The sequence below is a fragment of the Strix aluco genome, chromosome 1 (assembly GCF_031877795.1).
Source record: "Strix aluco isolate bStrAlu1 chromosome 1, bStrAlu1.hap1, whole genome shotgun sequence".
NCBI classification, from domain to species: domain Eukaryota; kingdom Metazoa; phylum Chordata; class Aves; order Strigiformes; family Strigidae; genus Strix; species Strix aluco.
The window spans coordinates 48,315,032-48,387,120 of record NC_133931.1 but is presented as its reverse complement, the minus strand read 5'-3'; the positions used below and the strand labels follow the sequence as shown (position 1 = coordinate 48,387,120).

The following is a 72,089-nucleotide window of genomic DNA, read 5'->3' as shown; positions in this document are numbered from 1 at the left end:
TATTACTAAGACCCACCTTGTAAAAATGTGAAATGTCAGTATAGATTTTTCTTTTTTTAGTTGAGAGGACAAACTGCAAAACTGAAGCAAGTACCCCACATTTTAACAACACTGAAAGTCAGTGAAATTATTCATAAAGCCCAGAAAAAATTCTCCTTACCATGTGCAAAATGTTAGCAAATCAGCTGAGGGAGGCACACTGGAAGAGTGAAGAAGTACTCCAGACACGGTTTTATAACTTAGTCCTTTATGCCCAGGCATGCTTTTCCTCTTCCACTTGCTTATCTGAAGTCAAACCTGCTGAAAGTGATACCTAACTTTGTACTGTCTAAAGGAAATTCACCTTTAAATCATGTAAGCACAGGGGTTCATGCTTTAGCTTGCCAAGCCAAGATTTTATGGTGTTTGTTGTTTTTTTTTTTCTAGTGGCTGCTGAAGTTAGACTCATAAAATCATCTTCTTTTGAAGTGATGCTGTGATGCTGTTACCCAACTTGGTTTTCTAACTAGCAGGGCTGATTGTAGCAGCAGTAATCGGGTGATGCTTGACATGTTTGAAAGTCATGCCACTTAGATGCTTGGACATGACTTTACAAGCCCTTTAGAAATGTTGCTTGAAATTGAGCCTCCCCTTATCACAGAATTGGTCCTGGGTAGCTCCAGATTGCTCCTGTAGTTCCTCGAGCTTCTTTCCTTTCTTGCTTCTTTGACATTTTTCTCCTTTTAATCTAGCATTATGGTTGTTCTTTGTCCCAGCATGGAGGTTCTCTTCTTTATCTGTAAGCAGGACAGCTCATGAGATTTCTCATGCATTTTCAGTTAAACAAAATATATGGTAAAAGCAAATTTTCCAAATGAATTAGTATGTTACTCTTAAGCCACTGAAAAGCCTTATCTAAACAGTAATAGAATACATTTCAAACTTTAGGACTGGGTTTAATTTATTCACATTGGTTTATCCACCCTACTATTCCCAAAACCTAGTTTAAATTCCCTCCTTTTTTTTTTTTTTTTTTTTTGGTTTGGCTTCTGTGGATATAATATAAGACTTTGGTATTATATAAATTCCAGAAATGTACTCAGATAATATCACTAATTATCTTTCACATAACACTGATGATTCAAAACACTGAAATAAATAATTAAAGAAATAATAATGTTAAAATATTTGCAATTTAATAGAAATAGTAGATTTTTTTTGTTGTTGAATAATCTGTAATGGCTGCAAGATGTCTGGAACCAAATGTGTATAAATATTTTATTTTAGAGATAAGTCCTTTGGAAAGTACTACACACTCTCTGAGGGAAGCAGGCAGATGATGTTCCTGTGACTCCATTCTTTCTCTGCTCTGCCTCTTTCTACACACCATGTACATACCCATGTACATACATGGATACATGGGACATGAAATCACCTGAATAATTATAGACTTGGTTTGCAGCATCCATATAGTGAATATATCATTTATTCAGAAACTGTGGTATTATACTGACCTATGAAAATAATTTAAAGTGCATCCTTAATTCAGAGAACAGAAAGGAAAGCAGGATTACAAGTGAAGAAGTGGAGTTCTGACTGGTTTAAAATATCAACTTGAGACTGAAAACTTTTCTAAAACTGTGAATCCCTTTTCTGCATTGTGAGCTCCTCAGAACAGAGACTGTGTTAGTATGAGTGTTTTAGCAGCAAACGCAATGGGGCTTGATGCCAAGGGCAGCTTCCGGGCAGTCTTGCTGCATACTGCAACACATAGGTTCAATCATGAGTTATGTTGTGACTTCAGTTTGATTTTGATGCTCATTATAACACAAAATACAGCATTAACCTTTAATAAAACACACATTTCTTGGCTTCTGATGTATGTTTCAATTAACATTACAGTCTCTTAAATTTTTATAATTCTTTATTATTTATCTGGCTGCCTATACTTATGTCACATGTACTGCAAAGACTAACTTTCCAATAACTCTTAATGAAGTAAGACATTTTATGAAATAATTCCAGAAGCATGCTGGTTTTAATTCACGTATTTATTTTACAAATATGCTTTTTATTTTTTCATGCATTTTAAGGTAAAAGACTGATTGTTCTCCAGTGCTTCTGAAGTCAAACAAATGATAGTGTTCCCTTTATTCTTGAATCTATGCATCTCTATTGCAAGTTTGGTTCTTTGTCTCCAGCCCTACATAAGAATAGAAACTTGTGGTGGATTATGTCCAGAAGCTTTGCAATGCTGACAAGATGTTGGCACAGCACAGGAAAGTACATCAACTTCACCCATATGCAAAGCAAGGCAGGCAAGTTATCAGCTGAGATAGTTTTATAAACTGACCAGTCTTCAGGTAAAATGGTTAAGCCAATGTATTAGATTAACAAGAAGGAAATTAATTACACACTGCAAATGAAGTTTTAGCCATTGTGAATGTTAAAAAACAGTAATATAAACCATTTATTTTACACTCACATAACCTTTGCTTACTGTCTGAATTAAACAGGTTTTCTTTCTCTTATTGTATCAGAAATTTTTATAATTTTTTTCTTTATTTAGTAAAGTAGGAAAAACCAGACCACTGTACGGGCAGCTTTATCCTTTCCATGCAGCATCCCAGATATTAGTAACCTGCAGTGAAGCAGCACACAGGTCCTGCCACTGACCTTTCTAACCTTCTCATGCTAACCTTCTCCCTCAGCTCAGCAACAAGTACACCTCCCCTCTAGTTTCAGTTCTCTGCTCCAAGGCTGCTTGTCTTCATACCTAAACATCTCCAAAACAGCAGCTCCATAATCACCATCACAGGCTGAAGCTAGTGAAGATATGGATTCATAATGACTTTATTAATCCCACCAGGAATACAAGATGTTCGTATTTCATTAATATGACCATAAATCTCTAGCATTATTGTTTTCTGTGATACTTGAATAAAAATGGTGCAGAAGTTACTGAGTGTCTCCTTTCTTTTGTTTGATTTTGAAGTAAAAGTCAGGCTACGATTTGTTCATGATGGATGCATTTAGAATTTCTCTTTGTGCCAGAAGGTCATTGCTTTTACTTTCCTCCAGCACTCCTGCCTCCTGCTCAGAGCCATGATCCTGGTTCTCTCTGTTACTCTCTCTGCTGAAAGTGAGACGGGAGCAAGGCAGAGCCCATTCCCTACAAACAGATACTCTTTCACTAGAAACAAAAGCAAAATCTAGTCTGGACAAATACCATTATACACAATTGCAGCTACTGCTTTGGAGACCCATGTTTATACAAGGCCAAGGCCAAGGCCAAGCACCCTTAGATGTTGCAGGAGGAAGTGGGAGATGCTGCGTCTGGGGCATTTCTGAAAACCAGAGTCGCATCAACAAACAGTAAAACCCAGAAAAGGAAATTAAGGTGGTCATCATGTATATCTTTAAAGGAATAACTTGTGAGACTGGCCACTGCATATGAACTTTGCCACCTGAGCAAAGATCTCTTTGATCTGTACGGCTCCTGGCTTGCTGCTGCTTTCTAAACCTATTTGATGTCTATCACACTGAATAGAATAGAATAGAATAGAATAGAATAGAATAGAATAGAATAGAATAGAATAGAATAGAATAGAATAGAATAGAATAGAACCGAACGATTTCAGTTGGAAGGGACCTACAGTGATCTTCTAGTTCAACTGCCTGACCAGTTCAGGGCTGACCAAAAGTTAAAACATGTTATTAAGGGCATTGTCCAAATGCCTCTTAAACACTGATAGGCTTGGGGCATCAACCACCTCTCTAGAAAGCCTGTTCAGTGATTGACCACCCTCTCGGTAAAGAAATGCTTCCTGACATCCAGTCTAAACCTCCCCTGAGGCAGCTTTGAACCATTCCCACACATCCTGTCACTGTATTCCAGAGACAAGAGCTCAGCACCTCCCTCTCCACTTCCCCTCCTCAGGAAGCTGTAGAGAGCAATGAGGTTGCCCCTCAGCCTCCTTTTCTCCAAACTAGACAAGCCCAAAGCCCTTAGCCACTAGGACATGCCTTCCAGCCCTTTCACCAGCTTTGCTGCCCTCCTATCGACACATTCAAGGACCTTCACATCCTTCTTGGATTGTGGGGCCCACAGTACTCAAGGTGAGGCTGCACCAACGCTAAGTACACCAGGGTAATCTTTTGACCAGCTGGTTATACTGTGTTTGACGCACCCCAGGATGTGGTTTGCTCTCTTGGCTGCCAGAGCACACTGCTGACTTGTATTGAGCCTGCTGCCAACCAGCCCCCCCACATCCCTTTCTGCAGGGCTGCTATCCAGCCACTCCTCTCCAAATTTATACTTGTGCCTGGTTTTACTCTGTCCTAGGTGCAGAACCTGGCATTTCAACTTGTTAAATTTCATCCCATTAATCATAGCCCAATGCTGCAATCCATCTAGATCCCTCTGCAAGACATCTTGTCCCTCAAGAGCACCTCTCAGTTTACTATCATCAGTAAACCTGCTAATGGTGCATTCAACTCCTGTATCCAGACCACTGATAAATATATTGAACAGAAATGGCCCTAGAATTGAACCCTGAGGAAGACGGCTGCTGACTGATCACCAGCCAGATGTAGCCCCATTCACCACAACCCTCTGAGACCTGCCCTTCAGCCATTTCTTCACGCAGTGCACCATAAACCCACTCATCCCAGAGTTGCACATCTTGTCCAGAAAGATATTGTGAAGGACAGTATCAAAAGCCTTACTAAAATCCAGAAAAACTACATTCACTGTCTTCCCTCCATCCACTTGGTGGGTGACCTTATCACAGAAGGATATTAAATTAGTTAAACAGGACTTTCCCTTTGTGAACCTGTTTTGACTGTGCCTGATGATTGCATTACTCCTTAAATTCAATAGTATGCAGTATAATCTTCTCAAAAATTTTTCCAGAATCAGAGGTTAGACTAACAGACTTGTAGTTCCCTGGATCTTTCCTCACACCCTTTTTGTAGTTTGGAATAATTGGCTTTGAGTCAGCTGGGACCTCCCCTGACACCCAAGACCTTTGGTAGATGATCAAAAGGGGTCCTGCCATAATATTTGCTAGCTCCTTCAGTACTCGGGGGTCAATTCCATCAGGTCCCATGGACTTGTGAACATTCAGCTGATACAGCTGGTCACTTAAAATTTCAGTGTCCACAAATGTAAAATCACTGTTCCCACACTCGTGGTTCTCCAACTCAGGGGACTCAGAAGCCCAAAGTCTGTCAGGCCAAAGTCTATCACAGCCTTCAGTTCTTTCTTTCTAGACATTGAAGATAGGCTAAGTAAACTCAATGAGAGAAAAAAAAATCTGTCTATCCTTTTTTGCTCTAAGAGGTACAGTGGTAAAAAGTGAGGAATCTTGGAATGGTTCAGTAGTAAGTGAATCTAAACAAATACTCACAGACATGTTAACTCTTCACAGGTCTTCCACCCGTGCCCATATTGACCAACTGTTTCTCTTGAGTCTCTGAGGGCAAGATTAATTCTGCTTCCTGAATTAACTCTTCCTCAGGAGATAATAATGGATAAGAGAGGATAATGTTGGGGTTTGAGAGAAATGGGGAGGGCTATGTGCCTTTCTTGACTTTCTACCACAATACTTGAAGACCTCTGAAGAACTTCACTGGTCAGCACCTGATGTGTTCTCAGATATAACCTCCCAGCTGCTGCCACCATGGGGATGTGCCAGTGAATTTTCTATCTTATACCAGAAGTCTGTGCTTTGTCACTGCAGATCTGCCTTACACAGAAATCTCAAGGAAGTGGCATGGTTTGCATGTGGATCTTGGAGAGTTCCTGGGCTGTGCGGCCAGGCCCAGTATCTGGGAAGTGCCCCTATGCTTGTCATAGTAGAGGGATGGCAAGAGCATTAATACTGATTTTCAGTGGTGGGACTCATCATTCAGAGGGAGTCATGACAGTAACTCATGCAGGCAACATTAACCTGCACGTAAGCCTGGACCCTACTGCAAACCCTAGAGTCAGTGAATTTGGCTTCACCACAAGATAAAACTCACTAGCTGTTCATGATAAAGAAAAGGAAAATTGACCCCAGATAGGGAGAACATGAAGGCAGCCGGGAGATGCTAACTACTTGAAAAATTAGCAGTTGACTGTTACCCAGGGCACTTATGAATGTGAACAATTTCCTGTAGCTGTTGACTCCAAAGGCTTGACAGAGAATGATTGCATTGCTCTAATCATTCTCATTTCTGCACACCTTATTTTTCTTCCTTACCTTCTACTCCTTGCATCATGTTTCATTTTTCTAGTTTTGTGGCAGGGGTCTTTTTCTGATTATGTTCCTAGGTTTGCCCGCACATCTTCAGCAACTTGGAAATGACAATGTTATCATCACTATTATTATTATCAACAGTTACTAAAAATAAGTAAACTGAAATGAATAGGCTGCAAAAATCATCTATTCTGAGGAAGCTGGAAAATTGCCTTTGATATGATATTCCCTAAATCAAATTTTAACATTTAATTTCATATCCAAACAGGTGGGTTGATAATATAATGCATGGTGTTGTTAATGAGGCTGATAACAAGAGACACTACCCATCCTAGCAACTCTTTTTGTTAGGGAGAACTTCTTTCAGACTGAAATGGATGCTTAGCATTCTGAAATAATCTTGCCAGAAAGAAGCCCGTATTCCATAAAAACTTTATAAGCAACAGTGATCCTGCTAATGTTCAAGTGAGAATCCCAAAACATATCAAAACATAAAGTATATGATGAAGCATAGACCTGTATATCATAAGCATTACAAAGTGTGTCTGTGTGTCTTACCTGTCAAGTAATTCCCAGGAGGTCTAGCTCCAATAAATGTAAAATAAGTTATATCAGAAGTGAGTGCATTGCCATATGACACTTCTAAGATATCTTCAAGTGCAGGAGGTGAGACAGAGTCCTGTCCCTCCTTTGCTGAGATATTTCAGACAAGTTGCTTCATCTTTCTGTGCCTTGGGTGAATGGTGCTGACTTCCTCATCCACTGCTTTGACAGAGCTTATGGAATTTCCCATTTGCCTTCTCTTGTTATTACAGAAACTCTCTTCTTTACCCTTTCATGTAGGTCTGAACATAGCATTGATAAAATTATTTACATCTGTGTTCCTGGGTGCTTGCCAGAAAACAGATAGTTTAGGAAAGTCTTAGGCTGGCTTCCTCGTTCAGAATGGAGGTCTGTATTGACTTAGGAATGACAGATCCTCCAGGTAAGTGCTGGGGAAACATGCTTCCTTTAATCAAGACAGTAAGGCTACAACAGAAAAGTTTAATTATTTAAGTTGTTGGGGTTTTTCACTTCCCACACAGAAGACTTTCACTCAAGGCTAAGTCTGAGACTGCAGTATGAGGGGGTGTGTTCATGGTTATCTCACGTAGATCCAAGCCCTTGCTACAGCCCAAAGGGGCTGTCCTACCCATCCTCTGCCCCTGGCTTGACACCTGCAGCTCTTCCTCCCTGCCATTATCTGCTCTGGATGTTTAGTAACTTTAAAAAATGCAGAGTTTAAGCCATTTAGGAAATCTGATATACAGCCTCTCACACAAGTGAGTATATGCATGTTCTTTACAGGTGTGGGTAATATAAAATTGTATAAATACATATGCTTAGTTAAGAAAGAAAAACAAAATATTTAACATAAGCTTCTAGAAAAAATAAAAAATCAGAATGAAACTCCCCCTAAAAAAACAGACTGAAGTGAAGCAAAGAAATAAAAAAGTTAAACTGAAAATAAATATTAAGAATAAAGCAAAACATTACAAGATGTGATCAATATTATGAAAATGAAGAACTAAAGGGAATAAATTAAAAGTGATAAAACTTTTAATTTAAACATTCATTTAAGACATCCACATTAGCCTGCTCTGTAACAGTCTAATACAATCATGATGAATTTATGCGTCAGTTCTGGGTTTATCATCCCAGATTGTAGTATGCTTACTTTTAAAGGCATATTTAGTACCTTTCATGTGTTTTCCCCATATAGTACAACTCTTGAGTTAAGGCTGTGAGTCTTAGTCTACAGGAACATTAATGTTAGACATGTCTGAAAATACCTACAACGTATATCTTATTGAGATCTGACACCCCATTTCACAGAATCACAGAATCATCTAGGTTGGAAAAGACCTTGACAATCATCCAGTCCAACCATTAACCTAACACTGACAGTTCCCAACTACACCATATCCCTCAGCGCTATGTCAACACGACTCTTAAACACCTCCAGGGATGGGGACTCCACCACCTCCCTGGGCAGCCCATTCCAACGCCTAACAACCCGTTCTGTAAAGAAATACTTCTTAATGTCCAGTCTAAACCTTCCCTGGTGCAACCTGAGGCCATTACCTCTTGTCCTATCACTTGTTACTTGGCTAAAGAGACTCATCCCCAGCTCTCTGCAACCTCCTTTCAGGTAGCTGTAGAGGGCGATGAGGTCTCCCCTCAGCCTCCTCTTCTCCAGACTAAACAACCCCAGTTCCCTCAGCCGCTCCTCATACGACATGTGCTCCAGACCCTTCACCAGCTTCGTTGCCCTTCTCTGGACACGCTCGAGTAATTCAATGTCCTTTTTGTAGTGAGGGGCCCAAAACTGAACACAGTAATCGAGGTGCGGCCTCACCAGTGCTGAGTACAGGGGTAAGATCACTTCCCTGTCCCTGCTGGCCACGCTATTTCTGATACAAGCCAGGATGCCATTGGCCTTCTTGGCCACCTGGGCACACTGCTGGCTCATGTTCAGCCGGCTGTCAATCAACACCCCCAGGTCCCTCTCTGAAATGGAAAATTCTTTGAGTCCTTTAGCATTCTCACTTAGTAACTTCACCACTCGTCCTAAAGGGAGAGGATCCAAAATATTTGTTTCCATGAAAAGAAAAGTGAATTTTTAATTAACTGCATTGTATGCCAATTATATTTTGAATTATACAGCTCTGTTTACACATTGATCCAAGGCCCTTTCCTCCATTGTTCTGTAAGGTGCTAACAGGGGTAAGAGAAAAGACACAAAAATCCTCATACAAAATGTAAAGGACAGAAAAGCTCCAAGAGCACAAAATGACTGTTAGGTGGATGCCACTAATCCTTTCTTACTATCTCCAATATTCCCAAAGGGTAATGTTCAGTGGTTTAGGATTTGTCCTTTAAGCTAGATCAAACTACTGTATTTTTTTGTTTAGACTAAACCATTTTTTAATTATTAATATGTGAATTATAGTTTTGAAAGTTTGAACATTTGTTTTGAAATCTCATTTGAAATTACGTGACAAATTTTCCCATTGAACAGTTGTTCTTATTTATCTTTTCTGACAAGTCCATGTGCACTCTTCTTCATAATGAAGTATGGCACAGAGAGATATAGTGTAACAGCTGGGGTTTTTGTTTTCACTTTTGCTGGGACTATTATTGTTGTTTGAGGCATTTTATCATCTTTTGTAGATCAAATTATCTTCTGTTTTAATAGAAAATTTGACACAACAAAATTGAGATATTTTGGTCTGTAAAAGAAGACACATATTTTAATTTTCAAGAAATAACTTCTTCTATCCAGTGGTCAAAATGGAAATTGAGAACTGGTAGGAGTAGTTTTGAGTGATACCCACTTTCAGCCTTTCTTGATTTCTTATCAAGACTCCTATCTAGTTTTCAAATGCTGTGATTTCTCAATAATCTAAATAAAGTAAGTTTTATCAGTCTTCTTTCACGGACACTCCAAAAATAGTCTACTGATGCAACTCTCTGAAGGTCTGTAAAGAAGTTTGAGAACTACTCATTCTGAAACTGTGTTTGTCCTTATTCTATGTATTTCCCCTACATAGAAAGTATAGAAAAAACTCTGACATTCCATAATACTGGCCCACCTCAACCACTGACTATTGCATTAGTAATATGGATATTTTACGTGTTACTGCAATAATGATGATATCAGCACGGTATGAAACATTAAAAAAATCAAAAAATAATGTTAAAAATTCTGCAAAATAAAAAAAAAACCAAACCCTCTAAACAAAACATCTGAAAAATCTAGAAGGAAAAATGTTTTTAAATTGGCATCTTCTGGAATATTTGATTAAGCAAAAGTTCTGAAATAATAGACTTTTGTTCATAAAAGATTATGCATATTTTATATGTGCAACAAATAACTTTTTGTTTTTACTTAACCCAAAAGCAAATTTCAGATTTTTGAAAATTTCCCAGAAAAGAGAAAAATCTAGATATGATCCATTTAACACTGCCTGTCCCAGTTTGCATCACTGACTCACTGCTGGGCACAGTGAGTTCAGTACCAAAAGCTGAGTGACAGCAGGGACATGCACAAATGGCTTTGGCAGCCCCAGCAAGCTGCAGGGCAGCAAAGCACCCATGCTAAGCGGCGTGTAGGCACAGCATGCTGCGAAGCTGCTTACCCAGCAGGAGCACGGGGCCTTGTTCTGGGAGGTGCTGAGTAACCCCAGAGGTTCTGAGCCCTCTTTTCCCAGCTTGAGTTCAGTCCTGGGAGATGTTCAGCACTGTGGTGGGCTTGGCAGGTTCAGGAGCACACAAGTCATATTGCACTTTCAGGGATGCAGCGTGCACACTCCTCCCATGTTCAGTGGCAGAGCAGAAGATCACTCTATCTTTTTCTTGCCCATTACAGGGCAGTTCAGGTGTCCCAAGGATGCAAGAAAGGACTTGCAATGCCTCTGCTGCAGAACAGAGGGACCTATTGCTGAACAAAGTGGAGAATCCTCTCCGATTTCTCTGTCCCTCACATATTTGTGTTTGTGCCATCCAAAATTAGGTCAGAAGTGAGCTGTGCAGCACATCCTCCCTTTCCTCCACTGCCTGTTGATTTGAGCAGCTCTCCAGTTTCTCTGGCATGGGACATGTACATCTGCCTCTCCACCATGTCAACAAGAGCACAACCCATAGGAAGGGAAAGGTATGGCACGAGGAGGCTTTGTAGTTGGTGAAAGCTGAAAGTCTCCTTCCTCTGCTTCAGTTATTCTTGTGGCCTAATGAATAAAACACTATTTTTTTCCCCAAATGAATATGTTACCTCTTTAACAACGACCCCATTTTGCTCTGAGTGCTGCACTTCTGTGAACAATGTGTATGGAACTAACTTCTTCCTGTCTGGAAGTAAACAAATGGACTTAAATTTTAATTCAAACTAATAATTTTTTAAAGTCCATATTCTTTACGGTAATATTCATTAAGCTCTTCTATTATACTTGGCGCAAGGAGAAAACTGGTAATTGCATTCAAAGCAATGATAAGTTACAATTTTAATGATTCCTTATGTTGTGAGTAATTTATAAATCACTCAGTATCTTTTCAGCGAAGCTTGCCTTCTGTTTTTAAAACGTATCCTTTCGTATCCAACAAAGGGTTTCAGTGCAATAAGAATTAAGGTGTGTCTCTCAGATTTTACCTGCAAGCAATAATGATGTTGTCAAGCGTTTCAGGTGAGACCAGCCCAGGATTTTGGGGTGGGGAAAGACACTCTGTTATACAGCATCTTCAGTGCTTCCCTCAGAGGGAGGCAGAGACACCTTGAAGGGCTGAGTATAAGGACATCTACTGAGTGTCTTTTTAAATAGACACCAGAGTTGGGGGGGGGAGGGGAAAAGGAACAGGCTTGTAACCATAACTCAGTTGGACTTGTATCCAAGAAGTCAGATGCCATGGATTGGCTCCCTCACCGAACAGCTGCTTTTCTGTTCCTTTTATTGGTAAGTCATATTTTAAAACTATACTTGTAAACTCTGTGATTATGCTAGTTGTGTCTTCCTCAGCAGACCATTACATTTTACAGTGTAATCTACCCCCCTAAAAAGATCTTGTGACATTTAGCATAAAAAACAAAGCTTTGTTTATTTTAAACTGCACTTCTGAAGATTCTATACAAATAATTTAGTTTTTCATTAAATGCTGACAAATGTTTCTTTTGATTTTGTATTTCTGCAGTCTGTTGATGTTCAATATGTGACTTTCTATGTTTAGTGCATGACTTTTCAGGTGAATGTAGTCTGTGGCTACTATTTAAGGAGTCACTGTTATTAATCAAAGTCTTATCATTATAAAAATCCTAATAACTTGACTGGATATCATTTGGTTCTATGTCTTTTTTTTATCAGTTGAGGGAATATGAAGAGCAAATCTCTTTTTCTAAATTCATTAGGAAGAGCACTTCAGAGCTGGCCAAATCCTACAGCTATATTCCAGAGAAAAACATGAAATTTAGTGAAGATCTTAGCTGAGTAAAAATCAAGACTTGTCCTATTATTTCACATTACAAAGCATTCCTGTCTTGTAGTGCATTAGTGCCTGAGCCGCCATGTGCTGAGCAAGTGAATGCATGACGAAAGTGTCGCTCTTTGGGCTTGTTTTTCTCACTGTAAAAGGAAAGTTGTGGCTATGGTCAAGCAGCATAGTTACACAATGTGTTCATCAAGGTATGGAAATTACCCAGAAAGGACTTAAAAGAATTATGGAGGCCCTTCTACAGCTGCAATCTGTTTTTTGTGTGGACCATTTTTGCTCATCTGTGCTGCTCTTCTGAAATTAGATAGAGGTTTAAGGCTCTGAAGATTGAAGAGTAGGATTTCTATTATAGTTATGTCGTTCTGTGGCTTTCACACAATTTTACATTTTACACAATGTATTATTAACCATAAATGCTTGTTAACTTCTCATTACTGACCCCTCTAGAAATGTTATAGTCAGGGAAAAAATGTTTGTTGTTAGAGAATATTAAATCCTAAAACTTATTTTGAAAAGATAATTCATTAATTTTAGGTGACAGCTCTGCAGTCAGTAAAGTAGAACTAACCAACACAGGGCACTGCCAAGCAAACAATGACAAAACTTGGCAAAAACAAGTTATGGTTCAGATGAGTTTCAGCTTGCTTAATGCAGCGCAGAGGTCTCTGAGATTCGCATGCTACACATCATGCTAGCACTTCTGGATTTTCATGTAGCATCAGTGACTATTTGTTTTACTCAGTTACCTGGTGGTGCATACTCCTTATGTGTTGAAGTTCAAAAAAAGGTTGACTGTACTGTATCTAAGATCTGTCCATTCAAAAGAGATTTTGCTGCTTTATCGTCTCTCAGCAACTCCGGAGCAATTTTCATTCTTGCATTATATTATTGTTACAATTGTGAATGACGCAGGATACGTGTTTGGTCAGGAAAAAGGAGCAATTGTGAAAACTGCCATTATGTTTTGATGACTATCAAATATTTGAACTTTTACTACCAAGAGGAAACAACTGTTGTTCTTATTATGTGTTCTTCTGCACAGCAGTGTTCATGATGGCCTGTACAGCTTAATAACATCTTTCAGCACTTTATAGAAAGCTGACAGACAAACTGTAGAGATTAAATAAACTATAAATTATGTATCTAATTTTAGTGTATTCTGAGAAACAGTCTTGGTTTTTAGCTTAATTAATTTTTCATGAAACTCGTCTGTCTGAATGGTGTGTCTGGTTAGTATGTTGTTAATAAGTTGTATCAAATAAAATTGCTGTGGAGTTATACATATTTTAGTACGTTACCATACTTTCAAAAAAAAGAAAACTTACCAGCCCTGAAACTAATAATTTTCTATATGCATTTCACCATTGGTGGGACTGATTCTGCAACCCTTGCTCACGTGACTTCAAAGGCGTTATTCTCATGAGTAAGGGAGTTCTGTTTGTGATACTTGCACAGACACGTTTTATGGAAATAATCTGTTTGATCAGGTATGACTCTTCTCCTGCCAGCTATCATGTGACACCTAATAATTGTAAATTCACCACATCTCTTATATGCACTTTTGTCTGGCTACATTTTCCCATGTGTTATCTACGCTTTTTTTTTTCTCAGTTGTTAGGGTATGGTTACACCTCCTACTCATAACTTGGTTAAACATAAAAATATTAAGGGGCCAAATCCTCTCCTTGCATATGCATATGAAACATCTGCCAGGATGTAGCCAAGAACCTGAAGGCTTTTCTGCCAAAGAATTAGCACCTAAGATTAGGTTCTTAAATCTGCAGTTTTACATTCTTAAGTAAAAATGGCACATAAGCAAAGATGAATTTGCCACTAGAGCACTCTAAACCATATTAGAATTCAGGTTTTATTGAGGAGATTTACTGAGGGGACTTAGCATGACTAATTTGAAAAACTCAAATTTGAATGATAATGGCATACACCCTGTACTGAAATTATTTTTCCGTTCATTTTTCTAATGGTTAAGCTCAGTTACTGTATGGAAATTCATTATTTCTGTATGACTCAGCAGAAGAGAAACAATCTCAGTGGAAACTCCCAAAGTGGTCAGTTCTTTGAATAAACATATTTTAAAATAAATAAAACTTTGGAATATGTTCTTCTGACTGACACAAGCATTGTCATACTTCTGCTGAAATAGCAATGGATTCTCCACCCTGGGTGCAACATAAAATATTGATGTCAGTTGCTAACATAGGAAGCAATAGAAACACCTGACTTCTGCAGGTTAAAAGACAAAATGCCAGAAAAGTAATCCTGAAAAACTTCTCCTTTAAATTGGAAGAAGTGCATTCATTAGTGATCTATGAAAAAGAAAAGTATAGACAAAAACATATCAAATGGCTTCTTTTGAAAATATGAGGTTTTGTCTTATGTTTCTACTCTGCTTCTCATTATTTCATATGCACTGATTTAGAATTTTTTTAAGACATGCAGAATGAATACAGGGAAGGGTTCATTATTTCAACCCTTTACTAGTCAGAGCTTTGGCTGAGTAGGAAAGATGTAAAAGTCCCAAAACGCTGACACAACCAGAGCTACCATGGCACTCTGATGACTAATATAGTATGTGTGAGTTCTCAGCACTCCTCCCATCCAGGCCAATAACAATACCGCTGTTGACTTCAAAGAGAGAGAAGTAGATCCAATATGAATAATGCTGGGAAGATGTTAAAGGCGTGTTCAGTCATTTAGATTTGAGTAGGTGGAGGAGGGAGGATTCCATAATTGCGTATAATATTGCTTGGCAGTCAATTAATGATTAGTTAATTCTTGTTTGCAAATTGCTTTGAAGGTGCAAAGAACCATACACATCCTATGGGCCTAACTCTATTCCCAGTTACATCAGAATAAATCCAGAATAACTCCAGTGTGACTAAGGTGTCATTTTGGACACAAGGTTCAGGCTGTGTATCATTACGGTAAAACACAAGCTTTCAGACAGGCCACCCTGCAAGTGATAGTCACCATAAATGTTTCCTGCCTTCACCTCTTCCAACACAAACCAGAAACAGCCTGTGCAATGGGCCTCTAGCTTCTCTGCAGAGTTTCCATTTTTCACAGTCTCTCAGAGACTAACAAGACAGCAAATCTTGATGTCATTCTAATCAGCTTGCCTACCTCAAGGTCCTCAGGATGCATCCCACACATTCTAATGGCTCCTATTGCTTTAATTATCATTAATCACTGAATCTATGGAAAGTACTGTACTCAAATATTAGTTTAGAAGGGAAATTTGTTCACTACCCAGATGTAAGCTGGAGTTAACTGCTAAGACACAGTACCTCTCTGCTGACAACAGCACTAGAAAAAAAGGGTTTGCATTGCAGAGAGATATTAGAAATAGACAGCTGGGGTGGGGGGACCGTTCTAACTGCTAGTGACAGTGAAGAACCGGAAAACATTAGTTGAGGAGGCACAGGAACCTCCATCCCTGGATCAAGTTGCATAGATGTCACTCCAGAATTGTTGTGGTTTAGCTGATGAACTAGATAACTTTGTCTGGTGTCTGCCTGCCCTCCTTCCTGTAACACAGCAGTAACTGAGAGAGACAAATGCAGACATCAAGTTCGGATCAGCCTTTTCAAATAATATCACAAACTGTACTAAGGACTCTGGATTCACAACTATCAAGACTTCTTTCAAGATCTTCCATTAGCAACATGTAGCAGAATGGGGTTTTCCTTAGTCAGCACAGGACAAGTATGGAAATACAGGGCCTAAATTTACAATCCCCAGCATTAGTGATGAATGAATTCTTGACATTCCCATTATTGGTGCTCAAAAACAAAGGATGAAACTCCAGTTTAATATGTATATTCTTCACTGCTTGAAAACAGAACTCCCTATAGGCTAAAATCAAGTGTTTTATGGATATTTATGTCCTTAAAGAACATAATTCTTTACAGGCACAATTCTTATTTCAGGGACACTCAACACAGTTTTTCAATTAGGCCTGCTAATGAGTTCAGTTAAGCCTGCTATGAGAGTGATGTGGCTGGATGTGAGGTATTAGTTTCACTGTTAAATAACAGAATAGACCACAGGATGCAGACAGTAGACAAGATTCACTAACATTGCACTGGGAGGTGTATACCCATACTTTTCTGGGTCAGGATAATTGCTTGCATGCCAGAAGGGATTTCAGCCTAAGGGTGGAGAGGATTTCACTGTACTCACCAAAGGAGGCTCTGGGCCGCCAGTGGGATCAACTGATAAAACACGTTGAGTCAGTGCTATTTCTGGTGGACTTCATCACTCAGGTTCTCTGGTGAGGGTGTAATCTGCCCCTTCTACTCTCCCTTGCTTCCCCAAGATCTAAGGTGGATTATAAAAGGACAGGCCTGAGCTCCCACTGGTGTGAGAAAAAAACACAGTTTAAAATGGAGTCTGATATTGTCCCTTCTCTGAGATGAATAATGGCTGCACAAGATTTTGAACCCCATTCTGCAGCTAGAGATTTAAATAGTCACCAAAACATAAACTCAGATTAAAAGATGTATTCATGCTTTTAGCACAACATTAACATATTGTAATGATTTTTCTCCAGAGTACTTTCTTAACTGTTTATGTCAATAGCTTGCTCAAAGAAATGAGAAAAAAATCCTTACTCCATGAATAGTCCGATAAATTTCAAGGTGTATGCACACCAGATGGGCAGATCCACAACCTAAATTCCCTCATTCAGAAGTAGATTAGGGCAGGCATTATGTGCCAAGGTCTCAGGGACTGTTCTGGGCAAGATTAGATCACTGGAGACATTGATCTGTAAACGAAAGATGGTGAACCTCTTATGGCATATAGGTAAATACGGAGAAGAGGGAAGAGTGAGGGAGGGTGGAGCTGCTGTTCATTAATCTGTTGCATGTAAGAGACTGTTTTAACATGAAGTAAGTGGAAAAAAGTCTGTGCCCATCTTCCAGCCTTGATAGAACTATGCAATAAATTTGAAGTGAGGAAAGTCCCATGAGGTAAAGCTACCATAGAGAAAGATTGTCACAGATTTTATCCAAGTATAACTGACATAAAACTCATCAGATAAAACACATCAGATGAAAAAAAAAAAAAAAAAAAAAAGCAATTTGACGATACTGGGAAATTAGAAGGAAAGCGGAAAATTGATAACTACAGCTGTTAACCACATTTGGTGAGAAAAGAGAAGCTCTACAACACTTTTTGAGTCACCTGGATATTTTTGTTTCTCCCAATGATGAATGAAGCAAGCATCCAGTCCTGCAATTCCCATATTCTTCACCTTTTATCATCTGAAGAGAGCAGAGTCAGGTCCTAAACCCAAAAGAGATACTCTGAAGAGGTACATTCATCAAGTGAACTTCATTGTCACACCTTATTTAGGAACAAGGTTAATTAAACTGTGCCTTCTTTTAAAATGTGCTAATCAAGAAATTAAGGATTCTTTATTATTTTTGTTTTAAAGTAATTACATGTTGCATCTGATCCTGCCACCTTTATTTACTCAAGACTTTGGTTGCATTGTTAGACCTCAAATCAAAGCCCACTGCACTCCAGGGAAATCTGCCCAATAACTGCACTTGGCTTTTCATCTTACATTGAAACTCTCCAACCTCAGTGGGCAGTTTCAATAAAAGATTTTTGTTCTTTTTGGTTAAGCTACATAGTTAAGTACTCCAGGTCTTTCTAAATAAGAAAAATAAAGAAGAATAAATTATTTAGAATAAATACTCCTTTTCTAGTTTCCTAGACATACTTTTCAATAAAAACTCTTGCAACCACTTCTCTCTTCAGCTGACGTGTTACAACCTAAAAATCTGTGTGAAAGCTGTATTTTGATATAGGTGTAACTTGAATTTGCTACAGCACATCCACTCAAAGTTCTGCCTTGAAAGGCAGAATTAATTTTGAAGGTGCTAGCTGTCAAAGAATTCAAGGGATGGATATAGAAAACAATGAGTTGCACAGAAAGTCATTTATGAAAATCATGTGGCTACTGCCTAGATAGGCTGTTGCAATAGATTTGAGAAAAAGAACTGCTCCAGTCCTGAAGTATAGCAATGTATGGCAGTTGGGTTTTGCTTACTGCATTTTTCCCTGCATTTGTATATGTCAATCTTCATATTGTTCTTGCAGGTACTCTTGGATTTCAGCACAGGATTTCATGTAGAGGTAATATATATTTCTTTAGAAACTGATTTTCTGATGAAATTAAATGTAACTAATGCAAAAATGAGATGGAAAATACTGAACTAAGACATTTCTGAACTTGAAGACTGAAAACATATTTCAATATTAAACAGTTGCAGGTAATAACCCGCTCACCCTCTCAAGAGAAGTTCTCCTGAACCTAAATAAGTATCTCATACATAGGAATAATTTTCAAGTAAACATGTACATTCTTAGAGTTCGTAACTCGCAGACGTATGAAAAAGCACATGATCTATAAAAATCCCTTTTCTCCTTATTGTTGGAAATTCTAAATGTCTGTATTAATTTAAAATGAATTGAGGTTACTGGTCGTATGATACTGGAACTCTCTGTCAAAGGTAAAAGAATGGGATGAAAATGGAATGGCAAGATGGAAAACCTTCAGAAGACAAAAACGTGAATGGATCAAATTTGCTGCAGCTTGTAGAGAAGGAGAAGATAATTCTAAGAGGAATCCAATTGCCAAAGTAAGTAGAAAGAAAAGCAAAAGTGTTCACTGACAAGGAAGTTTTTCTAAAGACAAGCTGATAAAAGAAGAGAGATTTAAAAGTGTATTTGCTTAGAGTCGTCAAAGCAAGGAATGTAGAATAAAAGAAAGATGATGCAATATTTCCAGCTCTGCTGAGACAGTCTGATAAGGTGAATCCACGTGGCTGCTAAAGGTTTCCCCAAAGGCTTCCTAGAACACTGCCATCAGTCTACTTCCTAGACAGCTCCAACCACAGTCTCTTCGTATGCAGCATCTGTGCACTAGATTGCAATATTTTTCTTTTCTTTCTCACCCTGGGAAACTCCTGAGCAGAAGTTCAAGGATAGTGCATGACTTCTGTGGGCAACAGAGCAAAGAAGATGTCTTCCTATCCTCTCACCGTGACTGTACCCTTACTGAGGTCCAGCCACAGTGTGACATTCTTGGAAGTTTCCCTCTTTACCTCCCTGCTAGAAGACTTAAGAGAAATAGAAAACCTGTCCAGCACTTAAAGAGAGATGGATCGCTAGGCTGACTGTTTTGTAGAAGAGCCTTCCATTTGTTCTGACAATTGAATCTTATGATATGTGGTCAAGAAACTGAAATTATATAGAATTTTTTACAGGAACTAATAGGAAAAAACCCCTGCAGGTGTCCTCAGTAAACTGGTATAAATTGTTATTATCTATTATTGTAGATCCGATCAGATTGTGAAGAAAACCATCCAATCACATACAGCATCTCTGGAGTTGGAATTGATCGTGCCCCCTATGGAATATTTGTTGTTAACCCAAGAACAGGAGAAATTAATATAACATCAATAGTGGATAGGGAAGTAACCCCAGTATTTGTTGTAAGTACTCCCCTTTTTCTTTTACCTTTATAATGAAGGATCCAGGGGGGCAGGGAGAGCAAAAGGAAACAAGTTCATTTGTTTCAGATTGTTACTTTGCTTACTTCACTTTTGGTTTTAAAACAAGTAAATCTCTTTATCTAGATACGTTGCTTTGCTAAACACTCAGTGACGGGTATAGATTTGGAACCACCTCTTGAACTTCGAGTCAGAGTTCTGGATATAAATGATAACCCTCCTATATTTGCACAAACTGTATTTACAGGATCTGTTGAAGAAAGCAGTATGGACAGTAAGTAACTATGTTATGCCTATTATAGCATAGTAAGTGAAACTCCCAGAATACAGTTAATATAAACCTAGGGTGCTCATTCTACTTTTTATTAGGCAACAACATATATTGGCCAGGACTGCTGCAGAGAAAGGAGTGGCAGATGCATCTCCAAGTGCTATTCGAGCTGGGGCCTGAGATTATTGCCTAAAATTAAGCAGCGATGTTTCCTTCTCCCTTTCCTCCCACACATGAATGCTGAATATTCCAGTTTCGAACCATACCATCATGCAAATTCTTTCAGATGTGAAAATTTACAATAAATCAGTTCATTCTTTCTCAGTAAAAAAAAATAACATTGGGCCTACTCTTATTTCCTTTGAGGGTATATAAAATACGTTTTTTCCCATTTTTTCTAGTTCAAATATTTGTATTTATAGCCTGAGTATTGCAGTTGCAGTAGAATATTACTACATAAACCCTTACTTAAAACATTAAAATGGTTATTTTTACCAAAAGGGCAGCAATTAACATTAGACATGCAAATAGCACTGAGACAATGGTGCCTAATGCTCTTTTTCTACTTTCTAGAAATTCTCATTTAAAACTGTGGAGATTTCTTATATTATCTACAAGCTCAGTACTTCCTGGTTTTACACAGTCCCTACGGTGACTTCAAGAAGCTCAGTGAAAATCTGCATTACTCCATCTGATCTTAATTTTTAATGCATTTTAGAGCCATCAACATTCAGTCAGAATCAGTACTACAAAATTAAACTTTTGTTTTTCTTTGTAAATGTCGATGAACAGATAGCTTTCTATCATTTTTGTGCACCAAGATATAGCATTGTCTTGAGTTTTTTGCAGGAACAAAACAGATTTTCTCATTCTTTTTTTTTTTATTATTATTAATTTTTATTCTTAGACACTCTGGTGATGAAAATAATTGCATCAGATGCAGATGAACCTAATCACTTGAATTCTAAAATTGCCTTCAAAATAGAGAGTCAGGAACCTTCAGGTCCACCCATGTTCATTATGAATAAATATACTGGAGAACTCCATCTTGCAAATTATCTTGACAGAGAGGTAACATTTCCCTTTCTAAAGTTAAATAACATGATGTTGTGGTGTATATGTGTCATGGGGGGCATGGGGCGGGGGGGAGGGGGGAGAAAGGTTGTGGGTTTTACAAAAATTAAGGGAGAAATGCATTTCTTCTATATGTTACAATAAAATGCCTAAGGCAAATTCCAGCATTGGGAAATAGGAGCAAGACATGAGTATTTATACCATTTAAGATGTACAGGTGGTCCTTCTAACATGATCTTTTCTCTTTCTGTGACAGCAACATAGTAGCTACACTCTTGTTGTGAAGGCATCAGATCGGGATGGAGCTGCAGATGGAATATCATCCCTTTGTAGCTGTAACATTAAAGTTATTGATGTCAATGACAACTTCCCAACTCTTGCTCAAAGCTCTGTAAGTTTTTAATATCAAAAGCAACATCACTATTTTAAAACCCTGTTCAAAAATCCAGTTGATAACAGAGCCCTTACTAACCCATAGAGCGTTTTCACATTTGGACCCTCCACTGGATTAACAGGATTGTTTTCTTGAAGCATGCTCAAAATCCAATCCATCACTTGTGCACCAATTCTGATAAAATGCACACAGATTATTTTTTTATTCAGAGAAGTCAATCCCGACACTGACTTCTCTGTATTCAGAAAAATCCAGTCATTCGGGTGTCCCTAGCCACGCAATATGGCCAGATTAACCCAATCTTTGTATGATCTTTTCTTATAGAAAGCACAAATCCTTTTCCTCTAAACTGCCTCTGCAAACACTTAAGGTGATACAGCTCTTTAGATCTGCAACCAGAATCACAATTTATCCAGAACACTTGATTTTTATTAAATTGGCATGGACCGTGGGCAGGACATTCTTCAAAAGACTCTGCAGTCAGCGGTTTTTTTCCTCATATTACATACTTTAGTGTTTGCTAATAGGTATTTATCTGTCATTCCAGTTTTCAGCAAGTATTTCAGAAAATTCACTCAGTTCAGAACTACTACGAATACAAGCTCTGGATGCTGACGAAGAGTTTACAGACAATTGGTTAGCAGAATTTTTCTTTATATCCGGTAATGAAGATAACTCTTTTGAAATTGTTACAGATCGAGCTACAAATCAAGGAATCCTTAGAGTAATTAAGGTATGGATAAATATTGTTATTCAACTATTGAAATAATCATCCTAAAATGGTTTTAATTAATTGTTAACAAAATTAAATGAGCAGTAAAAACATCGTCACTCAACCATTTAAAATAGAAAATATTTAAATAAAATTAAAGGAACTTTTATCTATTATCAAGTTCTCTGTGGTTTATCTTTTAGGAACTGAATTATGAACATCTCCAAACTCACTCAATGGTTATTGGTGTCAGGAACGTAGCTGCCTTCCACCACTCTGTTGCACGTGACTTCCAAATGCAGGGATCACCCCTTGTAGTAGAAGTAATGAATGTGTATGAACCACCACGATTTCATCCATCTACAGCTGTGTTTTCTGTACGACAAAACACAAGAGTGAATGATGTTGTGGGAACATACACAGCCATTGATGAAGACACTGGAGCTATTGCATCAAATGTTGTGTAAGCGCTGCTCTGCTTAACTCCCCAGATGGAATAATGTGTTTAATTGAGATTTCAATGGGATGAGGAATAGGTATTTTAAAGGGTGCTTTAAAAAAAAAAACTTTAAAAATGTTAATAGATTAGCAACAGAATAATAGCAATAGAATAGTATATACTTTAGTCCATTTTTATGCTATGATTGCTTTTGTTTTCTGATCTACTTTCCTTATCCTTGTGCACAAGACAAAGAAAATATCATTTTTTTAACAGGCTGTAACTTACATAAATCAGAACAGGGTTTTTTTCTAACCCAACCTAAGAATATTTTTTCTTGACATGTTTGCTACAAGCAAGGAATTTGTTAGCATCTCTAAAAAAGCAAGCAGAAAACCCCAATAATAGGCAATATTATACAATCAGAATAGAAGAGGTCACTACCAGCTCATTCTATAGTTAAAAAACCCCTAGAATTATTTGACATTAATTTCTCCTGAAATTAATGATAATTAATGGGACCATAATTTGCTTTTTAATGTATGTAGAAATAAATAAATACAGTTTACAAAGGTTTGAAAAATTTTCATAAAACAGAGAAATATGCTAGCAAATACAACTGTAGAATGTTATAGGAAGACTGGATTTAACTACTGATATCAACAAGGGTTCTAGTAAAGGTTTACAGGGTCCAGAAAGATTTTACTTTTAGTCTATGATACCACTTTCAAAATAAAAGGGACTTCTATGCATTTTCTTTATTCCTAATTATTTTTCTGGTCTACTTCTTTTGAAGTCTACAGGAATTTTGCTTGAGCAGGGTGAAATGCACTAGAACATAGCACAGTCTAAAGAAAAATATTCCAAACTAACAAATATTTGCAAAATGACTATGTAATGCATATATTCATAACATAATACTGAGTATTTTTACTTCATCAAATACAGATATAGTATAGGACGTGATCCAGGTGCCTGGTTCAGAATCAATCAAAACACTGGTCAAATCACACTGAACAAAGTTATTGACTGGGAATCAACCTATGTAGCCAATGGGCAGTACAAAGCAGAGGTTCTGGCTATCACCAGAGGTAAGAAAAGAGATTAAGTTTTCCAAAACAAAACCCTGTTTCTTTCAGATTTCTCTCAATGTTTTTTTCTGTTTCTAGTTTTTCCACCTGAACTGCATTATTTATAGTATCAATATTCCCTCCTGACCACAGATTTCTTCTTTTTACAGGGGCTCCTCGATATACTGCTACTGGCACCATTGTGGTTTCAATGCAAGGCATCAGTGACAACTGCCCAACTATTAACACTGAATTAAGGAAAGTATGTATGCATTCCCCATCAGTGATTATCACAGCGAAGGCTATGGATGGTGATGCATACGCTCTCCCCTTTACATACAGCATACATGGTGAACCTCAGACTACATGGATTATCAGATCAATAAATGGTAAATTAACCTACATTTTATAACAGAATAAATCATAGTAATAAACTCTTATCTAAGATAACAGATCAGGATAACCTTTTAATAACAAACAAAACAGTTATTAGAATCAATTCTAATCTCACTTAAATATGATTTTATGCTCATATGAATCCAAGAAGTTGCTCTGGATAGATATATATATATATATATATATAAAATCATATTAGAAATAGAATCAGAATCATTGCATGTGTTTATCTTGTTATCACCTTTTAAAGGAAACTAAAAACATAATAAAAATAGAGCAGCAAAACTACTTTACTTGAGTGTAGCTATGATAAGAACCTCTATTGGTCTAAACCTAATGAGGTATTCAAAAGGAGTAATTTGATACCTTTTCATTTCTATATTATCTAAAAATTTCTAAGAATATGAAAAACCTCTCTAATTTATTTGAGTATAAAGTAATTACTTCGCAGAGCTTTACTTTTAAGAGAGGCATATGAAAATGGCAAATAAAGATCACAGCTTTTGTAATTTATTGTACAAATTGTACTTACCTGTATTCCTAAGAAAAACATTTTAGTCAGTGCCCAGTGGAGCTTTTCCAGTTTCCTCCAATAGGACATAACAAACTAATGAATTAATCAAATCTCATACATTACTAAATGACAGAATTTGCATAACTTACTGTATGCACCGAAGACTATATTAAATGGTAAATATCACAATTACAACTACTCTTGTGTCTCCTATTTGTCCTAAACAGATGCAATTGTGTAACTTTAAATATTTTAAAACTACTGAAAAAACTTTTGAACACATGTAAATTCCTTGTGAGAGGAAAAAAACTTATAAAACTTGCAATTTTTATGTTCACCATTGTGCGAATAAAAATCAGGAAAAGCAGCAGTAGATATAACAAAGTGCATTTGCCCCTTTTATATTTCTCAGGTTAAAAAGTGATGACTAGACTGATCTGGCTCAGGTTTTTCAAAAGAAAAAACTAGCATGGATGAACATCACAAGTTTCAGCTTTGAATAAATACTGTAGACACATAAGTAACGGAAGATCTTAGAATGCCAACACTAGTCTTCATTCTGTTTTATGAACCTTACTGACAAAAATTCTAGATTTGTGCAGTATTTATAGTCAATACCCTAATATAAATATTTTTCTCTTTTTTTTTTCTTTTCCCAAAGATTCCTCTGCAGAACTAGTGACTCAGAACTTTGACTTTTACCTTTATAGGGTCTATATCAGTGTAAGAGATAACCTAGGCAGACGCTGCTCTAAACCATATATAATTCCTGTGCAAGCTTGTCAGTGTGATAGTCGTAATTATTGCACCAGTGGGGCCACGAGAATAGTTATCATCGGTGGTGGTGGCAGCAGTGGTGGTGTCAGTGGTGGTGGCAGTGGCAGTGCTGGTGGTGGTGGTGGTGGTGCTGGTGGTGGTGGTGCTGCTGGTGGTGGTGGTGCCACTGGTGGTGGTGGTGTTGGAGGAGACCAGCAAGGTGGAATAAGACCATCACAAGAAGGTGGTGGTACTGGTGAGGTTAGACCTGGAGGAGAAACTGGCGACCAAACAGACTGGCAGGATGGTTACACTGATGGATACAGTGATGGATATACTGCAGCCACTGATGATAGTTATAATGGAAGTGGAAATTATGGCAGAAGTTTCCCATCTTCTACCACGCTCAGTGGTGCTGCCATTGGCCTGATGTTTCTTGGTGGATTAATATTTGTTCGTAAGTATAAAATTAAGAAAGCAGTATTATTAATTTTCTTAAAAGTGCATTTTTTTAATTCTTCAAAAATAAGGTTACTTTTCTGGTTGGTTGTTAACCTGTTGGCTCCCATGGGCCATTTGACAGAGAAAAAATTGTCTTTTAAATTTTAAGAATTTCTATGTATTTAATATTCTACATATTTGTTTCATTCACAAATAACTATTTCGTCCCTAAGACAGGGCTTTTTCCTAAGGTATTATCTAGTTCTCAGACCATCAGACAGGGTAAAAATGTTTAGTAGAAATTCAGAAGATTTTGGGCAAGAGCTGTCCCTGTCACTTACAATTTACACTTTGCAATTCGTATTTCCATTACATTACTAAAAGAAATGGACAAGCTGGGTATGAAAAGATGTAAAGAACAAGCTTCCTTTGAACTCAAAGACAGATTTCAGTAGTAGAACAATAAATACAATCATCTTAAATTTTGAACCTTTTGGCTATTGCTGCCAAATATTATATCCATTTAAAACAAGTGGCATTTGTGATAACAGGATTGAAACAGATCATTCATTCATATGTCCTAATATTTTTGAAGAAATATGAGTTTCAGGGATACGAATGACTCAAGTTAGACTTCACGTAAGCAATTACCATCACAATCAGATGTGATCATCTTTCTATCATAGCCTGAGCATCAAACAATCAACATTTAAAATTTCCCAGTGCAGAAATACTGACTAAAAATACAGAGGAGATGGACTTTTCCCCTGATTTTTTGAGGAGGGGGGGTTGTTTTGGGTTTTGATCTTTGATTAGTAGGAATCAACAAACAGAAAATTTTGAAGTACAAACAAAAGGCTGTTTTGTTTGTACTTCCCAGGTGGCTAATGTTACAGGACAGACTGTCTTTCTGCCTTTGGAAATCTCCTGTCTTAGTTGGTAGTCTGGAATAAGTATGTCCTTAGTTGTGCAGTGTGAGGTAGCGCTTTGTACACTGTATACCCCTTTCCCTTTTTCTCTTCAGTTCACTTTGATGTTAAACTGAGAGTTTTAGATGCTCTGCTTAGACTGCTGTAGACAACTGTTTCTCTCTCCACTCCCTCTGCAGTGGTACGAGATTAGGAATTTAGCCATTTGGGTTAAGGACCTAAATACAGCCAGAATTAATATTGCAGTGCCTTTCTAAAATGAGAAATGTTTTCAATGTCGGCATTTAAAGCATTCAGCGATTTCCAACACTGAGTTCTTGAAACAACTAAGCATAATACAGCACACTGGGAAACCTGACTCATCCTGTGGTATAATTTCTTAAAACTGGGGTTTGGGTGTTGCCTCTATTGTTTTTTTCAAACCAAGCATTATGTATACGTGATGTGAAAAATGTAACTGGAGCCTTAGCCAAAGATCACTTAGCCAGATGGATATCTCTCCACTGATTCTCATATGTCTCTTATTACAAATGTGTATTTCTTTTCAATTCCAATATCTGAATAGACAAATGCATGCTTATATATCAATAATTAATATCACTGGATGCTATACATAGCAAGACTGGGTCTGTTTGTTTAATTTTCATGTGCAACTTACATTTATTCAGTTGAGATAGATCAAAGTCTGTTCCCAGGTGTATAGGCATAAATTTGGAGTAACAGCCCTACTCCACCCCCACTTTGCTCTGCTATAACTAAAGGTACAAATTATTCTGAATTTCCAAATACATACATTTCAAAACTCAGCTAATAATTCTGAAAGCCGGACTTGCAGGCTGCTTGGTTTGAAACATTTTAAAAGACATATTTTCAGAAGTTCTTGAGCACCTGCCCTCTGGGAAAAGCAGCTATTCCTGTGAGGAAGAAATGTCCTAAATCCCTGTTTCCTGTTTCTTTCCTGTTAAGTGATTCCAATTTTGATGTCAATGAGTGACTGTTGTGGCTGTGGACCTGGTGCTGCAGGTGGAGTTGGAACTGGATTTGAACCTGTACCTGAGTGCACAGAAGGGGCAATTCATCCCTGGGGAATAGAAGGTGCACAGCCTGAAGACAGGGTCAGTACATCCCATGTTTCTAAACCCCGCAGTAATTCATATTTACAGAAAAGGTTGCATTTGACTAGAAGCATGAAAGTGATTGTAGCATTGTGTCATCTTCTAAAAGCCTGGTGTTGTCAACAATTCCCAGGCAGATATGAAAGGTGATTCTTAATTAACATTTGCAAACGGAGTTTGTGTGGTTTGTGTTCAGTCGGCTTGGCCAACAATTTGGTGTTACTATTCCCTCAGCTGAAACACAGTAACTAGCAAGCTTTTTCAGTGCAAAGTAGGAAAAGATAACACAAACCATCTTCACTGATCACCTTTTACCTTGACAATGAACAAAACTTGGATGGAGTCTTTTGGGTTTGGGGTTTTTTTGGTAATTAATAGCTATCATTAAGAGCTTAGACTGATAATTCCTTTATGTGATTCACAAAGTCTTCATCTTCATATGGGAATTTCAAATTCATAATTCAAGGAGTCAAAATGGTGTTTTCCAGGATGTCTCACACATTCTTGCCCCAACAACAGCTGCAGGAGGTGATTTTGGTGAACCCTCTGGTAAGCAGATCCTAAAATTTTCTATGTGCACTGTCATAAAGCTTTCAGAACTTCATGCCTCCTGATTCAAAGAGCACTTTGGTTTCTCAGCTACAACCCAGCCCTTCCAATCCTCCATCTACAGATAGCCAAACTGATGCTGGTAGGACTTTCAGTATGAATAAAGGATCTGAGATTTAAGCCTTTGAGGAGATTCATTTCTGCAAACTATGTTTACTTTGAAATATCTGCCAAGGCTCTGAAATCTCAGGAAATTTTTCAACATTCCAGCTAGTGAATGGAGGGTCTTTTCAAGACACCAATTTTAGCAGAAATCAATCTTGAGGACAGAATAAGGAAGTTTTCTTTCATAACTCAGTGGTGAAAGGTTCAGTTCTTGCCAGTTTCCAGGCTCTGCTTCCCACAAGGGAGAATAGGACCTGTCAAGTAGCCAGTTAAATACTGTCCTTTTGTACAGTAGCCTAGACAGAAAGCTGGCAGACAGCACAATAAATTTATGCTTCTGAGATAAGGTTCCCCCAGGAATTTGATGGCCACAGAGAATAAGTCAAGCTCTGCAGTGCCACTTTCTTTCTCCTTTTCCCCATTACTTACTCCACAACAGGAAGGAAAGATGCTGGCACAGATCCATTTTCACTAGCTTCTGACAGGAAGTGTCACTCTGCAAGACAACTTCTCTGATGACTGTTGATTATTCAAAATGTTCTCATCCTTAAGGTAAAATCAAAAGAGAACATTTGGGGGCATAAACATGAATTAAGAGTCTTGCTGCCATGACAATTGTAAAGTTTAAGACTTACATATGTGATTTATTTTAGATCCACTGTTCAGTACTATTATGCTGAAAGCCCCTGGTTGAAATTCTATAAACTGAGACTAAAGAGATTAAATGAAAAAAACAATATCATTTAGCCTGTATTTCTTAATGTAATCATAGCCAAGACTACTGTATGCAAATTGTTTATTATATTACATGCTGATATGTAAGACCACTCATTCCTTTTTATCATATATGAAAAAATCTGGAGAAGATAAAATCCTGTAGGTATGACCTTATAATTTATTGTAAAGGTTTTTTTCTTTCTGTATTATGAACACTGGTGGTTATTATGATCCATTGTTTTTCTCCCAAATCACCCTTAACAATCTAATAGCTAGAAAATGTGAAAGGAGTTACAAAGCTATTTCTTTTAGAAAAGAGTTTAAGGCAAAATTATTTTAACCCCAAAGTGATCTTAAATATACCTTTATGTATTTGCATAATTATCCATAAGAATTATCTGATTTTCTAATGCAAATCCCATGACAGCTATATGTACACCAGACAGGAATCTCTCACACAAGTGAACCACTGATTTTCTAAAGCACATATGCACATGCAGCCTAGCCTCAGGAATAAAATCAAGGTCTTAGATGTCTGCACTTAATTTTCATTGCAGTCTCAATGTTTGGCACATATGCATGGATCTGTGATTGAAATTAGTCTGAATTACCTTTAGAAACTCTACAGTAGTGTCATTCATTGTACTCTTTGTAAAAAAAACTGGCAAATTCTGTGTAAATTTTCACAGAGCACAGGAACGGTAACTTTTCTTATTCTGCTTTCAGACATATATACAAACACATATGGAGGAGGAGGAGTAGTAGCTTCTGGTGTTGAAGAAACTACAGGGGTTGGCTATGGCACTGGTACTGGTTACGGAACAGCTGGAGGAATTTCTGGAACAGGGGAAGCAAAAGGATCAATTGGAGGAACAATAAAAGAGTATCGAGAAGGAGGGGTGAACATGGCCTTCCTAGATAACTACTTCTCTGAGGTAAATACCTGATCTTATTTGCATTACATCTGTGAGCCTACTGTTAAATTCTCCTCCCCAAGTTACATGGTGGAAATACAAAATAACTCCACTCAGCTTGAAACTTTCATGATATAAGACTGGTGTGAGAGCAAAGCTGACCGTACAAGTAGGAAAAACTAAGACACTAGTAGAACTGCTTTTGAGCTGCTGGTATAGTAGATTGGATTGCTCAATAGCCTTTCTGTAAAACTGAACACAGTGCAGTTATGGGTACCAAGCAAATAAATTATCTCAGCTTTATAAGTGACCACCAAATTGATATATTTGCCACCTTTTCCGTGTGTAAATAGATAGTAGCTTTGTGAAATTGTTCACACATACTTCCTGTACATCTTGTTTAATTAAGTGACTTTAACCCTTAAAGAACTGTGAACACCAGTTCATTTTCCTTATTTTTATTGCCATTTCTGTTCCCCAAAAGACTTGTGAACTGCAAGTCACAAAACACAAACATGCAGTTTTGTAATTGGCAACATATTAATTAGCCTTTACATATGGGTTAAAAAAATGCTATGGAGTTTACCATGGATTAATGGGATATATTTTCATAATTAGCAAGAACTGTGAGGCATAAATACTATAATTGCATATGTCACCAAAATATCAATTAATATGTAAGGACTGCTGTATTTCAAAATCTAAACAATATTCAGTGAAGAAGAGGACAGCGCAGTCCTGAAGTCCTGAGCATGGACTTGTCCCAGACCAGGATCTCCCTGTCTAGGCTGGCAGCACTACGTATTAACTGTCTGCCAGCCGTAGGCCCCCACAGATTTCTCCTCCTACTGACCATCTCAATCTCCAAACCCTCTGCCTCTCCTGCCTGGGCCTCCCCGTCTGTCCTTTCCTGCTTCCTCCATCACCCTGCATTCACTTTAAATTCCCCTCTTTCCTGCCCGATCCCTCTGCACTGACCACTCTACCATTCCCAAGGCCATCACAAATCAATGATCTCCATCCTGCTCAAATGGACTTCCCTTTGGGCTCACCAAGCCTTCCTCACTGTGGTCAATACTCTGTCCCATCCCCTCTGTCCTGGCCTCTCCATTGTTCCCCTCACCACCTTGCTTCGCCCCTTTTCCTACCACTTTTTCCGGATGTTGTTGCCCAAAGTGTACATTCCTTTCCCCGTCCCTTTCACTCTCTCCCTTCACCCCACAGTCAGACCCACTGATGGCAGATCAAATTTGAGATGCTAAGTGGTTGCAGAAACAAGAATAAAATATCAGTAGCATTTGAATAAAACTTATTTCAAGGTCACAAAAATGTTGATGATATAATTTGTTCAGTTGATGTCCTGTTTTTCAAGTCAGCTAGGCCTTACTGTGCTTAGGGAACCCTTACTATGGTTTGAGTCTTCACAGTTAAAAACCTGATGAAAAGTCACTCCATTCTACTTTTTTTTTTCTGATTTTTTTTTTTTCTGCAAACTACAGAAAGCATTTGTGTATGCAGATGAAGATGAAGGTCGGCCGGCAAATGACTGCCTATTAATATATGATCATGAAGGAGTCGGTACTCCTGTTGGCTCTGTGGGTTGCTGCAGCTTTATTGGAGAAGATACAGATGAAACGTATTTGGATACATTAGGACCAAAATTTAAGACCCTAGCAGAGATCTGTCTGGGCAAAGAGATCGAACCCTTCCCTGATGTCAACCCACCCTGGCCATGCGTTAATGTCAATTTTCCCAACCCTGAAAGTGATCTAAACCTCCCGCCACCTGGAACCACCATCATTGTCAACGGATGTGCACCTATGCCTCCCCCGGTTGGCACTACAACGGTTGTTACTGAAAACACCTACACATCTGGGTCAACCATACAGCCCCCGAGGCCAATGCCGGATCCTTTGCTCCATGGCAACATGACAGTGACTGAGACCTACACCTCCGGCTCCCCTTCTCTTTGCGTTGACCCTCTGCGTGCATCCAACGTTGTTGTAACAGAAAGGGTTGTCGGTCCTGCGTCTGCCTCTGATTTGCGCGGTATGCTAGATATCCCCGATCTCACAGACGGGTCCAACGTTATCGTCACGGAAAGAGTAATCGCACCTAACTCCCGACTCCCAACCTCTCTGAGCATTCCCGATTTGGTAGATGGGTCAAATGTGGTGGTGACAGAAAGGGTGTTCAGGCCTGCCTCCGGCATGCCTGGTAGCTTAATAAATATTCCCTCAGAGTTGTCAAATGCCCACAACGTGGTGGTCACCGAGAGGGTAGTGTCAGGGTCTGGAATGAGCAGCCTTGGGGGGACAAACCTAGGGGGGGCAAATCTGGGGGGCCTCAGCGGCGCGGGTCAGATGCTCAGCGCTGACTGTCACCTTGGCCAGGCAATGGGTACGGCGTCCCCAGGTACCTCCCGGAGAAGAGTTACGAAGTACAGCACTGTCCAGTACTCCAGTCAGTAATGCCTCTGTCAGCGACCCTTCCTGTCGAAATCACCATTTGCACCAACACTCGTTAGCTGCCACCCACCAAGAATACTGTTATTATTTATAACTAGGAAATAGCGCTAAAGTTTCAGGGACTCCTACTTGTGTGAGGATCTCTGAAGGGTGCCCCATTTCAAGGCCAAATGCAGGCTTTTTGCCAGTGAAGGGAAAGCTGAAGTTAGCTTTAAATTTATTTCTTTCTCTCCACTGAGTACTACAAGTGTACAGATACGAATGTTTTTGGAGAAAGATCTGCTTACCAAGCAGAGCAGTGAGAGGGGATCCTTTTGTGCATACAGTATCAGCATGAATTAATATGTCATATAAAAGTGCTAAAATACTGTACTGCTGAGTGATCTCCCACAATAAGTAGATTTGGGTTAACAGTCCCTCATTGACAAGACAGGAAAAGAATGTAATTAATAATTAGTCAACTCAAGACTAAATAAGCACTTTCAAAAGCATCACTTTATTTTGCATGTAATTCAAGAAGCGCTACAAAACAGCACTTTCAATCATTTCTCCCATCACCAACAACAGTTATAAATAATAATCACATAAACACAACACATTTTCATTGCTTTCTGAAGTTCTCAGTAAAACACTCTGCCACAGCCTGCCATGTTGTTACTCTTATGGTGAGGAACGTAAACAGTAATTTGCCGCAGCAAAATAAAGTCTTAGAAGCTTTGTGATGTGGGGAGGCAATAGCAAGTACTGTATCACTGACACTGATAGCTGAAGTCCTTCATGAAAAGAAAAAAACACCTGGGAGCAGTATAAATTTGCTAATAAGCAATGTGGAGAATTGTTATTTCATATGTCAATGTATTTTGCATTGATATTTTGAAAGTTTATTTGAATGTGTTAATTGAAAAAGTCTTTATGATTCTATAATCTTAATTAAATCTGGCTTTATTTTCCCACAAAAACAGCTCTATTGGATTCTGTTATTCTAATAATACCTTAACATGGGTCAGAATATGATCTGAAGGAGCAAAATACTGAAATATAGTATCTATCTCATTTTACTTCTGTATCATATGTATAGTAATCATAATATACGCAACATTGCTTCAGTGTAAATACAATAGAGTTACACAGAGGGACGAGCTTTTTTTGCTAGACCACCAAATCAGTAGTTTTCCCTCAAATTTTGCTTCTTCAGCTTTGATGGACAGGTTAGTGAAAAGTTTAAAAGTTGTCTGTGAACCTCCCACTCTATAAAATAGAAAATAAACTTTCTGTTGTGTATCCAGATTAACTTATCTCAGCAGAACTGGAAGACAAGTTTCTGAGTCTGATATCAGGAAAAGGCTTTTTAAAAGATGTTTTCAGAAATGTGACTAGATCTGCTGTCAAAGAGAACCTGCAGTGCCCTCTGAGTCAATGCCACTGCCATTAACACCAGTAATCCCCAGGAGTCATGATCAAATTTAAGGCTACTTTGAGAAAGGGTCCCTTCCATGGCTTCAAGTGCTTTTCTGAAGCAACTGAGCATATTAGATGCCCTCCCCATAATATCTGAAGTTTTGCTATTTTTACTTCATCCTGGATCCTTGATTATCTTAAGTATCACTAAAATTGGATTGACATCAGTGGGATTAGTCTCTTCTATATGTTAGGTACCAACTGTAATTATGTTTTCTAGAACCATTCTTTAAAAAAGAAGGAAAATAGCTACAAATATATAAAGCTGTATCCTTTTATACCTGGAGAATTTGTGCTGAAATTCACTAAAATGCTGACAATCTCCCTTTTATTTTGCTAACCACCTATTAACCTAAAAAAGCAAATATTTGAAATATTGAGGACCCTCTGAAAGTCTATGCAATATAGCCAAAGCCCACTAGAGGTATTTTTTAGTGTAAAAAAAATGAAGTCTTGTGTAAATATTTCCATAATCACCTTATGCAAATCAGAAATATTTTTCCTAATTGTGCTTCAAAGTAATAAAACTAGTCTTCGGGAGCACATGCTGAATTCTTTGTGGCCCTTGAACAGGAATGTTGTGAGAAGTACAAGTGTCTGAACTAACTACGGTCTCTTGCATATCTAGAAATAGAAAGGGGAAGAATTCATAGAGAAAAAAATGTTGTTTCAAAGGATAGATTTTGGTTATGTAGTGGCTGTCTACTTCTAGTGCTATCTTTTACCAACTTTTTAAAGATCAATAGCTTATTATTTAATACAGTTTCTTGAAAGATTTCTCATATTTTCCAATCTTGGTTTCTCACATCAAACATCAATCACATTATCCCTCAGTGCATTTCTAGTGCATTTCTAAATATTAATTTCTACTGGTGTAATTTTTACAGACTTTCTTTAAAATGTTTTCTTAGTGAGATGTGGATATTTTTAGGTTACTACAAATTGTGTAAGAGAAATGTATCTGAAGATGTGAACAAATATTTGGTTCATTAAAAATTCTGTGCAAATTCTTTTTCTAGCTTTATTATTAAAAAATAGCATATAGTTTAATCCTGACTAGCGGATGTTAGTTTTGTTTCTTTTCCTCCAGTTGTAGTCTAGAAGCCTGCTTGCTGTCGACTTTTAATCATATTATTTGGCAATGAAGAATGAATGGTTTTCAGGAAAGAAAGACAACTTTGAGTAGCGATATCAATCCTGCTCTAAACCACTCAAAAAAACCCCTCTTATTAAAGTCTATGGCTTTCTTTTTTTTACTTGGGTTTTGTGGAGCAGGATCCTACAGTTCTACACAGTCTCACTGAGATCTTGGTATCATGAAAAGTATACTGTCGTGGAAGAAAACAGAGCCACAAGCTGAGGGTCTCATTAGATCATCTTGGGAACACTGAATTCGAACTGCAGGTTTCTATACTTTTTACTTTGTCCTGATTTTGTGGTAATAAGTAACATATTTAAACTGCTGTGAGCAGCACCTACTATATGCAATATGAAAAGACCAAACAATTTAAGCAAAAATAAAAAGTCTACTGTTTTGCTTGAATTAACATAACTGCATAATTCAGGTGCTCCTCACTACTGAGTAACCGAATCCATCATTTTCATTCTATTTAAAATATAATTAATATTATAGTGTTACTGTATTTTCATAAATACAAATATTAGAGATTTGTTTGTAGTAATTTCTGAATGGCACTAAAAAAACACAATAAATAATAATTTGGAATAATTTAAGTAGAGTGGCGCAGGATGGTTTTTTTCCATTTATCAGTGGGAAATGTAGTTTTCTTAAAACTGCTGGTTTGTGCAGGAAAATTCTAGTTTCAATTTTCTTTCAGAAAAAAAAGAAAAATTTAAAGAAAAGATGTTGATTTAGAAAGTCAAGGCATCCCAGGGTGAAACTATTTCATGTGTCAAATTGACTAAGATACTTTGATTTAGGTTGTCAAGCAGAAACTTGTGTCAGGTCTCACAAGAACTACAGTAGTTTCCTCGAGCCATCATTCTCTGCATTGTTCTCTCTCTTTAGATGGCATTTCTGTGATACCCTTCTGTCCTGCATCTCTGAAACAATGCTTCAGAGGAGCTATAGACTAACACTGGAGTACAAGCCACAGAGAAGAAGAGCAAAGGGCACTTGAATCACAGTATTTGGGCAGCACAGGCATCGCAGGTACATTCAGTGCATACAGGTCAAGAGGAGTTGAACCAAGCAAAAGCACTTTGGTTCTAAAAGTAAAAACTGAACATTTTGACTTTTCAGAATCAAATTTCTTTCTAATGTTCCTGGCCAGTATTCATAATACTTATTTTTTGCACAGAGATTTTTCAAAAAGGTTTATCTGAACTCAGTAAAATATTGCTTTTAAAAAGAGAATCATGTATTTACTTCTAAGTCTAATGTATCATTTTATTTTGCCTTAATACTCTTACATCTTTTTTTCTTGGTATTTTACACAGAATGATTTTTGGCACTCACACATACTTTAGATAATGATTTAAATATCTTTTCAGGAAGTTAAGTTAGAAAAAAACATTGTCCATCTTCCAATTTATAGCAATGACATTGATATCAGTCTGATGATGCTGCTAATTGCAGTGCAACAAAGATAATTTATCATTTATCTTCTCTGTATTTAGAACCTGCTTATGTGGAAATAAAGCAAAATTCTGTCAAACAAAACCATTTGTTATGCTCAAGTGACTTTAGTTGAAATCTATGAGAGTGCATGTAAAAGTCAAAAATGGGCAATAGACCAAGTTATTTCATATTCCAAGTGCACTGAAATTTTACAAAAATGAGAACAATGACAAAATTACAATTGGTGACATTTTTGGATGCACTTTTGTATAATGACAAATCTGTCATATTTTTTTGTTGCAACTAGTAGCTAAACAGTATCTTGTAATTCAGGATACAGCGCAATAAAGTATGAAATGGAACAGTCATGAAAAGCCAATCCAGGAAACAAAAGCTGCTTAATTGACAACCATCATGTATCTTGACCTTTGATATTCATCAGAAACTGTGGGGTCTACCTGCAAATTTAGTTAGCTAGCTGTTTAGCTCATTTATTTTTCCTGTTTTTTAGGAAAGCTCTAAAAAGTAAAATATATGTATTACAGGTTTTTTTCCATCTCATTCATTCAAGATTTGATTCAAGCCAGTCAAAATCTAGGTAAAATAAATAGTAATTTTTTACCTTCAGGCTTTGATCTTATGGTTATCCACTACCAAAGATCTGGGTGAGGGTCTGTCCATGTGCCAGTCAACGCAGGCTCAGGCTGTCGGGGAGGTGAATCATCTTGTGACACCAGACTGGGACTCAAGAGACAAAGATCTCCCCAGGACTCCTTATAGGAACTCGGTAAGTCATTGTATATTTTTGAATTTTCAATAAATTGTCTTTGAAAAGGGAAATGGCAACTTAATCTCTTCCCCTTGGCAATATGATTATAAATTCATCAATGTTTGTAAGATGCTCAGGTGTTAAGGTGCTTTGGTAATACATATAAATACATTGCCAGCAATGTCGTGTAGCATGCATAAAAGGACTCTTCTTGAGTCTCTGATGCTGAATGTTAATTAAAATGAATGGCATGTAAATGTAAATGTAAAATCCACTCTAAATCAGTTATTTATATATAAATTCATAACAATAACAGTTATGGGAGATGCAAAATTTATTAATGCTAGGGAAAGTAACGCTTTTCTTGTGTTTTTTCTCTGTATGTAAGTCTGACTTTTACCCCCTTGACTTCCTTAGTTAATATATCACCAAATAAAAACGACCATGGTAGGCTGTAGGTGCACCATCAACAGGCTTAGAAAGGGACTAGAGAAATTCATGTGTAACAGGTCTATAAATACAAACTAAATAGCCTCATCTGGGCGAGTACTAGGGAATGAACTGCAAATGATGGCCAGGCTTGCACATGCTTTCTAAATGGCACCTCCCGTTCCCATTGCCAGAGACAGAATGAAAAGAAATACAACCATTTTTCTTCTAAGTCTTATTAGTTATGCTCCACTGTCATGCAGGGGCTGTTTTCAATTTTATAATGCCCAAGTTCAGAGTCTAATTCAAAAATTCAGCAGGAGTATTGCCAGTGATTGCAAATGGCTTTCTTTACCACCTTTGAAAAGTTGCCTAGTCTCAGTTCTAGGAGATTGTCTAGATTTGCACTTTTTATAGAGGAATCATCTGAAAGCATCTGAACTTGTCAAGTCTTAATGGAAAGCTGTCATTGGTTAACTGATGTTAACCAATGCGGTTTGCACTCTCTCACGTTCATAGCTGTGTAACCATTAGGAAAAAAATAAATGCAGCCCTTGGGCCATTTGGGGTTTTTTGCCTTTTTCCATCAAAATCAGAACATATTTTGATCCAAGAGACTATCAGTGGTCTCAGGGTAGTGGGATACACATACTGTAACCGTCCCCCATAAAAACGTACATGTCCACAGCCTGCTTTGACAGAAGCCTCCCCAGAACCAGCTCTTCTTTTGTTCTGTCACCATTTCTGATTCACAGGGTACCTCTGTAATTGTTTTTATCAAAATAATTTTATATTTCAAAAGAAAATATTATTAGGGTGTGTGAAAACTATTTGGCACCATCCTTAACATTTCATTTCTCTAAGAAAAGCCTGTGTAGAATGACTGCATTTGTAATAGCTGCTTCAGACCACTCAGAACTAAAAAGGACAGGTCCAAAGTGTGACAGACTTGCTGCACTTTACAGTACTTCATATGCGTGCGCTTCAGTGTAATATATCACAAGCTGTGCCATACCACACACCATAACATTTTGCTGACAAAATAGTCAGCAAAAGTTTCATCTCAGAAGTTCCACTGGCTTCATTATACACACCATGAATTAAGAGCTTGTAGAACAAAGTTAGCATATATAATGCAATATCTGAATACAATATGCCCTGATTTCCCTCATACTGAGGTACCAAAAAATGTTAACTATGTCAAGAGCAGATCTTTCTTCCCCACAAATCAAACTGTTGCTGATTTTTTTTAACTTTACATTCAATTGAGCTCTCTGTTGAAATCAACTGTGACTAGATTGACTCACTTGATATTTTAAGCTCCTGAAGCTATAGCCTGGTACTTCCTCATTTATCTTTAAAATAATTTCCTTGATTAAATTTAGCTAAGATTATTTGCACTTGTGACAGGCCTCTGACACTAATTTTTGATGACAGGCACGAGTCTTCACAGCATTGCTTCTTTCCTCTTTTGTCATCAGGAAGTACTTTTAAAGAGGGTTGGCCACATGAAACCCCTACCATATGAACATCAAAAAATGAAGAGTGAATCTAGGATTCACAGTAAAGCCCACAAACAATATTCAAGAGAACAGGGGCTGAGGTGCAAAGTTCATGTAAAACTAGGCAATATGGGAAATTCTTGGCAATATACATTCTTGTTTTGATTTGTAGGTGAAAAGAGAAATAGAAGGTGAAAGAGCACCTAGACCTTTCCCTTGGGTGCAAAGGGGGTGTGGTGTGAGGGGAGGAGAGGGGAAAAGGGAGGAGAAAAAAGAAAAGTCTAATTCTCAGAAGTGCTTTAGACCTCAGCACCATCCATTCAAGTCATTATAAGAAAAATCAAGTACACACAAAGTTACAGAGTCAGTTTCTACATCCCAGATCACAAACGAACAGCACCTGACTACATCAGCAGCCCCTCTCAGATTACTAGGAGACACTGAATAGGAAGGTCCAGTGGTTTAAAGGACGGGACCTTTCAGTCCCATCTAACTTGTTCATGATTTGTTCAGTCAAATTGCCTTCTGTTAATGAAAATTGGAACAGAAGTTTTCCCAGAGAGTCACATTAATCTGAAAAAAGCAGTCTTACAGACAACTTCAGAGCGGCCTTAGTTGCTACGCAGAGGAAAACAACAAAAGAGTTGCCCTGCCACTCCTTGTTTCGTACACATAAAAGACGGTATTTCATGATGTCAGTAACAAAACGCCTGTGTTCAGGGCAAGGATCTGGTCTGGCTTTTTTACATCTCCGCCAATCCCACAGCTTGCGGCTCAGCAGGCTTACTCATTTCTACAGCTGCGGCTGGCACCTGGAAAGTTAAACAACCCGGCCACACCAGAAAAGAAAAACTAGGCAGGCAGCAAACAAGAGTGGATATAGGGGAAAGAGCTGAAAAGAGAAAGATAAGGAGAAAGCAGCTAAGTGAGAGAGGAGGTGAAGCAAAAGAATGGGGGAGGATTATTCCTGGTGGTTTTAAGGGACTAAACAGCTTGAACTTGTTTAAGGAACATGACAGAGGCATGAAGAATCAAAAAAAAGTTAACACACATGGGAAAAACAATGGCTCCGTTCTGAGAGTGCCAATTGTTTACTTAAAGTATCAAACCCTGTTGCTAATGTACTTATCTCCTCAGTCTGTTAATTTTTTCCCCCCAAGGGCTCTCTGTTCCTCCAAGCACTTCGAAGCTGGTAACTGTACCTAATGTAACCACTCTCGTCCCAAGAGCTGTCCAGGGGTTAGGAACCCTCTCTGTGATGTGCACATTTTTTCACAGAATATGCATTATCGATTATATATTTTGAGTAACTAAATGTGATTTTGATATATTCATGCACAGCCTCGATACACTGCTTTCTACTGGGATCTTTCCTAAAAAACAAGTGGCAGCTGGGCCCACGGTGCAGTAAAGAATCCTTAAACAATGAAGAAAAGATGAATGACATAATTTCAAACAATGTGAAATATTTGCATAATAGCTTCATATGATTCATAAATGAATTTCAACATTTCACTACTAAGGATGTACACTGGATTTTCCACCTTAATACCATTTGCTAGATACTGCACTTGTCTCATTTGATTGAATCGTTTGTCTTAAAATAAGAAACTGTACTTTTCTAGGACAAAAAATACCAAAAAAAAAAAAAAGAAACAACAAGAAACCCCCACCACAGCTGCAGTAGTTACCTTTGCTTTTGTAAGAAGCAGAGGTGGACTCTGCTGGTCTGCTCTAAAGCATGCCCTTGTCCTCCACCCTAGGGAAGCCAGCAGTTGCCTGGCACTGCTGTAAAGCATTACTCAGCATGAGGAGGGAGTGGCGGGCAGAGCTGGCGGCAAGGCAAGGTAAGGTTTCAGGGTGGGGGGTCACCAAGGGCCAGCCACTGTCCCTTACGCCGAGGCCACTTGGTGTGATCCTAACGCACTAGAATACTTGTGCTGACAACTGTTGTCCCTGAAAGCAAACACTCTCTCATCCCAAGAAAAGTTAGGTTGTTTTAGAAGGTAATTTGTTTGCTGTTAAAAGCTTATCAAGAGAATTGACAGATGTTAGTACTTTGAGAAAAGAGCATGCCTCACATCTTGGAAAGCCCCTTTCCTCACCAGGCACCAAAGAAGGACTCAGCTACTTTTATGGTTGGAAAAGCAAAGATGAACTTCCTCTTTGTTCTGCGATGTTGGTGAACTCTGAACTGCTGCTGTCTCCAGAGGGAAAACAAAGATCTAACGCTCCATGGATCCTCCCGTGCAAACTGTTTGTAGGGGCAGGACTGCGGCTTGGTTGTGGGAGGAGGAGTGTTTAGCAGCTGCCAGGTTGAAGTGGAGGAAGGGCAAAAAGAAATTCGACTTCAGTGGTCAGTGACACAGCTACTAGCTGTGTTAGAAACATTGATACTGTTTGACCTTTATTTCATAACATCAGGCAAATTATTTCTGTAATATATGAATAATAATTTTTTCATACAAGAGAACTGAGGAACCTTCATAATATTTAAATTATCCCTGCTTTGATCGATTAAACAAGTAAAAAAAAGCCCCAAACTTTTTTATGATGACTGAGGGTCTTGTAGGATGTGCAGGACATGTAGCTGACCCATGTTATAAGCAACATAAGAACAGATGTCTAAGTTCTAGCAAAATAATTTGCAGAACAGCTTGTCTCTCTGTGGCAACTGAGCTCTGTGAAGAAGAGATGATTCTAGTCATTCCTCCCATAAACACATAGGTAACTTCAAAGGGAAATCAGCACTAAGGATTTTGCAAAGGAAATTAAATTAGCTTTTTACTCTATCATATCAGCATTAAAAAAATGGCAAATCATTGTCAATATTTACTAACACCTCGTTAACAGTCCATTGGATAGGCAACCAAAAACATTTTCAGAATTCCAGGGAGCTAACTTCCAGACTAAGAAGAAAGTCGCAAATCAAGGTTCTTCTCTTGCAGCCTTTTGATGTAAAGAAGTACTTTCAAGTTATGCTTAACTATCAGGCTAGGAAACGTAATATGCAGCTAGAATCATAATCTACTTCTAAATCACCAAATTAAAAGTAGTGTAAAAGGAAGCCTCTCTGAGACATGCTCTGCCTCATTTATCTCAAACAGGAATTACTAAAAGATAATTTACAACACTTTACTTTTACTAACATTACCTGCACTAACTACATTGGCTGTTAAACCCGTACCAAGCGACATCCCTGCCCTTGAGACCCTGAAGAAGATCCTCAGAGGATCTCAGAGTGTACTCTTGTGCAAACGTACACATTTCTGTTCGGTTACAAAGTGCAGTGACTCAGTGACAGAACCAGGAAAGACAACGAAACCCTTAATACTGTGCATGTCGTGTAATAGTGGTTTGTTTCTGTCTTTTCTTTTAAATTAAGAAAATAATATTAATGCAAGGGTATCAGCAAACAGTAAATTGTGGTGTTCTAAGTAAATAATACAAATAGATATACCTAACTTCAGCATAAATTGCGAGGTAAAACTATTTTCCTTGTGATCCCCATGTAAATTATAATTGTTGCAACTGACGTCACATGCAATTTGAAATTATTTATCGCAAACTGTTACAACAGTAATAAGGGAACATAATGTAATTGGAAAGACTCCCTTAAGGCTGGTTCCCTCACCAAGCCCTAATAGTATCACACGTGAGACCGTAACCAGCCGCTTCAGAAATTATGTACGACAATGGAGTGTGATCTTAGAAAGATTAATTAGGTAAGTGCCTCAAAGAAAAGAGGATGTACAGGAAGTATATTTAATTGTTTCGCCATCATGAAGAATCAGTTATGTCTTCGTAAGCATCAATTAAACAGGTGTATCCAGGAAAGATCTCTGCCAGATAAGAATAGGAAGGATATGTCTCGGAGCATATTAAAAAGAAGATTACAGGGAAGGTTATGCTAAAATAACACAATTTTATTTTCCCAGGAGACTGTATTCCCCCCCCCCCCCATCAATTACTCTTTAATTTATCGCTTTGTTGTCACAGTTGCTTTGCGTGCCTCCTACACGCTCCAGCTCGCTTTTACTGGCGGATGGGAGAGGGGGAAATAAAAAACAAACTTTGAAAGCCCGAGGGAAATGGCGACCGCGGCCTTCAGCAGCCTCCGCGGGCTCCCGCGGCGGGGCGGCGGCCGGGGCCGGGCCCGGGCGCCCCGAGGGCGGGACGGGACGGGACGGGACGGGACGGGCCGGGCGGGGCGGGGCCGGGCGCCACCTGCCCCCTCCCGGCGCGGCGCGGTGTGGCGTGGCGCGGCTCCCCGCCCGGCACACTCCACCCACCCGCGGCTACTTGTGCCCACCTCGACAGGGCCGCCTCCATTTCCCCTGGCGGGCGGCCCGGGGAGGTGACCCCGTCCCGGGCAGAGCGCGGAGGAGGCGATGGCTGCAGCCATGTCGCGGGGCCCCGCCGCGGTGGCGCGGCTGCTGGCGCTGCTGGTGAGTCCGGGCCCAGACGGGGCGCGCCTGGCCGCGGCGGGGGGCGGGGGGGGCAGGCGCGGGTTTGTCGCGGGGTGTTGCGCGGAGCTGTGCGAGAGGCGGGTGCGCCCCGCGGGCGCTGAGCTGAGAGCGGCGGCCGCCCCGCCTGGCCCTGGCGCCGCGGGGGGCCGGTGTGTGGCCGCGGGGGAGAGGGCTCGTCCCCTCGGGGCTTGGCAGCCCTCCCGCCGCCGGCTGCTTGCGGCTGGGAACGGGTTTTCTCCCCTGCTTTGGGAAGTAGATAAAAGTTATCGCTGTTTGCTGCCCGAAAGCAGGTAGAGGTAGAAATACCCGGTAAGAGCGGTACCTCGAATGGGTGGGGTTATTTTGCGGCGCCGGGAGGAACGGACGCAGTAAAGAGTTCATGCTGTTGCCGTCCTCACGTTGAGCTTATTACTTGTATTAATAAACTGCATTACCTTTTTGAAGGAGTAGTGTCAGAAGGGAAAATGGACCATAAAGTATGATTTAATGGAAGCCTTCGTTGCCTTAGAGAAATTATGCCAAATCCTTAACAATCCAAGCCACTTCAGGCTTTCTCCTTCCCTGCCCTCCCTCTTTTTTAACCATCAGCCTTTAGACCTTCCATCCTACAAAATACCTTTTCAGGCTAAAAGCAAGGAGTATTTCATAACAAACTGAGGCCAAAACGCCCAATTTGTTTGATTAGGACTGATGCTTTCTAGCTGTTTCTAGATGTTTTACAGGAAGCTGCCCTTCATATCTGCGGCACTGTTCTTTATCTCTTCACCTTTCCAGTCTGGCAGAATGCCTGTGGAATTCATGCTGCCTCTGCTCAGACAAAGGCGAGGGTGGAGGCCAGACCATGGGCTGCGCCAAGGAGCTGCCAAGGTTCAGTAACAGCTTGTTGCACGGACAGGCGGGCAGGTGCTGTAGGTCAGGACCTTGCTGCCTGAGCTCGAAATCCTGTGAAATCAGACTTGTTAGCAGGAGACCCGTTGCCTGATAACTTTGTTGTAGACTTGTGGTTGGCCACAAGTTAGCCAGCAAGGGTTAACCATGTTCTTTGCAGCAAGCTGGGAGTTAGGGTTTGGTTGGAAAATGTTTAACCCTGATTTTGCCCAAAAGAGCAATGGGAAGCGTACAGAGTGCCACTGGTACAAAAGTTTTCAGTTATTCTTTCTGTAATACCTGAAGCCACGCTGTCATCTGTTTTGGTGGGCTTGCACTGGCTCAGGATGCTGTTGGTTTTGCCTGAAGAAAAGAGGAAAACTATTTTTCTCCATCTCCGTCATCCTCTCAGCTAAATCTGGGACAGGGTACAGTATTTTAAGAGTGAAGTCAGTTTGGTGCCTGAAGTGCCTCGTTGTCGGATAGAATATTAGCAAATAAAACTGCCTTAGTTGATTGATGTCAGGAGAGAGAGAGGCAGGCACTGTTGGGTTTTGCCTTTTTTGTTTGTTTGGGTTTTGTTTTGGATTTTTTTCCCTAATCTGGACAAAGACATTCACGTGGAGGAAAGTCTAGTTGCTTGTTTGAGAGCATCAGATGAGGATCATTTATATCTTATGACATGCAAAGATGGCACTGATAACTTAAAAACCTTAACAAACTACTGAAAACCAAAGCCAGTCTAAAAATAGTGTCTTCCCAAAGCGTCTTCTACCTTAGAAGCATCAAAAACTGTTAAGTTGTTCCTGTCACTTTTCTTTCTGGAAGTATCTCTTGGTCACCTGTGCTCTCTGCCTGCCTGCCTGGGGGCTGTATCGTGCCCCTTGCAGAGGTCACTACAGCTTTCCACATGTCCCCTGTCCTCCAACTCTTTTTCCAGGGATGTCTGGGCGTGCCAGACAGTAGTGCACCCATAGGGTTGGGCTTGGCTTGGCGTGTGTCCAGCTCACACACCCAGAGCCGTGTGCCTGCAGGGCGGGCACGACTATCAAGGATTATTAGACTAGGAGGTTTCTCTGTCATTTCTGAAGGGGGTGGACATCACGTCTTCAAGAGAGGAAATCTTAGGACACTTCCTACATTTGGGTGAAAGAAGAGTTGACAGATATGTGGATCTTACTACGCGAGTAGCACAACTTTTTTTTTCTCTGAACGTCTTTTCAAATTGTACTTCCTTGGTGTTTGAGATGTTAGACTCAGGCCGGATATAATGAAATTCAGTCCAGAATATGTTAGATCACTATTGTAATGTCAAAGCCACTAGCAATTACTTTTCAAAATTCATAGAAACAAGTTAAATTAAAAAAAACCCACCGAACATGATGCTTAGTTTTGGAAAGAGCAAAGGTGAGATAATTCAACGCAGCCTAGCTTCTGTTGCCAGTAACATGTTGAAACATGGTAAAAATCTTTACGAGCATGTGTGCATTGATTGAACAACTTCATATTGTTCCAGAAAGGGGGGAAAAAAACAGCACTATTTTGAGATACAAAAGCAGGTGAGAAATATATAAGATCTAGTATTTTATTCATCCTATTGAACTCAAGTGTTTTGTTTTGGACACCAGCCTTCAGGATAAAGTGAATCCAGTCAGGAGTGACTGGAGGAAAGCAAAAAAGTACAGTCTAAATTCAGGAAGTCCTGTTTTATGATTCTTGAAGTGAATTTAAAGAACTGTGAACTGAGAAAATAAAGTGGACAAGATTCATGATAAGTTTTCAGGTATATGAAGGGTAATTGTGAAGAAAAGGGAATTACACTGTTCAATGAGAGCATTATCAACATGGCAAAGACAGAGGTTCGGTTTGAGATTAAGACATCTCAGTATAGCTGTTTGAGTTTTGTATTGATGATCTAGACGAGGGGATCGAGTGCACCCTCAGTAAGTTTGCAGATGACACCAAGTTGGGTGGGAGTGTTGATCTGCTCAAGGGTAGGGAGGCTCTGCAGAGAGATCTGGACAGGCTGGAGCGATGGGCTAAGGCCAACTGGAGGAACTCCAATAAGGCCAAGTGCCGGGTGCTGCACTTCAGCCACAACAACCCCCAGCAGCGCTACAGGCTTGGGGAGGAGTGGCTGGGGAGCTGCCAGTCAGAGAGGGACCTGGGGGTGTTGACTGACAGCCGGCTGAACATGAGCCAGCAGTGTGCCCAGGTGGCCAAGAAGGCCAATGATATCCTGGCTTGCAGCAGCAATAGCATGGCCAGCAGGGACAGGGAAGGGATCTTACCCCTGTACTCAGCACTGGTGAGGCCGCACCTCGATTACTGTGTTCAGTTTTGGGCCCCTCACTACAAAAAGGACATTGAATTACTCGAGCGTGTCCAGAGAAGAGCAACGAAGCTGGTGAAGGGTCTGGAGCACATGTCGTACGAGGAGCGGCTGAGGGAACTGGGGTTGTTTAGTCTGGAGAAGAGGAGGCTGAGGGGAGACCTCATCGCCCTCTACAGCTACCTGAAAGGAGGTTGCAGAGAGCTGGGGATGAGTCTCTTTAACCAAGTAACAAGCGATAGGACAAGAGGTAATGGCCTCAAGTTGCACCAGGGAAGGTTTAGACTGGATATTAGGAAGCATTTCTTTACAGAACAGGTTGTTAGGCGTTGGAATGGGCTGCCCAGGGAGGTGGTGGAGTCCCCATCCCTGGAGGTGTTTAAGAGTAGGGTCGACATAGCACTGAGGGATATGGTGTAGTTGGGAACTGTCAATGTTAGGTTAATGGTTGGACTGGATGATTGTCAAGGTCTTTTCCAACCTAGACGATTCTGTGGTTCTGTGAGCTTCTGTTATGGTAAATGGAGATGCAGTGGATGCAGAAGGCACCTACATGGTTGGATCAAATTGTGCTTTCAAAGCAAATCTGATCCCTCCTGGGTAAAACTGCGTTGGGAGATGCATCCATCTGCTCATGGGTGTTTGGTCTCTGGGATCAGGCTAATTCTAGTCTGAAGTAACAACCACAAGACATGGGTTGTGTAATCTTGGGTTCTCAGTAGCAACTGCTTTGCTTTACAGATCTTGTATTGAGCTTACAAAGTAGACATAGCTACAGTCAGTGGAGTCCAGAGAGAAACAGCAGATGTGGACTGGCTTTGGGGCAAATTGAACTGCTCTCTGATATCCTTGTCTGTATTTGCTATATTTCTGTTGAGTATAACAGAAGTTTAGGCACTTAGCGTTCATTTAGACATGTAAATTTGTGTGGCTTTATCTGAATCTCATCCAAACAGCAATATGATCAACTTGCAAAGAGCTAATATTTAGGACAATAAAATGAGGATAAAAATTATTAAAGGCTTTCCATCTGTAAGACTATTTAGGCATCACCTCAGGTTAGCCAGCGAGGCTGTGGGACCTCCATCACTCTTATTTAAGAACAGGTTAAACAGTTGCCAGGAAGCACTTAGGTGTAGTTCATCCTGCCCCAGGGCCAGGAGATGGACTAGTAAATAATCTTGGATGGTCCCTTCAGTCTGCTTCTCTAAATGTGGAACATCTTTACTTGCCCATCACACCAAACTGACTCACAGGAGGTATGAGTTCCAAATCTTCTGACACACAGCATACACGAAAGACCATGTTTCTAGCACTTACTGTTTCATAGTGTAGCAAACACAGACATGTACCTTCTTGCTTACTCAGTCTTCATCTTTACAGTGTAAAACTAAGCTGTGTATTCAAAATCTGTCCTTTAGTCACTTCCTGACTATGTATGGACATGGATTTCGGCAAGAGCAGCCTTACACTTCCTATACATGGCAGTCACTCCCTTCCTTCCACTGCCCTCACACCTACTCCTGCTGCTTTCTTGTAGTATTTCATTCCATTTCTATTACTTCAAGCCTCAGGTTTTCCACGTTGTTTTCTGTAACCATCCAGTTGTCTTCTGACAATGCCTTCTTAGCTCTGTGTCATCAACAGATGTCATCAGTAGATGCCTATTTTTTTGTGCCAAGGCTATGATCTATATCAAATGACAGATAGGGCTTTCCAACTCTTACTAAGCTGCTTAATAGAAGGCAGTTCTAGGATATTTTTAAAAAACGGGGGAAATTCAGAATTCAACACCTGTTGGATACTTCTTGAAGAAAATTTCATTGTAAAGTGCTTTTCCCCTTTTTAGATTTTTGGATCCTTTAAAAATTTCCAGTAAAACTGCAGGATCTCTTTATATATTTGTTCCAAATGTATTTATGCATCTCATAAATAAAATTGCCATTCTTAAACACCTTTTATTGGTGTTTTAAAGTCCCTTATGAGACTGCCTCTGGACTACAAATTGAAAAGTACAAAATCAAATTATTTTTTACTGTTTTAGCAATAAACCAGGATGTTTTCAGGCTGCTTTGAGGCATTTGCAAACAAATTGATTTTTACTTTTAGTTATCTTAATTGAAAGACTTTCTGTTTATAATGACTAATGGGATTTTCTTCGCTTTCTTGATATGCATCTCAGTGGAAGACCGGCTTATTCTTGAACTTCAGACACTTTTGTTTATACTGCGGTTCTCAGGTTTCCAGTACAAGGAAGCTTTTCACCTTGTGCCTTTTGTCTCCATTCAGTATTGAGACAGAAACACTTTTCCCTTCAGTTTACCAGTAAGAACAAACAAGGATGTTCGCTATGAGATCTTCACAACTACTCACCTTCCAAAAGAGTTGCAGCTTCTGTTGGAAAACCTTGACTATAAACCAGAATCCTCCTGTCACTCTTGCTGGTACAATCTCATTAAGAATAAAAATAAATTGTAAAAATCCATATCTCTAATAAAAACAAATAAGTTTAAGAATATTCATTAAAGCAGCCTAAGGTGGTAATATCGTGTAGCCCTCAATGCATATCCATTAGGGAACTTGGTGCTTGCTGATTTTTGTCTTCAGAATATATACAGTGGGAAAATTGCCATTTGAAAAACAGTTTTGTCGTGCAAGTCAAAACAGCAGTCTGCTACGTTGCTCAACACTGTCCACTGCATTGCTGCATTGTGTGGGAAAGAGATAACATCTTTAAAAAAAAAAAAAGCTGTCATCAATGCAGCAATTAAGGCTGAGTCAGAGGGATGAATAGGGAGAGCCCAGTCACCAGTCTAGAAACCAGTCAAAGAGAATACTGACTTATTTCAGGAGGAAATCACCTTTTCTGAGCCTGCTTTGCCTTAGGCATTAGTATTAAAAAAAAAAAAAAAAAAATCACCTAAAATGCAAAATGTATGTAGATGTAGTAGTGCTGAGAACAATGACAGTATTCTCTACCTATGCAAAGCTCAAAAGCTCTGTTTGTTGGTTTCACATGTTGTAATAACCTTTGCTGTTGTTGTTTCCCAATGCCTACAGTTTTTGCACTGTTTGAGGGGTTTTGTTACTTGCGGAGTCTTTGGTGTGTGCAGAGTGGATGTAAACACCGGGTAATTTGGTTGAGGCTCCAGTTCCTTCCAGCTAGGATGAGGCACCTCACTGAGGTGTTTTAAGGACATTCATAGCTGTCCTGGGCTATCCTGGTGCACGAAGAGATGGCCAGTCCCAATACTGAATGTTGGCATGGAAATTTTTGTCAGAGCAAACATGATTTGCTTGCTGACACACATGTCTCTGCCTTGTTTAAGTAAGGGATGTATGTATATATGCCGTTCATCCTCTCAGCAAGAAGCTAAGTAAAGAGCTGCTTCTGTCGTGTATGCTTCAGCAGATGTTTTAGTTAGTCCTTGCTTTAAAACGTTATTTAATCTGTTTTGTTCTCTGATGTGGTTGGTAACCCACCACAGCCTGTATAATCCATGATTTGCCCAGAAGAGGGAGCTTTTCCAGAGTGCTGCCGGCAACCAACACTTCAATCAATGGCAAATTGCCATTGTTTTGGAATAGCGAAGCATTATCCAGCACTAAAAAATAGTTGTTTAAAAATTACTATAACGTCTGCATTTATTGAAAAAAAAGTTAATTTCTTATTATCTGTTTCCTGCTATTAATTATTATCATTTTCCTGCTGGGAGGAGAGTGCAAAACTTAATAATTATATGATTATAGTGTATGTTTTTAATGTGAATGGCTATGAGTGAATTTTTCAGAAGCTATTATGGGTAAATAGTAAATATTAATTGTTAGAGGTCAGATGCCCTCTTCCTTTGGGATTTGCTGTTCTTATGAGGGAGGTCATGTCAGTTAAGTTTCAGTACTGCTAAAGTGCCATAGAATTAATAATGATTATCATAACTTCCATTGCAGATCTGTTTGAATTATGGAAATGGACTCTATGTGAAGGTAGGAAATAATGGAAAACTGCTTTTCTTTATCAATGCCTGAAGAAGGGTTCTCTGAGTAAAGTGTCAAAGGCATGCCTTAATTCAGTTGATAAATATCTTGACTTTTACCATTTTCTGAAATGTGAAAGCTGTGTAATGAATGATGAAATGAAAGCCGAAATGTGAATAGATTCCTACATCCATCAAACTGAGTGGTGTTCAGCTTTGAGAAGTTTCCCCTAAAATATTAACTTTGTAGATATCTCTTTTTAACTCTCTGTAAATGAAATCAGCTGCTATTTTATGGAACATGTTAACTGGAAACATTTCCAGATGTTAATCTGGAAGCCAACAGACGCAGTAGGGACTAAGATGGACAGAGGGATGAAGGGTGTCATGCAGAGTGAGAATGAGGGGTAGTTGAGCAAGGATAACACACAGTGGAGGGGTTGAATAGAGGCCTGCTGTGTCATATATTCTGTTTCAGAGAGAAGGATGAGTACGAGGCAGTATTGGTGGGATGGTAAACAGTAATAAGGCAGAAATGGTGATTCAGTACAGCCTTAGTGCCAAACTTCTTCCCACATCTGATGACAAGCACTTAAATCTTCCAGAAAAGGTGTATTTTCACCAACCCCTGGTCATGGGAACTTGCTGATGTATTTAAAGCCTGTCTTACCTAATTCTGTCTTGATGAAAAGGCTAGTGTAGTTTTCCTCTTCAAACAATTTGAGGAGCATATAGCTCTTAGATTGTGGCTCTGAAGGCTAATGCTGCTCCGTGATTTTGAAGTTACTAGCTATTGAAAGAGCAAAAGCTATTTTGAAGTCTGGGCTACAGCAGCAATAAAGCATTCATCTGAAATGGCTAAATGTAATGCTGACATTCAACCTTATTTTTTCACAGGTTTTTACTCAAAATGGCAGGAGTGGCTTGTTGTCTCATCCCAACAGCCTAGTCAGACAGAAGCGAGAATGGACAGTTCCTCCAGCTTTCATACGGGAAGAGGAGGACAATTCCTATAAGAATCCAATTGCTAGAGTAAGCCTGAAAAGAGATAAATATAGAACACATTTAAAACAGGAGATGAAAATGTAAAATAAGAGTGTGGCTGCACTAAACACAGGCACAAATATTTCTTTAATTTTAAAGGACTATTGAATGTCAGTTGAAGACTGATACATTTCCTTCTGTTTCCTTCCTTCAGCAGATGAGTTACTCTTGCAGCCTGATTTGGCTAAGTCTCTCATCTTTTCCCAGCCACCAGTTTTATGAAAACTTTTGGAAATGCAATATCTGAGTTTTTTCACTCCACCACCCCTACTCAGCTGTGGTTGAACTTAGCAAGTGGATCCTAAAACTGCTGGTGGTGATTGAGCAGAATGGTGTACATGGAGCATGATTATATATGCCTAATTTTTAGGAAATAGAGCTAAAAATAACTGAGGTGTTATCTTTTGTGCAATCTTTTGTGCAAGAGTGATACACATTTGGGTCAGCACCAGTGTTGAAACCTGAATTCACCATACCTGTCACTTCGGCATATAAAGTGCCTGCAGATGGTAGCAGGCTTTTGCCCTCTGCTTGGGCTGCCCCTTGATGGTGGTGCTGGCACAGTGCACAGGTGCTTTTCCAGATCTTTCAGATTTGCTGACAGCAGAGGAAGGGTATAATCTCTAGTCTATGTTGCTTCTCCCTGTTCCTCTCCAGGTTTGAACTTTCTTCCTCCACCCTATCACTTCCTCAGTCCTGGTCACACTCGCTAGCTTAGGTCTAAACTCCTTTAAAAAGTTGTCATATTTTATTTTCAGGCTTTGCTCACATAACTTCAATACCTGCTCAACTCATTGTTCCAGACTGTCTTTTTTTTTTTTTTTTCCCCTTGGTCTTTCTCCACGTTTTATTTGCCCCCATCTGTCTGATCAGCCAGTTTCCCCCTCCTTCCCTCACTCCAGCTTTTCACCGTATCACAGTGGTCTTCCGGCCTTTCCTTGCACTTGTATCCTATTCCACTCTCTTTGTCCAAGCAGTCCCAATTTTCTTCTCCCACAGACCTCTCCACTCCACAGTTCCCAGCTGTTGCAGTGCCCATCATGTTCCTCATCAAACTGCACCAGATCCTCAGATAAAACATGCAGCTATTCCTACATTCATCTCAACATCTCCACACTTGGAGTGCAGGGAAATGTGTTTAATGTTTATATTTGTTTGTTCATTACAAAAATAGCAAAAATATTTTTGTTGCATTTTTAAATGCGGTTTTATTTACTAAATGCTATTTAATCTGTTATATTCCTGCTAGATACATTCTGATCTTGAAGATACAGGGATAGTGGTAACTTATACTATATCTGGTCAAGGAGTAACAGAACCCCCTTATGGATTATTTGTTATCAATGGAAAGACTGGAGACCTGAACATAACAGGAAGGGTTGACAGAGAAAAGACTCCAATGCTGCTTGTAAGTTGAATAGTAACTTTTTTTTGTAGGTGCCCTCTATCTATTTTTTAATTTATTTTGTTCAAATGTGTTTGCTTTAGTTAGTTTTAGTCTTCCTGGATATTTGTGTGTGTATACATGCTTATATTTATAGGGATATTATATATGCTTATGTAATGCTTGATTTCATTATTTATATTTTACATATTTCTGTATATTTCTATTTTGCATATGTATTTATATATATTACAGTCACTCATTAGATTTGCTTAATGTTTCTGTCTGTATTATTTCAGCTCAGAGGTCATGCACTAGATAAGACTGGAGCAAAACTGGAAGAGCCAATAGACCTCCCAATTAAAATTGTGGATATAAATGACAATTTTCCAGTGTTTTCACATGAAGTTTTTGTTGGTTCAATTGAAGAATTAAGTGAAACAGGTAACATAATTTAGAACTGTTTTTTCATTTAGCTTTTCCCAACATGTGCAAAGGCACAAGTGAATATACATTTTGCTGCAGCATATCTGCAGTAACAAGGATACAATCTCTTGCTTGCATAGGCCAGGTTATCTATCCCATGTGAATGGAAGTTTTTATTCAGGGCTGTGTGGTGTGACTAAGGGAAAGCATCCATATAAAAGCAACAGAAAACACCACTTTCTCTTAAGGCACCTTTGGTTTGGTGTCAAAGCTACCACAAATCCAGGAACCACCGTCCTTCAGCAGGACTTACACAGGAGATGCAGTCTAACTTCTGGCCTAGAAATCCCAGCCTGTTTGGGAGGGACTCCGCTCTGCCAGGCTCATGAAAAGCCCTGCTTTGTCTGTGGGCTGGAGAGGTACTTCACTGTTAAACGCATATGGCTGTGACCTAACCCTCAAAGAACAAGTTAGTAGCAGTTTTCCTATTGATGTCAGTAGACATAAGAGCAACAAATTATTTCCCAGAAGACAAGAAAAGATGGAATAAAGTGACCTAATAAATACCTGACATTGTGTCCATTTTGACGTCACAATAATCTGAAAAAACAAATTCTTGACCATCCACTTGGGTGAGGTATTGAGTTCCCTCAGCTCTCTTTCACGTTAGTAGCAGCCATATGGTAATTGCTTCTTGCCTGAATTCCAGGTAATGTTCAGACTCAGGCACTGGATGCTGAGTTACATGCTTTCCCAGAGGAGAGAGTCCTGTGCCATGACGGGTTTGCACCATGACGATTGCCATGTATTTTGAGTGAAGCTGTTGGAGGGCATCAATACAGAGCAATTGTTCTAGTAACATTCAGGTAGAGGAGTTAGTAGTGCTCCCTGTAGAATAATGTGCAAAGCAAATGTAGCTTGTTGTTCAAAAACTTTCTTCTCTACCTAGTTTTCTGTCAGACTTTTTGAAAAAGAATTCAACCTGTTTAATTCTGGTGCAGTGAATTCTGTGAGTTACAGATGTGTGGATACAATCTTTTTGTTTGCTAAAAGATATACTTTTAACATGTATTGTTTGGATTTTAGGAACACTTCTTCAGCAATATTCATTAAATAAATAAAGTCAAAAACATCAGAAATCTGCAGTGCATCTGACAACATGCTCTTTCTTACCTTCGACATTACAGTAAAGTACTTGTCAGTGCATGGCAGTGTAAACAAATACTGTATTTTGTTTGCTTTTTCCAGGTACAATTGTAATGAGGATAAATGCAACAGATGCAGATGAACCAAATAACCTAAATTCCAAAATTGCTTTCAGGATCGTTTCCCAAAGCCCTAGCGCTGCGTTCAGTATGAATAAGGATACTGGCGAGGTTCGAGTAGCAAAAATAAACCTCGACAGAGAGGTAAAAAAACACCTACCTTTCTTCATCTTCCTTGGGATTAAAGCCTTGTCTGACTGACACATGTTTTTCAGGGATTGGGGGTGGTGGTGGCGATGGGATCAAGGTTATATTCCCCTGTCACCACTCTAGCGCAGCACCAGCCCGGTGGCTGTTGCTTTCTGTCCCTCCCATGCAGCCAGGGCAGCAGTTACATGAAACAAGGGGTCACTTCTCTGTGCTAGAGAGCATATGGCAAAGACAACCCAGATCACCTTCAGCAAAGCTGCTGACTGCATCCAAGTTTTTGTAGCCTGCTATGCAAATCATAGTGTGGGGAGTTAGGATGGGTGCTGCTGTGAAGCAGCATTGAAAGCCACGTATTTCCAGCAACTTTACCTGTGCTTGCATGAATTTTCACTGGCCAGCAGATGGTGATCTGGATGTTACCTCTCCGCGACTGAGGGCAACATCTCTGCCTCTAGTCCTGTCCTGATCTGCAGGTATCTGTGCAGGTCCTGTCCCTGTTTATGGCCACTGGAATGTTTTCATTTGCATGTCAGTACAATCTAATTCTTTGTGGAGGAGATGCAAAAGTCCCAAATCCTTTTCAAAGCCTCAGCTCTGCTCCAGCAGAGCCTGTCGGTGTAGCTGTGTGTGAGATCTACTGATAGCTAGAGAGGCATTACAATTGGCCACGAGAGGGATTACCAAAATGTAATAGAGATAATACAGCAAAGGAGAAATTTTTAGCCTGGTTTAAATGCTTTTTTCTTACCACGGCAGACACAAAGTAGCTATTCTTTGGTGGTGGAAGCAAAAGACCGTGGTGGTGAATTAGGTGGGAATGCTGCAACGTGTTCTTTACAAATCAAGATTTTGGATGTCAACGACAATCTACCTGTGGTTGAAAGTCGTGCAGTAAGTACATTTGTCATATTTGGCATGTTCCTACACCTGTCAGTATCCTGTTACTGAATACAAGGTTGTGCAAACCTTCTTGCACTGGTGAAATAAGGCAAATCATGACGTCTTTTTAAAGAAGGGTGTTTTTCGATTGCAGTTTGAAGGAAGTGTTGAAGAAAACAGAGCAAATGTGGAAATCATGCGAATAAAAGTTTTTGACAAAGATGAAGAGTTTTCTGATAACTGGCTGGCGAACTTTTCATTTGTTTCTGGCAACGAAGGTGGCTTTTTTCGTATAGTAACAGATACCCAAACAAACGAAGGAATTTTGACTCTTGTGAAGGTTAGTATTTTCTTTAGAAAGTCATTTTTAAATATTAGAATAATTTATTCCCTTCGAGTTGACATAACAGTTATTTATATTCAGTCACTATATAAACTGTAAATTTACATGGTGGACACTCCTTTGGCATATTCTTTGCTGGTGTATTCAGTAATTCTGTGCAAAGTAATAATTTTGTCCAGCTTTACCATTTACATTCTATATGATCTCAAATATATCTAGCGGGGCAGAAGTCCCCAAACTTTCCTTGTCATTTGGGCAATAGTGCTAATAAATATGCTGTAAATTTTCCCATATTTTGCTCTCCTGAGCTGATCTTGCTGATCTGAGTTTAAATTTCTTTATTTCCCATGGCCACAGATAACAACACCTACTGCATGAGCCATGGGCTACAGACTTATTTTATGACTATCCATAAATTGAAATTAGGAAAATACTTTCCGTAAATGGAAATTTCTATTTTATGAATTTCATTCCCCTTTGGTCCACAAGAACTGAAGGTGCATAATGCCCTAAGTACCTTTTTTCTTTTTTTTTTTCCCCCCTCTGGTTTCCTTATCTCAAAACTGATAACTGCAAAAAAATTTATAAACATTATTAAGTAAATGAATTGATTTAAAAAATAGATTTGGGAGAGCCAAGTAATATTGAGCACTGATTCATTGAAAGTAAAGACAGTATATATGGGTAGGACTCATTGCACCTACCTTAAATTAGTTTAAATTCAGTAATATAAAGACATACCTATGATGCCATCCATTAAAAATAAGAAAAGTAATCTTCCTTATGTACTTTTAAGGAGTTTGAAGCATTATGTATTGAGAGTTAACATGTTAACCAACAGTTCTTTGCACTGTTATTATTTAAATATTAAATGTATGAATGTTGTCTAGATACCAGGTTCTGTCAAATTCTGAGTGATTTTTTTTCTAATTGCTCTAGGAGCTGGATTATGAAAAAATGCAAAACCTGAACTTGGGCATTGTTGTTACAAACAAAGCAGAGTTCCATAAGTCAATTAAACACAGTTATAAAGCACAAACAATTCCAATCAAAATTAGTGTGATTAATGTGCGGGAAGGCCCTGTATTTCCTGGTGGCACAAAAATTATTGAAGCAAGTGAGAAACTGCAGATAAGAGACGTTATTGGACAGTATCAAGCCTATGATGAAGACACTGGGAAAATAGCAGAGCGCATTACGTAAGAATCTTTTTATAACCATCATAACTGAGTATGTCAGAAATCACATCTCACTTTAAAAATGTGTATATTGTACTGAAATAATTTCAAAGGCAATCGTTTTCTACTACACATAATTCACATGTAAAACAACATCGTTATAATCTTCAATATTCTGTTATGCAGAAAATAAGCGATGTGAAAATCCTACTTGTTTTGTTGTATATGGTGAGAGATGAGTGTTTGGGCTCAAGTTGTCTGTGCTTGCATGCTGCTTGTCATGCCTGTCTGCTTTTGAAAGTAGATTTACTTGTCTGACTTCATCGTCTGCAGAAACATTAAGAATAAATACGCAGAAACATTTAGTAGTTGGACAGGAAGGGTGTAAAATAGCTAAGTCTGAGTGTGTGTGTGTGTGTTTAGATTTTGAATCATGTCTCTTCAGCTAAAATGTTGTTGAACCACCATCTTGGCTTTTACAAATGGTGCAGACCAACAGAGGTGCATTCCAACAGTGGACCCCGCTCTGCCATGCCTGTCATTAGTCTCTCCCAGGTGGCTGCTGCTCAGCTTTTGCTGGGAGCAGGGATGGAGGGGAAGAGGATGATGACCAGCAGCACAGCTCCCTCTCCTGCTCCAGTCTCACTCCCTGAGTCTACTTTTTATAATGCCCCAGCACCTAAATACTAGCTCTAGAGGGAAAAGCAATTTCAATATTCAGGGTAGGTTTATAGTTGAAACCAACTTCAGTGGCAGAAGTGTCAGACCTCAGACCTAGGGATTTGGTCTCTGCTTTAAATGAAGAGTAAACATACTGTGAAGCTGCTTTTTCCACTGATGACTGTTTTCCTCATTATAAGTGTGTACATCTTTATATGCAACTTTAATCAGATACGTGAAAGGAAGAGATACAGCAAACTGGATCACAATAGACTCAGTCACAGGTGAAATCCGACTTGCCAAAAAACTCGATTACGAATCATCTCATGTAGTAAATGGTACCTACACTATCACCATGCTGGGTGTAACTACCGGTAAGTTGAGAGGGTTTTCTTTTAACACTAGTTGGTTTGGTTAGGGTTTAGTTTGCCTTTCTACATCTATAGTTGGTTAAACCTCCCTATCTTTAACTGCCTAAAAGTTAGGCATCTAGTGCGTTTCCCATAGGCTCTATATTTGGAGGAGAGACACAGGCAACTCATTGAAGTAGGAAAAACCTTGGAATGGGTTCCCAAGGTGCCCATTTCTCTTCTTTGACTAGATGGAGGTGAACTTTTACAAAAAATTTTGCAAAGATCAAGTCTGATAGGAACATCCCTTGTCAAGGTGGAAATTGCCAGTATTAGTATGCTAATCGTCAGACTTCAGTATTAAGTTTTCTTGAATGCTAAGCAAGAAAGACTCCCTGAACTTCCTGTGTATCTAATTAGAATTCTTTTTTTAATAACCTGCATGTTACTGTGTAACCCTACATAGGCAATACTTTTTTTTTTTTTAGGTTAGAATACTAAAACAGCTTGCCTTCAGAAGAACTTCGTCAATATGTTTATTAGCATTAGGAATGAAATACTGCTTCTATAAGCTCCAGGGAGAGCTCTTTCAAATTATTTCAGCAACATTTGTGTTTTGGAAAATACTAAGTTTTTCTATTTTAAGATTAAATTTTTGCACTTTTCAAATCAGTTTAACTTTTCATATTTTAAAATCTTAGATTCTCCTAAGAAAACGGTCACCGGCACAGTCGTTATTCAAGTTAAAGATGAGAATGATAACTGCCCAGTTATTGTGAACCCTGTGCAGACTGTGTGTTCAGATGCAAAATTCATTGATGTTACGGCTAATGATTTGGATAGCTATCCAAACAGTGATCCCTTCAGCTTTACTGTCATTGATGAGCCAGAAGGGACAGCAAAAAAATGGATAATTGCATCCAGAAATGGTAAGAAGTACATTTTCAATTACTTTCAGTTCTTTAGAGTTCTAGTGCTGTAATTGGTTAATTTCAGTCAAACTAACAGTTTGGCTGAAAACCTATATATATGGAGTCAGGCACAAAGACACATCGCTCATCTTTGGCTTCCTTCTCTCTAATGGCTGTGAAAGCACAGTCATGTTTTCTGGGGCCTGTCACCTTCCCTCAGTTGGACCATCTTTGCCTAGCTTGATGACCCATATGTGGTGACCAGGATTTCATGGGTAATGCTGGGATCAAGCCATTCCCGTCTTCCCACAAAAAGCATGCAGTCATGGAGGATGCTTTTTGTTAAAACTGAGCTTGGAGATACGGTTGTGATACTGGCTGCAGTTGCTCTAACTTAGAAATAAATAAATCAATCTGTCTCCACAGTGGGCCTTGAAAAGGGGAAATACAGTGTAACCCGTCTAAGACTGTCCAGCATGGTAGGAACAAAAATAAATCAGAAATCATAAATAATTTTGATGAGCATTTCAGAATGAGATGAGGGTTTTCTTCTTACATTTCTGTTCATATAAGCCTGGGAAATGCTTGAAGGAAATGCTTCAGGTAGATTGAAGGCACCAGAAAACACTTTTTTTCTTCTCAGACTCATTATTCTGTCCTCCATAATCCTACAGGATAACACTGCAAAACAATCAGCAGAGTCATCCTAATGGCCATGATTTGGACCAAGAAGGAATCTTCTTAGCTTTCCTCACCTCACTTGCAGCCAGACTATCAGTAATTTGTAGGGATCGCAGCTTTTCCAAATAAGGTAGCGTTCCCCAGCTGGGAACATCATCTGGGCATCTCTTGCTTAGTTGTGTCCTTGATGTGACACGGCCACAGGACCAGGTGGTGTATTAGCTCCCCAGTCTCTGCCTGTGGCCGACAACAGATTAATCTCCTAAAGACAGAAGCTGGTTTTTTGTGAATTCAGCCTTTAGCTATCTGAATGACATGAAGGTTAATGCTATACGGGCAGTTGGGCTGTCTTCCATGGTGAGTCTCTGGTGGTGTGAAACTCTTCACAATCATCTGAGACTGCAAGTGAGCACTGCTGCTTTGTTACCAGCATGAATTACTTGATAAAAATAAGAGCACATATGCTGTAGCAGCAGCTAATTAAACTTAATTCCATTGCATTGGCTGGACTTAACTGGAGGGGGGTTGTTGGGAGGCTGTGAAGGTTTTATTTCCCTTAGTTTACAGGAGTCAACTTTCTCTCCACTCATTTCTTGTCTTGCCTCAGGCACCAGCATACAGCTGGTACCACAAAACCTGAAGCTGGGCAGAACTGAAGTTCCCATCCTAATACAGGATTTCCAGGGGTTCAGCTGTGCTCAAGCACAGTCTCTGCAACTGACTGTCTGTAATTGTGAGGATGACGGCGCATGCAAAGAAAAGTTTATTGGCGCTAAGTCAGTGGGTCTGGGACCAGGAGCAGTTGCACTAATCATCTTGGCGTTTTTACTTTTGCTGCGTAAGTAGTTATTTCGTATTATCTCAGAAGTACTGCATATAGGGTCTTCAATGCATTAGGAAAGAAACAGTCCAGCTCCCAGTTTTTATCATCTTGATATAGTCTGTGTAAACTCCCAGTCTGTGTGAAGTCATGGCAAATCCCCAACTAATTTTGGTAACATCAGCATTTTACCCTCAAAGGACTTCAAGCTGTGCATTTTAAAATTAGTATGCACAACTTTAATATTAGTTTATGGTTCTGTAAATAACAGGTGGGGAGGCAGTAAGGAATCCTTTTGGTGTTCCCACACATCCCCATGTGAACCTTAACTCTTCCCACTCAAACTGCGGTGCTCTCTCCACTCTCCCTCACTGCAGACCCAGGTCTGGTGCCTTGCTCTGAGCAGCATGTGATACTGCTTTTTGGTGAGACAAAATAGAAGCTCAAAAATAAGAGAAGAATGCTTGTAGTCATGGTATGGCTATGTATACCAGTCTGCATTCAAAATAGTTTTTTGCTTGGTAGCAATCAAGCTGTGGCAAAACAAAGTTCATGCCTCACAAATACACTGTGCTCCTGAAACTGGATTGTTTTGAGTTCCCCAGGCCATGCCCTAGACCTGTATAGGAGTGGTGAGGTGGAATTTACATGATGCCATGTCGTTATCTAGTAGTGAAAGACCAGCAGGAGTTAGAAATGCTGAGGTTGTACAGTGATATTTAGGGCTTGGGTTTGGTATATGAGATCTTCGATAGAAGTATAGCTACATGCATAGTCATCTGCAGGATTGAGGCCGTGGTGGGTTAATTGTCAGTTTACTCTCTCCAAAATTAGCCTGGCATATGTTTCTAGGAAATACCTTGAATATTTGGGAATCTGTCTTCAGTCTTTATCAGCCCTCATACTGATCACTAGCTCATTAGAGATGCATTTCGGTATGGGAGCTGGCCAAATTTCGGTACTGGCTGTTAGCATCATTTGACCCTAATAATCATATTATTAATGGCAAACTTCTGTTTACCCATAGTTATTCCACTGTTACTGCTGCTGTGTCCCTGTGGCTCAGGAGCGAAGGGATTTGCTGCGATACCAGACTACAGTGAAGCGATGTTGCGTCAGTGGAACAGTGAAGGAGCAGCTCCTGAGGAAAAGGCATGTATCCCTAATAGCATTTCTCTTTGATTTCTACAAAAGTGTTCAGTTTGGCACTTGGCACCTCTTCCATGTTACAGGCTGATGTTTCAAAGCTGTACAGCAGATTTTAACCATCCATGAACATTAATTAAAATTAACCCTGTGAGGCTCATTGAAGGATGTATAGAAGATGAATTCCACCAGCAGCTCTAGAAAAACCAACCGTAGTTTTAAAATCCCAAAGTAAAGGGAAGGCAATCAAGCAAATGTTGATGGTATCTGAGCAGAAGATGGGAATGTGGGGAAAGCATCTATGCTGTAAGGACTGAAGCATTTGCATTCGCAAGCCTGGAATGTTCTGCACCCCTTTGGGAGCATGGTGAAGCAGGGGAAGAATGGGTTATAAAGCTCAGCTTCTCCTCACTAGTTTAAAGTTTCAGGCTGCATTTTGAATTACTTCCCTGTGTATTTGCCTTCTTAAACAGAGGAAATTCTTAATTTAAAAAAAAAAATGCAGATCTGCAGAGGGAACAGCAAATGCGAAGAGAAGATTGCCCTTTCTTGTTATGCTACAAAACCCAGTTTTCAAAAAAAGGCATGACACTGGTATGCTTTTGCACAATGACAAAGAAACTGAAGTAAGGTAAAAGACTTTGATTTAGGACCAATGCTCACACCAAGTTCTTGTTAAAAGACAATTAACAGGGAAGCTAAACTGCTAGAAAAGAAGAAAGAGCCAGGCAACACCAGAGCGACAGCAGGCAGTGCATACTCCTCCACCTTGTGTCTGAGGAAAGCTGAGCAGAGTTTCTTGGAACAGCTGAGCTTCCTGGAGTTTTGCAAGCCTTTTTTTTTGGTGTGGTGGTTTGTTGTTTTTTTTTCCTGCTTTCACTCCCAACCCTTTGAGTTTCAAGACAATGATCTATAGAAACATTTCCATGATCCTCCTTGGGAACGCAGTTGTGGAAACTGCACCCTATTTCAGGAGGCCTTTTACTCTTTGCAGCAACATGTAGACATGCGAATTCAAACAAGTTGTAAGACAGCACCCTCCCAGGTCCCACCCAGCCCTGCTGCTGGTTTGGTGAGTTCCATGTGCTAGACAGCACAGCTTTCATGTCACGTCCTAATTTGTGTTATTTATATAGCCGGTGCTGAGCTTCATCCCACCCAGTGCACTGGAGAGCTCGAGAGGAGCAGCGGCAGCAGCAGCAGGAATGAGTGGAGAGGAAACTGCAGCAGCAGGCAGCAGCTCTGCCTCCCATGTAAGAGAGCATCACAACACTATTACCAAGGAAGCCTGGGAAGAGCAAAGGCATCTCCTTTCTGCTGCTGAGTACGGAGCCATGGCAGCTGGAGGGGCTGAAGGCATGGCAGGTATAGAAGGCAAGACAGTGGTGACTGGAGCAGGAAGTGCAATGGGAGCAGCAGGAGCCATGAATGAAGAATTTTTAAGAGACTACTTCAATGACGTAAGCATATGACCCAAAAAATAAGAGTATTTTGATATTTACACTTAGCGTTGCGAAATGCTTTTCATGTTATTACAAACACAGATGAGGAGATATGTATGTATAAACAGTCCTGATACCATGGCCAGTGTGTGCATGTTGGGGGCATGAAGTATTTTTGGATTAGGCTCACATGTAGGACTTAGAGAATGACAATTCTCAGTTTTATAGCACTGGGTGTTTACAAGGTTTCCCACAAGAAGACCCTTCTCTTGAGGGAGGTACTTGGGAATGGGATTCAGAATATTCAGTAATGACCAATGAGCCCCTTGCCCAGGAAGAAGCCATGAGAAAGGCTATGGGATCTAAATCTCAGGGATTTAAGCACATTAAACTGGCCTGTAGGGAGGCACCTGTGACTCATCATGAGTCACAGCTACAAACTTTACCATGGAGCAGGTTTTTGAAAGATAAACCATAGATGTCTTGGGTGGGTCTACATTTTCAAAGTAGCTGATGAAGTAAGCGGTGCTGGACTTGTCGATTTGCCCAACAGCCTGGGTACAGGGCCATTCATCAGAAGCTTATGAGGCACATGTTGCAATCTCCTTTCTGACTTTTTTTTTGGTGACCTAACCATTGACCGATAGGCTCTTCCTACTCATTGTAGCACATCATTAGTCCTTAGGCTGGTGAGCTTCTTATAGTGAAAGTTTCACTTCCATATGCCAGGGTGTGTACAGATTGTCCATCACCTGTACAAACAAAACATCTTCACGCCCTACAGCTGGCTGATGATCGGGTTTTGTAGGGGAGTAGCTGTGCAGGTTTGAATCACCACCTCAGGCCAGGGAAGGATTTGAGCTTAAGATACTTGCATGTCTCCTAAGTACTCTAGCTACTGGTCTTCTGGGTGAACAGATGCAACAGTAGCAATTCTGCTTTTATGCCACTCTTTGCGCTTCCTAATATTAAGACATAATTTAAGCATAGCTGCCTGCTGAAGTCCTGCAGGAGGACTTATAGTAAAGGTCATACTACAGTACTCTTTACAACTTCTGGGAGGCTAAAATATCTCAGATTATTGGCAGAGGGTGGGGGTGGGGGGTGCGGTAACAAGTAACCAAACCAAATAGTTTCAGATGTGTGTGGATTTTTGTAGAAGCGTCTCGGGTAATGTGCCTACTTCCAGGATCAAACATAGATAAATACACAGAGTCAGTTTGGGTCTGGATATGTATACCACATTACACAGATGCCTGAGCTAAGCACTCTAGAACTTCAAATGTGGCAGAAAAGTGGTTCTGAGCACAAGCCAGCAACCGTATTAGGTAAAGCTGGTTCAGCAGGCCCAGAGGATTTGGCTGTCTTCACTCCTGGAACTGGAGCTGGTGCAAGCATGTACACAGATACTTGTGCTAGCACCGGCAGCAACTCCATTGCAGACGCTGCTTTCAGACTGAGCTGGCCCTGGAAGCACTGTAGACAGAACCTGTGAGTCCTCCTTGTTGCAAAGTGGCCTGCATAGAGCCTAAAAACTTACGTGCTGGACTACATTGCCATACTTACCAAACCATTTAACTTTGTGATTTATTTGCTGTTGGGCTCCTTGCTGTGATCCTACAGGCTAGGCTAGTGAAAAGGGCCATGACATGTGATAACATGTCGTCATGTACTTATTAAATGTGCGTTTGAATGTTAGGATCCTCTCAGGCATGGTTTTGGCACTCTCCCACAAACACCTAGTTAGAGGTGAAGTTCATTCACTGAACCAAAATAAAAGCAATCTCTTTGTGAAGATGGAGCAGTATCACAAATGGCATAATTTCTGATAGGAATAGCAGCAGGTGGTAATAGTACCCAAGGTTTTCAATTTAATATCAGATGGTTCTTCTCATCGTGTGTACTCTCAAGTTCAGACTAACTTCAAAAAATCAAAAAGCACTTGTAGGTACTGCCCTCACTTGATTGACAGTTTCTGTGGTTCAGTTAAATTTTCTTAAACTTTTTGACCAAGCATTCCTGATTTTCAAATTTAAGTCTAGAGCTGACATTAATGAACTTTTGCTTGCTTTTGTTTTCTGTCTGTAGAAAGCTGTCTCTTTTGCGGATGAAGATGAAGCCCAAGCTGCAAATGACTGTCTCCTGGTTTATTCCCAGGGAGAGTCAGGCTCCCCCCACGGCTCCATCGGCTGCTGCAGCTTTATTGAGGGTGATCTTGATGACCATTTCCTTGATGATTTAGGAGACAAATTTAAGACTCTAGCAGAAATATGCATAGGCAGACACATCAATATGAAAGACGGTATCTCCAGGAATGAATCAGGTTTCGGTCTTAATGATGCAAAGTTGGGGTTCTTAGATCAGCAAAATGCTTCCAGTTCTGAACAAGCCTTTGCCTCAGGCAGCCGCTTCCAGCCGGCCTCACCGGTGCACGTGGGTGGTGGCGCAGGAGAAAGCACCCTGTCCAAGGAGGTGGTCACAGAAACCTTTGCATCCCGCTCTGGGCAGCACGACGTCCGGCCCCTTCCCACAGCCCACACAGAGACCAATTTCACCATGACAGAAACGTCCTATTCTGCGGGGGCTCCTGCCCGCTCGGCCACTGTCTTTCTAGACCCCCAGTTAAAGGAAAACATAGTGGTGACAGAGAGAGTGCTGGCACCTGCGTCGAGCTTGCAGGGTATGGTGGAAATCCCTGCTTTGCCACATGGAAGTAATGTGGTGGTTACGGAGAGAACGGTGAAGTCAGAGAGCGCTGGGCCAGGAGCCCTGATGGTTCAAGATCTCCCTGATTCCCAGTACGTGGTCGTGAGGGAGCGGGAGAGGGTGCTTGTGCCTGCTGCAGAGCAGGGCTCGCTCAGCTTCCCCACTATGAGAGAGGGGCACAGCATGGTGGTGACAGCCTCTGGGATGCAGAGCAGAGCTGAACAGGCGGCAGGTGCCAGCCCAGGAAGGCAAGAGCATGTGTTGATCACAGACTCCCTGCTTAACCAGGCGGGCTCCAACTCAGAGGGGCCACCTCCTGCCAGCGCCACACTGAGCAAGTCTTCCAGGGTCACCAAATACAGCACGGTGCAGTACACTCGCTCGTAGCCTGGCCCCTTGCAGGCCTGGTGGTGTCCAGCACCGTTGTGCCCGTGTGTGTCTCGCCTCAGGCTTTTTCTTGAGACCTGAGTTTGCTGGAGCTTTCACAGTGACAAGGACTCAATTGCAGTACTCCTCATAAATAAGGATTATGACCAGGAAGCTAGTAAGGAAATCTGTTATTATGTAACGTTGGCAGCCGTGCTTTTGAAGTGGAAAGATGTGGGAAATACATTTTTTTTTTCCTTGTCTGCTATTTTTGTAATTGCTTTTTATTATTCAGTTAGTGTAATAATACCACATAACCACAACTACATAATTATGGGAAAGCAGAAAAAAAGTCTAAAATCTAGTGGTGGATAGTAGTGTGCAAAGCACAAGTTAGTTTTCTGAACTGCTGTTTAGTGTATCTGCTGAAGTCCCCCCCTAAGGAGCATCAGTTTCTCATTGTGTGTTTGCGGTCTGTTACCTGGTGGGCCAGGGCAGCTCCCCCAGAGCCGCAGCTGCAGATCTCTGCACCTTGGTGAATTGCTAAGAAATCTCTCCTTCCTGAGAAGCCCAGGCCACCAAAGCGTGTACGTCCTGAGGGCAGTGGTGTGTTGATCTCTTGGAGGGATGTCACAACTTCAGGTTATCAGCATTTGTACCTTAAGCAATCAATACTTGCATATTAGCACAGGGGTTAAAGAGAGCAAGTAGAAAAAAGCTGAGAACTGCAATTTTTTGGTACCTTGATGTAAAAATTCCATGACTTGGTGATGGTCTAGGCTGACATGGACAAGTAAGCATTTGCATCATATAGATTTTTCACTGACTTCTAATCAGTCCTTTAATAATGTATGAGAAACAGCCAAAACTTAGCTTTAGAGTCAGAGGTTCAGTCAGTGGCTTTGCTAGCAAAGTTTATGGCCCTTAGACATCTGTAGGATCTGATTTACAAGTGCAATTAACAAAGTGATTTTAGTTCTGTCTGTGAACTTAGAGATACAAGCACAGAAATGTAGCCTGGTGTGTGTGTGAGGTTCTGCTGGCTCCAGTACCAGAGCTCGGGTGGCCTGTGTAGTGCCATATAATGGCAGCTTTCCTTAGCTCTGACAAAAGACAGCTGCCTTTAAGTCTGAACACTTTTCTTTTCATGGAGTTTGTGGTAGAAGCAGAAGATGATACTGCACTGTTTGGCACTATGTATATATGCACATGTAAATATTTGTATGCAGTTTGAAACATTTTAAAGTGAATTTTATAAAGGAAAAACTGTCATACACTCCTCATGTTTTCTCAGAGTAGAAAGAAATAATTTTCATTAGGTATTGGTGCTGTGTTTACCTCATACTTGTAAAATTAGCTAGCTGGTCATATGGTGCTGCAAAGCCCATACACCTGCAGAGCTTTATGGTTGTCTCCATCTCTCCTGGAGTTTTCCTGCAGCTGCAGTATTATGCTTTCCACTGATACATTTTGCCTTTGACTAGAAATGTTTTCAATGTATTTGATTTTACTGAGAAGGATGTAAGAGTTGATACATAAACATAAGAAGTAGGAGCTACGGCTATGCTCAAGAGGATGTGTCTTGACAGATGGGCCATTACATTAAGTGGAGGAGTACTTTCAAGCAAATCAAACTACTCACTGGTGTGGACCTGTTGGTTATTTATCTCTTAAACTTTATTTTTAATGTATATTTACTTTTAAGCAAACGTGCAGTTTTAAGTGGTCATCACTCTTTCCTACAATTAGAGAGAGTGAACTTATTTCTGACTTTTTAATGCAGTATTTGTGTGGTTTTATGTAATCTTAAAATAAAGAACTCTACTGTTTGGTGGTTTGGGTTTTTTTTATTTTTCATCCAGTTTTAAGACACCTGTGCTGATGAAAACACTGACTTTCCCACTGCAAATAAGTTTAAAAACAGAATGACAATGGGGATTTCCTGAACAGCCTCAAGGAATATCTGAAAGATGCAGATGTAATAAAAGTTGGTGTCCTGCTAATTTACAGATGCTGAAAAAAAATGAATTCTGCCTGCTGGCTAAGCGCACTAAATTCTGTAAAAACTTGGTGCAAGGCAACAGCATCCCATCCACAGATTTACAGGGCTTTACTTCCAAACAACATGGCATAAAATATTGTCTCAGTTTTATAGTTGTTAATAACTATATGTTTTAACATCCAGAAGAAGATGTAAGAGTCAGGACTGTGTCACAGAAATCTTGACTTCCCTGTGTATTGTTTATATATAAACTTTTATCATAGATTTGCTAGTGCTGTAAAGAGTCTATTTAAATAGATTTGTTAAGAGCATATCTCCATTATTTGGTTTAGGCTTGTAATTTGGCTTAGTCTTGTACCGAGACTTCAGATGCTATCAGCATGTGCTAATACTGGCAGAACATTCATCAGATTAAATGTCACTTCTAATGGAGCTGTGTTTTGTAAATGATAGTGGCTGGTGGGAGGAATGTACAGACCCAAACTAATGGAAATGCCTGGTTAGCATCTGACCACTAGATAACCCTGAGACAGGGGCTAGCCCTAGACACTTATCTTTGTGAGAGATGCCTCATTCTGACTTCAAAAGTAAAACGAAGTCTATAATTTTCTTATCTGAAAATAACAAGAGCATGGTTATGCTGAAATACCAGCATGACAGGGACTGTATCAACGCTGCTTTTCTGTGATTTATGTTTTCTGCGCACACTTGCTAAGTACGTCAGACTTCAGAGTGTGAACCAGCCTGCTGCAACAAGGATACAGCTGTCCCCAGGAGGAGGGCAAGTGGAGTGCCTGGCCTGAGTGACCACAAGAAAGTGTTTCCTTTGTTGTGCCTCAGTGTATACTTGGAGCCAGGCAAGACTTTGCAAGACAAGGATGATCTCTTCCAGGCTCCATTCTTTCCTGGGAATTTGACCATTGTCCACCATCACAGGCTTAAAGCTTGTCAGGTTTATCAGCAGTAAATCAGTTTTTTGAAAGTCAAATAAATCAGCTGCTCTCCCCAGGAGAGTGATGTGGTTTATGGCCTTGAGGTATCCCAAAAATGCATCACTCCCTCTGCCTGCTCTGCAAAGCTAGTGGCTCTGGCTGTCTACTCTACTGGCCCCTTTTCCCTCCTGGTGTCTTCTGAGCTCCGCATGAGCTCAAACCGCAGTGCCAGCCATCTGCTCTTCCTGCCTTGTGGGTAGGAAAGTTGGCCTCTGCCTGGTACTCGTGCAGGCTTTCAAATGCATTCCTCCAGCTCAACCAACTTGGGTGAATATTGGGAGTAGGGTGAGGGGAAAATCAAACTCCTTTTGCATGTGAGTACATGAGGCTGGGCTGATCAGGGTCCCCAGGGGCTCTGCCAGTCGGGTGTAGTTTTTGAGCCCATCTTGTAGCACACAAGCTATGAAGCTCAGCCCCTGGGTGTCTGAGGTCCTGTAGGTGCTCAGTGCATTACGAAAAATTTTCCAGCATGCCCTGAGGTGCAGGGCAGGCACCCTAAGGGACCTGGTTTTGTTGGTACAACAGGCAAAATGGCTCCTGTCCACCTGGGCCTGTGTAGGCTTTGGGCCAGGGGCCATGCATGGAGGTAGCTGAGGGACCACAGCTCCCTAGCACATGTACCCCAGCCGTGCCCACACCGACCTGGGCTGCAACCTGGCCATGGGGGTGGTTCTGTGCCCTGTGTCATTGCTGGTGGCAGGGGCGGGCAGAGCATGGCCAAGGTCTCAGGATTTTTGGCCTTTCCTTGAGGGATTTGAACCCACTGCTCTCCCACTTTGCTCCATGTGGGAAGATGCGCCGCATCTCCCTCCGCACAGTCCACACCTGTAGCTGAAGCACACGCTCTGTTACAAAAGCTGCTGCAAGTGGTAGAGTTTGTGCGGATTCAAGGCACAAGTGCATGGAAAAGCAAGCCATTAGGCATTACTATATACACAGAAATGGCTTCCAGCTGTGGCAAAAGCTGATGGCTGAGAGTTCTTGTGTGAAGACCCTCTTCCATAGACATCCCCTTATGGTGACTGCTGATGATGGGATACGGGACGAGAAAGACTCTTGGCATGATTCAGGAGAGGCTCAGCGTCAAAGGAGCACAGGACAGCAGTCACCTGAGGCAAAAGGACAGTAGATTAGGGAGATGACTGGATGAGAAGAAAGAGGGTGTTTTGCTTTCGCTTCAGAGAGAGCAATCACTGAAGAAAAAAAATTATGTGGGGCAGGGCCCTGATTGCCAGATAAGCCATGCTCAATCCCCCAACTGTCTAGTGAGAGTCTCTGCCAGGAAACAACTGCACAAACGTAGCCATTGTGACCCTCGAACCACACAAAGCAGTTGCAGTCTCCAGCTCCCAGTTTCGCTGGGTGACCTCACCTCAGGAGCCAGCACTGCAGATGGTCAAGTCTCCCTGGCACATCCTATTGCTCAGCACCGTGGCAGCTGAAAATCAAACTCAGGACTGCCACCCCAAGAGGGGGATAGATGGTAATACAGTCTATGCAGAACAGATTCTGAAAGCTGCTCCCAAAACGGGAACTTTATTTAACCTCAGGTGCTGCCACACAGAGCATTGTCATGTCCACAGCTCTCTGCTGACTGCCATGAAGGACAACTCCCTGGGCAGTACTGAGTGCTAAAGGGTCTCAGGTTTTGCAGTCCAAGAGGATATGGACAAAGTTGTACCAGTAGTTGGTACCAGTAGCCCATGCTATCCTCCTCACTGCATCACATCTTTAATTCCGCCGCCAGAAAAGCCACTAAAATAGTCAAAGCTGCAGATGTAATTTTGAGGCAAAGCAGGGCTCGGTACTTGTTCCCCTATTGCGGGAGGGGTGGTATGTGCAGAGGTTATCCTCATTTTTACAGCTCCCCATTCATGAAGCCACCAAGGCTGTAATGGAATGGGACATGAGGGTAAGGGCCACAGCTGAAAATTGTATTTTTATTTCCTACTAAGCAAATTTTTTGACGTGTCAAATGCTGAGGAAAACTTCCATCATTACCTTGTATTAGCTGGGGAATCCCAGAGAGGGATTCACACTGTGCAGATGTTCCCTCTACTTACTTCATTGTTTTCTTTTAGTTACTGAAATATGTGTAGGTTTTAAAATGGCCCTGAAACTGATTTCCTTGAAATATATAAGAAAGTGTCTTCAGCTGAACGGTGGGAATGCCTCCAGAAGATGCTATGGACACACTGGGGGAAAACCACATGGCAAACAGTTTGTTCTGCAGGATGCTGGGGGTGGGAG

At 40.0% G+C, this 72,089-nt stretch overlaps 2 protein-coding genes across 2 annotated transcripts; both read left to right on the top strand.

The window, feature by feature from the left end:
• The first annotated feature begins 11,665 nt into the window (after positions 1 to 11,665).
• On the top strand, positions 11,666 to 32,716 carry LOC141933188 (desmoglein-4-like). The gene is made up of 16 exons (XM_074847620.1): positions 11,666 to 11,713; positions 18,375 to 18,410; positions 18,788 to 18,916; positions 19,616 to 19,771; positions 19,916 to 20,063; positions 20,968 to 21,131; positions 21,391 to 21,525; positions 22,076 to 22,261; positions 22,444 to 22,703; positions 23,628 to 23,770; positions 23,920 to 24,138; positions 25,321 to 25,872; positions 27,752 to 27,900; positions 28,389 to 28,449; positions 30,058 to 30,266; positions 31,745 to 32,716. Exons 1-16 carry the CDS (start codon positions 11,666 to 11,668, stop codon positions 32,714 to 32,716), a joined length of 3,567 nt encoding a protein of 1,188 aa, XP_074703721.1.
• Positions 32,717 to 43,737: 11,021 nt separating this feature from the next.
• LOC141933182 (desmoglein-2-like) lies at positions 43,738 to 68,674 on the top strand. The gene is made up of 15 exons (XM_074847608.1): positions 43,738 to 43,900; positions 51,069 to 51,104; positions 51,992 to 52,126; positions 53,388 to 53,546; positions 53,822 to 53,966; positions 55,197 to 55,357; positions 56,120 to 56,254; positions 56,397 to 56,582; positions 57,525 to 57,784; positions 58,655 to 58,797; positions 59,475 to 59,702; positions 60,973 to 61,203; positions 62,213 to 62,337; positions 63,468 to 63,791; positions 65,862 to 68,674. Exons 1-15 carry the CDS (start codon positions 43,844 to 43,846, stop codon positions 66,864 to 66,866), a joined length of 3,330 nt encoding a protein of 1,109 aa, XP_074703709.1. The 5' UTR covers positions 43,738 to 43,843; the 3' UTR covers positions 66,867 to 68,674.
• The last annotated feature ends 3,415 nt before the right edge of the window (positions 68,675 to 72,089 follow it).

What these genes read in the sequence shown, in the direction of transcription:
- LOC141933188 (XM_074847620.1), top strand. Translation starts at nt 11,666, where the DNA reads ATGGATTGGCTCCCTCACCGAACAGCTGCTTTTCTGTTCCTTTTATTG. An exon ending in AGAGGAATCCAATTGCCAAA is followed by an intron (nt 18,917 to 19,615) that starts GTAAGTAGAAAG and finishes CTATTATTGTAG; the next exon opens with ATCCGATCAGATTGTGAAGA. An exon ending in GTGCACAGCCTGAAGACAGG is followed by an intron (nt 27,901 to 28,388) that starts GTCAGTACATCC and finishes GGTGTTTTCCAG; the next exon opens with GATGTCTCACACATTCTTGC.
- LOC141933182 (XM_074847608.1), top strand. Translation starts at nt 43,844, where the DNA reads ATGGCTGCAGCCATGTCGCGGGGCCCCGCCGCGGTGGCGCGGCTGCTG. An exon ending in TGAAGAATTAAGTGAAACAG is followed by an intron (nt 53,967 to 55,196) that starts GTAACATAATTT and finishes TGCTTTTTCCAG; the next exon opens with GTACAATTGTAATGAGGATA. An exon ending in TAAGAGACTACTTCAATGAC is followed by an intron (nt 63,792 to 65,861) that starts GTAAGCATATGA and finishes TTCTGTCTGTAG; the next exon opens with AAAGCTGTCTCTTTTGCGGA.